General features: G+C 41.0%; 1 protein-coding gene across 1 annotated transcript; it reads left to right on the plus strand.

Annotated features, from left to right (window-relative positions):
* Positions 1-1,791: 1,791 nt before the first annotated feature.
* LOC107815619 (putative carbohydrate esterase At4g34215) lies at positions 1,792-26,693 on the plus strand. The gene is made up of 3 exons (XM_016641233.2): positions 1,792-2,109; positions 25,208-25,524; positions 26,420-26,693. The coding sequence occupies exons 1-3, from the start codon at positions 1,833-1,835 to the stop codon at positions 26,639-26,641; spliced, it is 816 nt and encodes a 271-aa protein (XP_016496719.1). The 5' UTR covers positions 1,792-1,832; the 3' UTR covers positions 26,642-26,693.
* Positions 26,694-72,089: the final 45,396 nt, after the last annotated feature.

Raw genomic sequence — 72,089 nt, forward strand, 5'->3', positions numbered from 1 at the left:
AAAAGGATGAAGATTTGAAAGAGTTGATTGCCGCTAGAGAGTTTAAAGATAAAGGTTAGGATTTGAAAGTGGAAGAAGTATAAAAGGTCGAAGCTTTTATAAGAGAAAATGTAATCAATATGCGACGTTTCACATTCGGAGGCGGCCAACCGACTGATGAGACATTTCGGCTTATTCGTCGTCTCGGTTGTAATGCATGAAGGAAGGAACCGAGGCTTATCTATCGTTTCCCATCGTTTCGGCAAAGTAACTCTATGAGAAACGAGGGGACAGTCTGTATACGAGTAAACTCGGGGTTAGCACACACCTCGAGTTCTCAGTAAGTCAAACGAAGTAAGAAGTATGAATGTGTGAGATAGAAACCGAATTTGAGAACTCTTTGAATCGAGACTGGAACAGGGTGCTCGCCACCGGGCCTGACAAGACAACACCCCCAAACCCGGAACGAGCTCCAAAGCCCCGAAGAGCACTACAAATGGCTGCACGCAAGTAACAAATGGCCGTGATATCCGCACCCAACCAAATATCATGGCTCGGATCTCACGCGATGTTGGTAGCGTATCAGTGGTTGATGTACAAGGAGAATTTTTACCTTTTTTAGAATTGTATTAGGGGGAATATTCCCCTACTATATAAAGGGGAAATCTCTTATTCAATAGACACATTGTAACACGCATATCAAGGCAATACAAACTTATTTTTGAGAAATTTTCTAGCTATTGAAAGGTTTTTATTTTAATCATAGTCATTCATACACATTTGGCTTCGAATTGAGGATTCGGTCAAGGACAAAACTATTGTTAAGCTCAAATCCAAGCCTGGACTCAATATCACAACTGGTTTGGCTATTTATTTATCTTTAATTCGTTTATCTATCATTCTTGATTACTTGTGTTGAATCAATTTACATATTTTTAAAATTGCGTACAAATTTAATTGTTATTCGTTTTAAGGGTAAAAAAAGAACTATTCTCAAAAAGTCAAAATCATTCACTTGTAAGCTATATATATATTTTGCTAAAACTTGTAAGCTATATGAACGTGTGACATGCGGCACTCGTACGTCTTCACGATAGTTTGAGTTTTCTAATTTTAAAGTTTATATTTTTTATTGGAAAACAAAATCATAGCCCTCCATATTCATATTGGGATAGCCGGATGCATGTTATATATCATCCTATTTTATTCGTCCTTCTCGAGTGGATCACAATGGATAATATCAATATTTTGAATTTGACATTTGAAGGGAGAGAACTCTGTTGTTTAACAGAAAAACATTATGGGAATTAAATTTAATGAGCAAGCAAATTCAAACGCCAAGATCCAGCATTCATGGCACGTAAAATATGTAAATGCAACATGACTTAAAATATATATCCATCTAAATAATTGCTAATAAATTATTACTACTAGTTATTAACTAAATTATCACTAGGATTAAATTATGCGTGAGAATATTTTTATTTCTAGTTGAGAGGAGTAGACCAGCAAATGAAATATTCATTTTTATTGTTTCCTTGCGCGTAGAAAAATGTATTTAAAATAGTATCCTAAAGCTTGAAAGCTAATAAATTTCAATTAAGGGCCTGTTAAGGAAGATGCGAGCTGACAAAATGCTTCGATTATAATTTATTTATGTATTATCAGACGAATCACATGGAAAATAAAAAAATGTAGTATTAACTAGTACTCCTACTAAAGTAATAAATAAAAGAGTCCTTGCTGTGAACTTCAAACTCCCTTTTATACACACGAAAGCTAACCAATATATATATATATATATATCTGAAAAGTTGAATGGAATTCATAGAGGGAAAAACATTCTATAACAAATGGCAAAGTCAATACTATTATTACTCATGCTTATGGCTTCATCGTATTTTACAGCTATAGCAAATTCACAGGTTAAGAATATCTTCTTGCTAGCCGGACAGAGCAACATGTCCGGCCAAGGAGGCGTTGTGAAGAACAAATGGGACGGTATCGTTCCGCCGGAGTGTAGCCCTAATCCGGCCATCCTCAAACTTGATGCCAATCTGCAATGGGTAGAAGCAACAGAACCTTTACATGCAGATATCGACGTGAATGTTACTTGTGGAATTGGTCCAGGTATGTAGAGTCAGATTTGGAACGATTTTAATGGGTTAAACTAAACCGATTACTTTTGGCGGAAACAATATGTATTAGGGTTTCAAATGGAATTAAAAGTTGGGTCAAACTTAGGCAGGTTGAAGTATGATCAATGATCCAACATGTCCAAAGTTTGTTTCGGTCTAAATGAGTTAAATGAGTTGGATTAAGATGAGTCAAATAACTAGCCATAGCTTGACCCGTCTAACTTAATCCAACCTCCCCTCATTCTTTCTTTTATTTTTTGAAAAAAAAAAGGTGAAGGTTAATGATTTTTTTTTTTGGGCAAAAATTATTAGCTTAAATTCTTCCAAATTTGCATCTCTCTCAATATCCAAATCTGATTACGCATGTTTGAATTTGCGTGGCACTTGCATCCAATATATAGCTTGATGTCTCATTTTAAATTAACCATTGGGACAACTTAACAAACAGTCATAATCAAATCCATTTAAACTAGGAGAGGTTGGATACAACGGCAGATCTACCTTACGACCTACATGTTCACGTAAATCTAGTAATTTTTATCCAAATAGTGTAAATGCGTTCGAAAAATCTACTAATATCAATAAATCTTTGAATGTGAACCCAACAACTATTGAATATTTACTCGAGGTCGTTGCAGGAACCCATAAACATTAAATTCTAGATCCGTCTCTAGTTGGACAGATACACTAAAAACTATGTTGATTTTGTCACCTCTAATATTAAGTACGTACGCAAATAATGTTTTACGCTTATGTATATGTATAGATAAATTAGACTCATTTTGAACTCACTTACTATTGTTTGACCCAAAAGATACCGAAACATTTTTGAACAAATCAATCAAAGAAAATGAAGGGGTAAATCTCAGCTAAGTATAATAATCTCTAGAATGAAAGATAGATGAGGTGAATACAGATGATAAAAATTCCTTATCTTGTTTAGAACAGAAAGAACTTCAACAATAGTCTTCTCAATCTTTTATGTAAGCAAGTTTACAGTAAATACTATGGATTAGCCAAAAAAAAAATCCCCTTCCAAAGTTGTTTCATGCTCTCTAAAATATTCCCGATGTCCCCTAATGGGCCTACACTACTGCAAGAGCCGTATCGTCTCTTGCTCGAATATTCCCGATGTCCCCTAATGGGCCTGCACTTACTGCAAGGGCCGTACCGTTTCTTGCTCGCCTTAAGGTCGTCCTCTGCAAAATGTCGACCTGTGTGGATCTCGTCGTTCGTCGTGCTTATCAACGGTCATGTTTGTCCAAATTTGGACCCATACAGTTAGTCCCTCCGCTTGTTGGGGTTGCAACTTGGTGCGTCCTCGATGAGCGGACACCGTGCGTTCTTACGGAGAAATTTGACCCTACAAAGCGTTACGGCCTGGCCAATGGTAGGCGTTCAGCGTGCTTAGCAAGACACCAATTAATGCATTTTACCGGGAAATGAAATCATCTTCACGTGCGTCATCATTACGTGTGTTTTTGAGGTGGGGGATTGATGGCTTGTCGCTTCGATTTTGGTGCAACTCTGTGGCCTTCCTCTTCGATTCTGGCGCTACCCAATCCTATAAATAGGTGGAGGGTTTGTTTTTTTTTTAAAATTCTTAGCCGTTTCATTTCTGATTATCCCTCCTTATTTCTCCGAGTTTGCCTTAACACCCTTCTTTATCTTCCTCTCACACCCTTCGTTCTCAGCCTCTTCTTCTTCCTTTTTTTTGTGTCACTGCCTTTTTTAACGAAAGCATGCCAAGATCATATCGATCTCGTGAAGGGGTTTCTGAAGCCGCCCCGTTGTCCATGGCACCCTCTTCAAGTGGTGAGGGTATGGCTGTAGAAGAAGGTGACAGTCTTCCTACGGTGGAGGAGTTACTGCCTAGACACCCCATGTCTCGAAGTGACTTCCTCAAAGATCCCCCTTCCACTCCTACCCCCGTATTTTCTGAGATGGAGCAAGTTCACATTGATGCACTTCGTGCAAAGTACGTCATTCCCGCTCATGTTGACATGGTTCCAGCGGGGAGGGATTTCGTAGAGGTCCGCAGACCCGGGTACTGCACTTTCTACTACAAGTACTCTTTCATGATTGGTTACTCTTTTTCCCTCCTCCCATTAGTGAAAGAGTTCTGTAGGTTCTACCAAGTTTGTCCGGCACAACTTTCACCATATACGCTCAAGATACTTCTGTTGCTGACCAAGTATACGGAGTTGGCGGAATGCGATGTTTCTATCCACCACCTTCTACACCTATTCTCGCCCAACTTCCACAAGGGTACTATGGTGCATCTGAGGCACCGTGGCACAAAAAGGCTGGTAGTTGGGACTGACAACCGAGCAAGTCGTAAGTTTTGGCATAAGTACTTCTTTGTCAAAACTGAACACATCGTTTCTGACTCCGCCAGGTTCCCGGAGCGGTGGAACGAAACTCATAAGTGTCACTATTCATTCTACTCTTTCTTCATCTATATTCATTATAATGTTTTTTCGCTTCTTGTTGGCAGTTATGGGACGTCCGCCCTGCCCTATTGCTGGCATAAGGGATTGGGTAGCCCGTCTGTTGCCCCATGTAGCGAAAACCCGAGATTGGTCTGCCTTTATAAAGCGTTATGGCCCTAGAGTTCCATCCGGTAAATGTTTTCCCCTTTACCACTTTGTTGGATATATATCATCGTCTATTGATACGACTCTTCGTGATGACAAGTCGAGGAGCTTTCAGGCGGAGGGCGCCAGTCCCTGCATTCTGACTGCTCGTTGCTGCCGCAGGAATGCAGTTTACTTTAAATGAATTTGTTCGAGAGGGTCATCCTCAACCAATTCAAGTAGAGGGTCCCTCTCGGGTCATAGTCATGAGGGAGGAGGCTTCTTCAATACCGGCCCCACACCCTTTGGACGAATCCTCTAACGGGGATGAGTCGTTGTCGAGAAAGAGAAGGAGAATGGAGCTTGGGAATGATGTGGCCATGGACGCTAATAGAAGCAGGGCATCACAGACGGCACCTGTACCCACGTTTATGGCCGACGCCATTTTAGCGGGGAGATCTCCTCAAACGGAAGGAGTTTATCCAGGGGTCGGCTCCGTGTGCTTCGCTGAGGGCGGCGCATCGTCCAACGTTGGAGGCCGTCGTGTTGTGGGCAAAGGCTCAGATTCAGATGTCGACCCAAAGGACGTTCGCGAGTTTGTAGGTCGCCATACTCACATGGAGGTCAGAGCGGAAGGATCTGATTGTCACATAGTCATCCCGGGGGACTACAACTTGTTATTGAACTGCGATCAGGTGACGTCTGCTTCGGCCACTCTATGCGCTGCCCCGGAAAATGAAGTGCTTAGGGTGATGAGTGACATGGAGTTGTCCTAGAGCGTTACCGGTATGACCTTTGGGTATGTGCCTTTCTTTTCCTATTTGTCGTTGGTCTTGTGTTGTGATTGTCGACCTGTATTTTTGTTTTTAACTTCTCTCTTTTTTTGTGCCAGACCCTTATCATAGAGACTGAGCGCGAGCGTCAGGAAAGGAAGAGGACAACTGTCTATGGGAAGATGTCTTCCAAGTATCAACAGTACCGCACTAAGCATCGTGCAATGGATGATATTTATAATTAGGACCCTGACTTTCAGTTGTTCCGCGAAGGACTCAAACAGAGGGAGGACTAACTGGCGTGCAAGGTCGAAGAGCTGATGGAGCGAGATGAGGAGCTCATGAAGGCTGTCGCCCGCAATAGTGAACTTGAGGCCTCCCTTAAGGTGAAAGAGGATGAGCTAGAGTTAAGCAGGGGGTGATGGCCAAGAATGCCGACTTACAAGCGAATGTGGCCAGTTTGACCGCTGAATTGAATGCGAAGGATGTGGAGATTGAGGGGCTTAAGGGTGAACTGAACGTCGGTGCTGATAAACTGGCGGCGACTATTTCTGGCACGACAGCCTTGGAGTATACCCTTCGTGTTTGTAGGTCGGAGCTGACCGAGGACAAGGAGGCCTCTAAGATTAAGGTCACGAGGCTTAAAAGGCGTATTAAAGAGTTAGAGGCGGATCTATCTGTGTTGAATGGACAAGTGGCCTCGCTGGGAGCGGATGATGCAAGTCAGCACTCTCAACCTTCTTCGTCTCGTGCCTTGGACGATCCGGTTGTGCCTCGTCGCTTATATGAGTTGTGGGTCCTTGCTGAGGCCCGACTTGACATGTACAAGGCTTTTCATGCCGAGGGGAGAGCAACTGAAGCATAGCTTCGGGTTATGTATACCGAAGCTCGCGCAGCTCGGGAGGCGTGCATGTACGGCCCTCTTACTCCTGATGGGGATGACATCAACTCCGATGATGCAAATCGTCTTGCTTCTAACTCTTGGTACGAAGACGCGTACCCCACCGGGGATGGCGTGTGACCTTTTGTTTGGGACTTTTGTAAGGGGCGTGCTTGAGCCCGTTGTAAATATTGGTGTAACATTTTGATGTAATGTAAAATTTGTTCTATCGGTTTGGTGATGATATTTGCGATATCTATGGCATCCGGGGTACCTATCGAACTGTTAAGCCGATTTAGCCTTTGGGTGAGGTCTATTCCTTTTTCTTTTGTCCATGGCTTTAGCCTCTAGGATGCTATTTTCGATCGATCGTCGAAGTGGGATCCTGTCGTAGTTCGAACGAGGTTGAACTCGTATTTTCATCGATGGCCTTAGCCATTGGGATGTTGCTTTGAACTGTTGTCGAAGTAGGATCCCATCGTAGTTCGAATGAGGTCGAACTGATATATTTGTCGATGGCCTTGGCCATTAGGATGTTGCTTTGAACTGTCGTCGAAGTAGAATCCCGTCATAGTTTAAATGAGGTCGAACTGATATATTCGTAGATGGCCTTGGCCAATGGGATGTTTCTTCGAACTGTCGTCGAAGTAGGATCCCATTGTAGTTCGAACGAGGTCGAACTGATATATTCGTCGATGGCCTTGGCCATTGGGATGTTGCTTCAAACTGTCGTTGAAGTAGGATCCCGTCGTAGTTTGAACGAGGTCGAACTGATATATTCATCGATGGCCTTGGCCATTGGGATGTTGCTTCGAATTATCTTCGAAGTAAAATCCTATCATAGTTTGAACGAGGTCAAACTGATATATTCGTCGATGGCCTTGGCCATAGGGATGTTGCTTCGAACTGTCGTCGAAGTAGAATCCCATCATAGTTCAAATGAGGTCGAACTGATATATTCGTCGATGGCCTTGTCCATTGGGATGTTGCTTCGAACTGTCGTCGAAGTAGAATCCCGTCGTAGTTCGAACGAGGTCGAACTTATATATTCATCGATGGATGTTGCTTCGAACTGTCGTCGAAGTAGAATCCCGTCGTAGTTCGAACGAGGTCGAACTGATATATTCGTAGATGGCCTTGGCCATTGGGATGTTGCTTCGAACTGTCGTCAAAGTAGGATCCCATTGTAGTTCGAACGAGGTCGAACTGATATATTCATCAATGGCCTTGGCCATTGGGATGTTTCTTCGAACTGTCGTTGAAGTAGGATCCCGTTGTAGTTCAAACGAGGTCGAACTGATATATTCATCGATGGCCTTGGCCATTGGGATGTTTCTTCGAATTATCTTCGAAATAAAATCCTATCGTAGTTTAAACGAGGTTGAACTGATATATTTGTCGATGGCCTTGTCCATAGGATGTTGCTTCGAATTATCGTCGAAGTAGAATCCCATCATAGTTCAAACGAGGTCGACCTGATATATTCGTCGATGGCCTTGGGCATTGGGATGTTGCTTCGAACTGTAGTCGAAGTAGAATCCCGTCGTAGTTCGAACGAGGTCAAACTTATATATTCATCGATGGATGTTGCTTCGAACTGTCATCGAAGTAGAATCCCGTCGTAGTTCGAACGAGGTCGAACTGATATATTCGTCGATGGCCTTGTCCATAGGGATGTTGCTTCAAACTATCGTCAAAGTAGAATTTCGTCGTAGTTAGAACAAGGTCAAACGGATATATTCGTCGATGGCCTTGGCCATTGGGATGTTGCTTCAAACTGTCGTCAAAGTAGGATCCCGTTGTAGTTGGAACGAGGTTGAACTGATATATTCATCGATGGCCTTGGCCATTGGGATGTTGCTTCGAACTGTCGTCGAAGTAGGATCCCGTCGTAGTTCGAACGAGGTCGAACTAATATATTCGTCGATGGCCTTGGCCACTGGGATGTTCACATTGGAGGTTTGATCATAATCCAGTAGGAAAATACATGTCGGCTTTATTCATACAATGACGATTTAATTACATTCCTGTAAGAATCACATGTCGACTTTGTACACTGGAGATTTGATTATCTATATCCAGTCCCTTCATTACTCGGCCTGGAGAATATGTCGACGGGTGGCATAATCAACAATACTCTGAACCTCGAGACGTCCCCCTTGCCACCTCATTAAAAACCTCATCGAGAAAACCCAATTGGGACAAAACCCGGATGAGGGAAAAAGAGTACGACTTAGGTGGCGCCTCCTTTCAGAAGTGAAAATATTTGAGAGGGGCGATATTCTAGTTGTTTTGGAGTAGTTCTCCTTCCATTGTCTCTAACTGGAATGCTCATTTGTTTGCTGCCACCGTGATTTTGTATGGTCCGTCCCAGTTTGTTCCCAGTTTTCCCTTATTAGGGTCCTTCGCTGCTTGTGTTTTAGCTTTGAGGACGTAATCTCCAACCTTGAGCGGTCGCACTTTGGCATTTTTGTTGTAATACCTTTCTACTTGTTGCTTTTGGGCTACCATTCTTATATGGGCCATGTCTCTTTGTTCTTCGACTTCATCTAGATCTTGTAGCCTATTTTCGTTGTTGTTTGGTCCACTCTCGTTGGAGTATCTCAAGCTAGGCTCTCCGACCTCGACGGGTATAACTGTGTCAGTCCCGTAAACTAGTGAATATGGCGTCTCTCCTGTACTGGTTTTTGGTGGAGTATGGTATGCCCATAATACTTCTGGTATAGTTCAGGCCATAGCCCTTTGGCGTCCTTGAGCTTCTTTTTCAATATATTCAGTATTACTTTATTGGAGGATTCGGCTTGACCATTTCCTGCGGGATGATATGGCATGGAGAGTATTCGTTTGATGTGCCATTTTTTGAAAAACTCGATCATTTTCTTTCCGTCGAACTGAGGTCCGTTGTCGCAGCTGATTTCTTTGGGATGCCGAAACGGCATATTATATTTTTCCATATGAACGCGATGACCTCTTGCTCACGTATCTGAGTGTATGCACCTGTTTCCACCCATTTAGAAAAGTAATCAGTTAAAACCAAAAGGAAACGTATCTTACCTCGTCCTGCTGGGAAGGGTCCGACAATATACATCCCCTACTTTATGAATGGCCATGGTAAAGTGACAAAATGAAGGAGTTCCCCTATTTGATGTATCATAGGGGCGTACTTTTGACACTGTTCACATTTTCTAACATAGTCCGCAAATTCTTTTTTCATAGTGGGCCAGTAGTATCCATGAGGCATCGGATGAGGGTGCGATTTCTCGTGTGGGCTCCCCTTGTGTACTTCTTCCAGTACTCATCGTGTTTGATTTGGCCCAAGACATTTGGCCAAGGGCCGCCGAACTTTCTCCTGTAGAGATCACAGTTTACGATGCTGTATCTGGCCGCCTGTATTCGAAGCTTTTTGGCTTCTTTTTTATATTGTGAGAGCGTTCCATCCTGCAAATATGCTACGAAACGGTAGCGCCAGTCCCAATTTAGGTTTACAGAATGTACCTCGATTTAGTCTATTACGGAATGGAGAAGGGTGACCACGTTTTCCTTATTGATATATTTGGTGGCTGCCACTAGCTTGGCAAGGCCGTCTGCTTCGATAGTCTGTGCCCTGGGTATTTGGTCGAGGCGGCATTCATCGAATTCTGGCAGCAGTTTGTGAATTATTTACTGGTACTTTGTAATCTCTGTTCTTTGATTTGGAAAGTCCCGGTGACTTGGTTCACTACGAGTTGAGAGTCGCAATGGAGGACGAGTCGTGAAGAGTATTTGAGGGCTAATTTTAATCCTACAATCACAACTTCATACTCGGCCTCGTTGTTAGTCATCTCGGGGCATCGTATGGACTGGAGAATTACTTTGCCCGTAGGAACTTCGAGGACGAGTCCCAGTCCCAATCCCGATGCATTAGATGCACCGTCAGTGTAGAGGACCCAGAGGTCGGAGTGTGCGGAAGCGCATAGTGCCTCCTGCTCTACTTCAGGCAATATTTCTGCGCTGAAATCAGCGACGAAATCGGTGAGCACCTGCGACTTAATGGCAGTTTGTGGTTGGTACGTTATGTCGTGCTCGCTTAATTCTATGGCCCATTTGGCCAGTCTACCCGATAATTCGGGTTTGTGTAGGATACCCCTCAGGGGGAAGGTTGTCACCACTTTTATGGGGTGACATTGAAAATATGGTCTAAGCTTTCGTGAAGCTACGACTAATGCCAAAGCTAGTTTTTCAAGGTGAGGGTACCTTATTTCAGCATCAATTAAGGTTTTGCTAATATAGTAAATCAGAGATTGCGTACCTTTGTTTTCATGGATCAAGACTGCACTTACCGCGACTTTGGAGACTGGTAGGTATACTAGTAGGCATTCACTCGGGTCTACCTTAACGAGTAGTGGTGGCGAGGATAGATACGCTTTCAACTTCCTCAAGGCGTCGACGCATTCTGCATTCCACTGCAGTCCGTGGTCTTTCCTTAGCACAATGAAGAATTTGTAGCATCTGTCCGATGATCGTGAAATGAATCTCGACAGGGCAACTATTTTCCTTGTTAATTTCTGCACCTACTTCTTGCTGGTCAATATCTTCGATGGCCCTGATCTGATCCGGGTTGACCTCGATACCCCTTTGTGACACTAGAAAACCAAGGAATTTTAATAAAGTTATGCCGAAGGCGCATTTTTCGGGATTCAGCTTCATCCTGTATTGCCTCAATATCTCGAAGGCTTCCTTCAGATGGTCAATGTGATCCTCTTTCTTTTTCGACTTTACTAGCATGCCGTCGATGTAAACCTCCATGGTCTTACTAAGTTGTTCATTGAATATCTTGGTGACTAACCTTTGATACGTCACCCCTACGTTCTTGAGTTCGAACAACATTACCTTGTAGTAGTACGTTCCTCGATGAGTGATAAAACTGGTCTTTTCTTGGTCTTCTTCAGCCATTAGAATTTGGTTGTAACCTGAGTAAGCATCTAAGAAGCTCAGCAGTTCGTGTCCTGCCGTCGCATCGATGAGCTGATCGATGTGTGGTAATAGAAAGGAATCTTTCGGGCATGTTTTGTTTAAGTCGGTGAAGTCGACGCACACCCACCACTTCCCGTTCTTCATTTTGACCATGACCACATTAGCGACCCATTGGGGATATTTTGACTCTCTGATGGAACTATTACCGAGTAATTTATCAACCTCTTTACTGACCGCCTCATTGATGGCGGAATTGAACTTTCTCCTTATTTGCCGTACTGGCGAGTAAAGAGGATCGACATTCAGCCTATGTGTGGCGATATACCTTGGGATTCCTGGCATATCTGCATGGGAAGGCAAACAAATCGGCATTGTTAGTTAAAAACACACGATATTTACTTGGTTTTGAGAGGTTGTGTCACATATAATCCTTTTTCGTGCTATCAGTGTTGTCCAATTGGACGGGGTCGAGGTCTTCTACGGTTGCCTTACAAGCATCTACGATCCGATTTGTTCCCGATATGTTTAATTGCTATGCTTCCGTAGTTGTCCCTTTAAGTTGTTTGGTGTGTGTGCAATCTTGGGCGATCCGATAGCATTCTTGGGTAGTTCGTTGCTCTCCTCGGATGCTGAATATCCCCCATGGGGTAGGAAATTTGATTACTTGATAGAAACTTAACGGGATGGCTCGCATGGCGTGTATCCATGGACGCCCTATGATGGCATTGTAGGCTGTTTCTTGGTTTATGATGTGGAACGTCGTCTCCAGGGTGACTCCTCCTTCCAGGAGGGGTAGCACTATGTCACGACCCAAACTGAAGGGCCATGACTAGCACCCGACCACACTTGCCGAGCACCAACGTACATTTCATCTAACCTTCATTATTATCTTTTAAGGCTGACGAGATTAATATAAATGGTAGACCTAGATCATGGACAACCAGCAATAAAATATGATGGCATGCATATACATAGCAGGGGATGACCAGACAATCAAGAAACTACATATAAGGTATGAGCTACCACGCTACTATGAAAGACTATACAACAAAAACTAGCCGACAAGGCATACCAAACTATACATGAGCCGACACCTGTTTATGAGCCTCTAAAAGAACATAAGTGTTGCAACATAGCCGGAACAGGGCCCCGACATACCCATAATGTCTATAACAAAAATTGCATACCAAGACCAAGGCAAGTCCGGAGAAGGGATCTCGCCAATCACCGCTGATCTACTGTGGTGGGGGAGCTGTACCTGCCTGTCTATCAGGACCTGCAGCACGACATGCAGCGTCCACAAATAAAAGGACGTCAGTACAAATAAAGTACTGAGTATGTAAGGCAAGGAACCATAAATACGATCAGTAATGTAAGCAAGGATAGAGAATATACAACCTGTAACATCTTAGTACCTCTGAGGGCTACTTACATGAAATGCATGATACATATGTATAAATACATAAACCTTTAAAGCATTCGCCTCTGTGGGCATCATCATCATCATATCGTACCCGGCCATAATAGGCTCGGTAGAATCGTACCCGGCCACGTGGAGCTCGGTAAAACCCAACTGATCAGTGGTTGCACAATAGGTGCCGTACCCGGCCAACTATAGCGTGGCTCGGTAGAGTAAAATAGATACATATATATAATGCATGCTCGACTCATGGAATCACATTTTAAACCTTTCGGAGTGACGTAAGGTCGGTATCCTCTGTACACGTTATTAGGACTAAGTCTTCACTATGAACCTTATAAGATTCAGGAAGTATGAACAACATTGATAACATAAGAATAAGAGAAGCAACATTAACATCAATCGTTCCATAAGAGGGAAAACAATGTAAGTACTGCTAGCTTCTAAGAGTAGAGTATCTTTGGAAGCTCGTTCATTACATTATGTACAATCGGAGTCGTGCAAAAGAAGGAAAGGGATAGCCTCACATACCTTGTATATACTGCCCCAATCTCAAGCTATGCAATTGTCAAAACTCCTTAGTCTACAATAAGAGAAACGATACTATCGTTATCATTTAAGCGTCATAACTATTATGTATCGACCACAACCTATTTTACGATGAAACGGACAGCACCTCCCCTATATATATGACCTCACACCATTCAAAACAATCACCAAACAGCCCAAACAACATCAATAATAAACATATTGAGCCTCCCAAAATAGTCCACACACAGCCTAATCACTCCATACATACGACGACCACTGTAGTCGTGTCAAACAACCTGGAAATGTTACGAATAACTATCAGCCCATAAACCTACATATATATGGTGTTTCTCCACACCCTTCCTCCTCCAAAACTCCACAAGATAGTAGTAAAATACGCAGCCCAACAACAACGCAAAACAGTCCACAAAACAATAACACTACTACCAAACCTTTCGATATATATATCTCACAAGTTCTAGCTTCAATGGCTTAGCCGCAACTTGGATAATCTTAAATACATATAGAGTAAGAGGTTCCTTACCTTTATACAGAAAGAACAACTCCAATTTGACCTTAAATTTCCAAGAAATATCCCTCCAATGCTGCCACAACAACAAAAAAATAAAACTAGCGATCAATTAGTGTTTTTCGGCACTAGAATCACTTTAGAAGGCTTGAAATCACCTAGGATTAATATTAAGAACATTAGGGAGTATTTACAGAACATATACCCTTTAAAACAACCTCCCGCACGAGTTGGAACGACACAAAAATGAGCAACAACAAGAAGAACAAGAGACTTACTAGCGCCACGGAATTCCCGACACTTGATTTGTGTTGTTTGCCCTTTTTTGGGTCTTGAATCTTGAGAGAACCTTGAGAGGATGTTCCTAGGGTTCTAAGTTCTGAAAATAGTGAAAAGAAATGACTAAAAACGGGTTGTGGTCATCCTATATAAGTCCAAATATCTTAAACCGACTTAGTGGGCCCCATAGAGAGGTGCTTGGCGCAGTCTCGCGAAAACGCGAATATCTCTCTACTCCGAGATCGTATCGATGAACGGTTTAATGAGTTGGAAACTAGACTCATAGATCTTTAATTTGGTTGGTAGATCACCCTGTAATTCCTTGTAAATTATGAGAAAAGATTAGAAACATTTGACCTAATGTTTAAGTAAAATTATGAACCTAAGTTGCGACAACTTTTGTCGACTTTTGTTTCATAACTCGTTTGACTTCAAGACTTATGATACGGATATTATATGATTAAAATACCTTAATAAATGACCTCTTGAGTGTATTAAGCACCGCTAGATTACCTGAAAATACGAGTTACAACATCCTTGATTCGTTTAACTTCTAATATTGGTTAATCACCCTTATACACTCTTGTATCACTTAAGACCAATAGGATTGACTTCTTATCATCTCAAAGATAATTCCTTCTTGGATTTATGTTAACTAATATATGGAATGAACTAACACATGTGGATATGGGTTGTAACACCCTCCCCCCCTTAGGAACATTCGTCCTCGAATGTAAGGGTTTAGGGGGAGTTTAAATCACCGTGGATTCCAATGGAAATTTCCGATCAATTTTCCCCTATAAAATGGTCACTAGCAAAACTTGCAAGTAATTAAGCCCAACATATGGTTTCACAAGTCTACACAAAGCATTATGCGTATTTACATTATCTACATATCACCATTTTGTATTAAGGAGGAGTATTCTCAAATTATTGCTTACCTCATAAAGCCGTTTCTTCTTCCAATGTATCCTGTCTTCCACCAGCATCCTTGTTATCTTCATTCTGGAATAAGTAAGGGTATTTAGACTTCATCTCCTCTTCTACTTCCCATGTCATTTCTTCCATATTTTTGTTCCTCCACAATACTTTGACGGAAGCTACATCTTTTGTTCTCAGCTTGCGGACTTGCCGATCTAATATCGCCACTGGCACTTCTTCATATGATAGGTCCTCTGTAACTTGTACATCTTTGATAGGGACGACTCGAGAAGGGTCTCCAATACATTTTCTCAACATAGATACATGGAATACCGGGTGGACAAATTCCAATTCGGATGGCAATTCTAACTCATAAGCAACCTGTCCAATCCGTCGAAGAATTTTATACGGCCCGATATACCTTGGACTCAGCTTACCTTTCTTCCCAAAACGCATAATACCCTTCATTGGTGAGATCCTCAGGAAAACCCAATCACCAACCTCAAACTCTAGATCACGACGTCGGACATCAGAATAAGATTTTTGCCTGCTTTGTGCCGTCCTCAATCGCTCCTGTATCACTTTCACCTTCTCAATAGCTTGGTGAATCAAATCTGGCCCATATAATTCTGTTTCACCGACTTCGAACCATCCAACTGGTGATCTACATCTCCTCCCGTATAGTGCCTCGTATGGGGCCATTTTAATACTGGAATGGTAGCTATTGTTATAGGCGAATTCTATGAGTGGAAGATGATCATCCCAATTCCCCTTAAAATCTAGAACACATGCTCGTAGCATATCTTCCAGTGTCTGAATGGTACGTTCAGCCTGTCCGTCAGTCTGCGGATGAAATGCAGTGCTGAGATTTACTTGTGTGCCTAAACCCTTCTGGAAAGACCTCCAAAAGTTAGCCGTAAATTGAGCTCCTCGGTCTGATATAATAGATATGGGCACACCATGAAGCCTAACAATCTCCTTGATATACAACTTCGCATAATCTTCAGCCGTGTAAGTTGTCTTCACTGGCAGAAAATGGGCACATTTTGTAAGTCGATCAATTATCACCCAGATGGAGTCAAACTTATGATAAGAGCGAGGTAATCCAATAATGAAGTCCATATTAATCACCTCCCACTTCCAGGTCGGAATCTCTATATTTTGAAGCAATCCACCGGGTTTCTGATGTTCTATCTTTACTTGTTGACAATTGGGACACTGGGCCACAAATTCTGCAATAGACTTCTTCATATTATCCCACCAATACTGCTCCTTGACATCATGATACATCTTTGTCGAGCCGGGATGGATGGAATATCAGGATTGATGAATCTCATTCATAATCTTCTCTCGCAACCCTGCCACATTAGGCACACACAATCGGCTCTGGTATCTCAGTGCCCCATCTTTTCCGATCCTAAAAGCCATACTTTTACACTGTTGAATGCTTTCTCTTAATCGTACTAAGATAGGATCTTCATATTGTCGTGCTTTTACCTCGGCTACCAAAGATGATTTTGATGTATTCTGTACAGTAACACCTCCGTCATCAGAGTCTAACAATCTGATTCTCATATTGGCTAGCTGATGAAGCTCTTTAATCAACCCCCATCTACCCGCCTCAATATGTACTAAGCTTCCCATTGATTTACGGCTGAGAGCATCTGCCACAACATTGGCTTTACCGGGATGATACAATATCTCGACGTCGTAGTCTTTCAATAATTCAAGCCACCTACGCTGCCTCAAATTCAACTCTTTCTGCTTGAAGATGTATTGTAAACTCTTGTGATCTGTGTAGATGTCAACATGGACGCCGTATAAGTAGTGCCGCCATATCTTCAAAGCATATATTACTGCAGCCAATTCCAAATCATGGGTTGGATAATTCTTTTCATGCTTCTTCAATTGTCTTGATGCATAAGCAATCACATTCCCACGCTGCATCAATACGCACCCAAACCTATACCTGAGGCATCACAATATACCACATAATCTTCTGTTCCTTCAGGAAGAGTGAGCACTGGTGCAGATGTCAATCGATTCTTCAGCTCCTGAAAACTACGTTCACAAGTGTCAGACCACTGGAATTTGGTAGCTTTTTGTGTTAACTTAGTCAATGGTGATGATATAGAGGAAAATCCTTCTACAAACCGCCTATAATATCCTGCTAGTCCTAGGAAGCTGCGGACTTCTGATGGTGTTGTAGGTCTCGGCCAATTCTTTACTGCATCGATCTTCTGAGTGTCGACACTAATACCCTCATCAGATATCACATGGCCAAGGAATGCTACTGAGTTCAGCCAGAATTCACATTTGGAGAGCTTAGCATATAACTTACGATCCTGAAGCGTCTGTAATACTATCCGCAAGTGGCCCGCGTGTTCCGCCTCCGAACGAGAATACACTAGAATGTCATCAATGAATACAATCACGAACACATCAAGATAGGGCCTGAATATAGTATTCATGAGATCCATAAAAGCTGCTGGGGCATTTGTTAGCCCGAACGACATCACCAAGAACTCAAAGTGCCCATATCTTGTCCGGAAGGCCGTCTTTGGAATATCTTTCTCCCTAACCCTTACCTGATGATACCCTGAACGTAAATCAATCTTGGAGAAATACTTGGCACCCTGGAGTTGGTCAAACAGGTCATCAATTCTTGGAAGTGGATACTTGTTCTTTATAGTAGACTTATTCAACTGTCAATAGTCGATACACATCCGTAACGACCCGTCTTTCTTCCGCACGAATAGGACTGGTGCACCCCAAGGTGAAGTGCTAGGCCTAATAAAGCCCTTATCCAGCAAGTCCTTCAACTGCACCTTCAACTCTCGCAACTCTGCCGGGGCCATTCTGTATGGAGGAATAGAGATCGGTTGAGTGTCAGGTAACACATCAATGCTAAACTCAATCTCCCTTTCAGGAGGAAGGCCTGGGAGTTCATCTGGGAAAACATCTGGGAATTCGTTGACCACAGGGATTGATTGTAAAGTAGGTGGTTTCGCCTCCACATCCCTAACGCGAACGAGATGATAAATGTAACCTTTTGAGATCATTTTCCTTGCCTTAAGATAGGAAATAAACCTACCTTTCGGTGTAGCAATGTTCCCTTTCCATTCAATGACGGGTTCACCCGGAAATTGGAACCTAACCATCTTCGTACGACAGTCAACATTTGCATAGCATGAGGCCAACCAGTCCATTCCCATTATCACATCAAAATCAACCATTTCTAACTCAAATAAATTTTGCCGAGGTTTGACGACTACAAATCATCACAGTGCAACCTCTATATACCCTTCTAGCAATCACAGAATCTCCTATCGGAGTAGATACCGCGAGGGGTTTACTTATCAATTCAGGTTCAATGCCAAACTTATTAGCCACAAAGGGTGTAACATATGATAATGTAGATCCCGGATCAATCAACGCATATACATCATAAGAAAACACAGATATAATACCTGTAACAACATCTGGAGACGACTCGAGATCCTGTCGACCTACTAGAGCATAGGTTCGATTTTGAGCACCACTCGAACTCGGCACTGCACCTCTACCCCTACCACGACCTGTCGACTGCTGAAAACCCCGTGCTGGAGGTCGAACTGATGAGGAAGAACCAGACACAGATCCAGTCAGCTGAGCCATACCATCACCTCCTCTATTAGGACAATCCCGCATCATATGGCCAGGCTGCCCGCACGAATAGCATGCATCAGAACCTCGACGACACAGTCCAAAGTGGGCCTTGCCGCACTGATCACAATGTGGTGTTGGGGGTCTCATCTGACTAGTATCCCTGTGATGTTGCGAGCCAGATGCCCGCGAACTCTGACCTGGACCAGAATAGGATCGATCATATCGAGGCCTCTGAAACTGTGGAGGAGCACTAGCTACAGGTGGCGCCGAACTCCTCGAAAACTGTGGCCTGATGCGGCCTCTGAAGTCATTAGAATACCCTGCAAATCTCGCCCTCTTATGCTGGCCTCTATCCTGCTCCCTAACTGCCCTCTGCTGGCGCTTACGATCCTCTAGGGTCTGGGCATAAGCTTGAATACGGGAAATATCCATGCCCTCCACCAAGGAGGCTGTCGTACACTCATTTATCAGATGTGGTCCCAACCCATTCACGAACATATGCACCCTATCACTCATCTCGGCCACCATATGGGGAGCATACCTTGCCAAAGAATCAAACTGCATACTGTACTCTCGTACACTCATATTACCTTGTCTAAGGTTCAAGAACTTATCAGCTCTAGCTCATCGTATCTCAACTGGCAAGTAGTGACGAAGAAAGGCCTCAGAAAATTCCTTCCACACAGCTGGAGGAGGGTTCGGACCCCTGGATCTCTCCCAACTATCATACCAGAGAACCGCTAAATCCCGTAGCCGATAAGAAGCCAACTCTACTGTCTCTGTATCACTAACATGCATAACACGAAGTGTACGATGAACCTGGTCAATAAACGTCTGTGGGTCCTCCTTGGGGTCTGATCCGGTAAACACTGGAGGGTCTAAATTAATAAAATCACGAACTCTTGTACTAACTGGTTTCTCAGCAGCACCTATATTCTGCCTCTGAGCCTGAGCAGCTACCAAGCTAGTCAATAACTGCAAAGCACTCCGCATATCCTGGTCTGGAGTGTCAGACGAAGGAACTGGAGGCGCTGGGTGCCTTCTAATATCCTCTGGAGGAGATGGAGTAGATGAGGTATGAGAGGGCATGTCACTTTGAGCCTCACTTTGTCCTGCTCTGACTTGGGGCACCTGACTGGTACCCTCTCCCGCTGCTGTATCAAGCCGCCTACTAATCGTTTGCTTCCTAGTCGAAGGCATCACTGAAAAAAACAAGGTGAATATTAGAGACAAACACTTACGACTCAACTCTACGCACGATCTAGATTCAGGAAGAAGGTAACAACCCTAGATGTCATGTAGCCTCCTGATTATAAATGTGGCGCGCTACACATCCATAATCAAGACTCTACTAGACACGGCTCATAGACAACCCCTAGGACAGACTTGCTCTGATACCAAGTTTGTCACGACCCAAACTGAAGGGCCATGACTAGCACCCGACCACACTTGCCGAGCACCAACGTACATTTCATCTAACCTTCATTATTATCTTTTAAGGCTGACGAGATTAATATAAATGGTAGACCTAGATCATGGACAACCAGCAATAAAATATGATGGCATGCATATACATAGCAGGGGATGACCAGACAATCAAGAAACTACATATAAGGTATGAGCTACCACGCTACTATGAAAGACTATACAACAAAAACTAGCCGACAAGGCATACCAAACTATACATGAGCCTACACCTGTCTATGAGCCTCTAAAAGAACATAAGTGTTGCAACATAGCCGGAACAGGGCCCCGACATACCCATAATGTCTATAACAAAAATTGCATACCAAGACCAAGGCAAGTCCGGAGAAGGGATCTCGCCAATCACCGCTGATCTACTGTGGTGGGGGAGCTGTACCTGCCTGTCTATCAGGACCTGCAGCACGACATGCAGCGTCCACAAATAAAAGGACGTCAGTACGAATAAAGTACTGAGTATGTAAGGCAAGGAACCATAAATACGATCAGTAATGTAAGCAAGGATAGAGAATATACAACCTGTAACATCTTAGTACCTCTGAGGGCTACTTACATGAAATGCATGATACATATGTATAAATACATAAACCTTTAAAGCATTCGCCTCTGTGGGCATCATCATCATCATATCGTACCCGGCCATAATAGGCTCGGTAGAATCGTACCCGGCCACGTGGAGCTCGGTAAAACCCAACTGATCAGTGGTTGCACAATAGGTGCCGTACCCGGCCAACTATAGCGTGGCTCGGTAGAGTAAAATAGATACATATATATAATGCATGCTCGACTCATGGAATCACATTTTAAACCTTTCGGAGTGACGTAAGGTCGGTATCCTCTGTACACGTTATTAGGACTAAGTCTTCACTATGAACCTTATAAGATTCAGGAAGTATGAACAACATTGATAACATAAGAATAAGAGAAGCAACATTAACATCAATCGTTCCATAAGAGGGAAAACAATGTAAGTACTGCTAGCTTCTAAGAGTAGAGTATCTTTGGAAGCTCGTTCATTACATTATGTACAATCGGAGTCGTGCAAAAGAAGGAAAGGGATAGCCTCACATACCTTGTATATACTGCCCCAATCTCAAGCTATGCAATTGTCAAAACTCCTTAGTCTACAATAAGAGAAACGATACTATCGTTATCATTTAAGCGTCATAACTATTATGTATCGACCACAACCTATTTTACGATGAAACGGACAGCACCTCCCCTATATATATGACCTCACACCATTCAAAACAATCACCAAACAGCCCAAACAACATCAATAATAAACATATTGAGCCTCCCAAAATAGTCCACACACAGCCTAATCACTCCATACATACGACGACCACTGTAGTCGTGTCAAACAACCTGGAAATGTTACGAATAACTATCAGCCCATAAACCTACATATATATGGTGTTTCTCCACACCCTTCCTCCTCCAAAACTCCACAAGATAGTAGTAAAATACGCAGCCCAACAACAACGCAAAACAGTCCACAAAACAATAACACTACTACCAAACCTTTCGATATATATATCTCACAAGTTCTAGCTTCAATGGCTTAGCCGAAACTTGGATAATCTTAAATACATATAGAGTAAGAGGTTCCTTACCTTTATACAGAAAGAACAACTCCAATTTGACCTTAAATTTCCAAGAAATATCCCTCCAATGCTGCCACAACAGCAAAAAAATAAAACTAGCGATCAATTAGTGTTTTTCGGCACTAGAATCACTTTAGAAGGCTTGAAATCACCTAGGATTAATATTAAGAACATTAGGGAGTATTTACAGAACATATACCCTTTAAAACAACCTCCCGCGCGAGTTGGAACGACACAAAAATGAGCAACAACAAGAAGAACAAGAGACTTACTAGCGCCACGGAATTCCCGACACTTGATTTGTGTTGTTTGCCCTTTTTTTGGGTCTTGAATCTTGAGAGAACCTTGAGAGGATGTTCCTAGGGTTCTATGTTCTGAAAATAGTGAAAAGAAATGACTAAAAAAGGGTTGTGGTCATTCTATATAAGTCCAAATATCTTAAACCGACTTAGTGGGCCCCATAGAGAGGTGCTTGGCGCAGTCTCGCGAAAACGCGAATATCTCTCTACTCCGAGATCGTATCGATGAACGGTTTAATGCGTTGGAAACTAGACTCATAGATCTTTAATTTGGTGGGTAGATCACCCCGTAATTCCTTGTAAATTATGAGAAAAGATTAGAAACATTTGACCTAATGTTTAAGTAAAATTATGAACCTAAGTTGCGACAACTTTTGTCGACTTTTGTTTCATAACTCGTTTGACTTCAAGACTTATGATACGGATATTATATGATTAAAATACCTTAATAAATGACCTCTTGAGTGTATTAAGCACCGCTAGATTACCTGAAAATACGAGTTACAACATCCTTGATTCGTTTAACTTCTAATATTGGTTAATCACCCTTATACACTCTTGTATCACTTAAGACCAATAGGATTGACTTCTTATCATCTCAAAGATAATTCCTTCTTGGATTTATGTTAACTAATATATGGAATGAACTAACACATGTGGATATGGGTTGTAACACCCTATCTCTCCAGAGGTTCGTTCCACTATATTGTTAAAACCCGTCAGTGTTATGCAACGCGGTATTATTTTATCCTCGAGCCTCATCTGCATGAGAACTAGTAGGTGAATAATACATGCGCCGCTTCCGTCATCCATCATTATTCTCTTTACGTCGGTATCCACGATGCGTAAAGTTATAACCAAAGCATCATAGTGAGGAAAAGACAAACCATTGGTATCCGATTTATTGAAGATGATACTGTCTTCGAGGTCGTCATACCGTTCGTGGATGACTGTCCGCTTGAGTTTGTGTGTGGTGGTGAATTTCACATGGTTGATTATCGTATCGTCGCTGCCACCGATGATCATTTGTATGGTACGAGCTGGTGACAGTGGTTTTGGAGGTCCTTAAGGTTGATCGCGTCCACGAGTGAAGTTGGCCCATCCTCGATCACTCAGCAGTTCTTTCAGGTATCCCTGGTTTAACATTCTTACCACTTCCTATCGCAGACCTATGCAGTCTTCGGTCTTGTGTCCCCTTTCCTGGTGGAATTCACACAGAATGTTCGATCTCCTGGTGCTCGGATCCGACTTCATCTTTTGCGGACACTGTACCTTTGTGCCGAGATTTTCTACTGCGTACACTATTTTTGAAGGAGAAACACAAAAGTTATGAGTAGATAACAGTGGAGGCATACCTCTTTCGCTTCAAGGTGGTGCGATGTTTCGAGGAAGTGGGTTGGATAAACGAACATAAGGCTGGTGCCTTTCTCGGTTGAAACGTGGTAGTTGATCTCTTCGGCCGTCGTTTTGGCGATCTCTCCTTGTCTCGGTTTGGACTGAAGTTAGTCGCTGGATCGAGTCGTTCAGGTCATCCTCGTCTGCCCTCACTTTGGCGCAATAAGGATTATGGCCCACGTGGTGGTGGTGGGGGGGATGAGTCTACTTAGCAGCTTCTTGGTTGCTTTTGACCCGTTTCTGTTCAACCCATTTTAAAAGGCTGCTACCGCTATCCTTTCTGACACGTTCGGTAGGCTCATCCTTAACCTGTTGAATCGGGCTAGGAAATCCTGAAGTCCCTCGCCCGTCGTTTGCCTGACGACGAAGATATCATTTACCCTAGCCTCCGCCTTTTTCGCTCTCGCATGAGCGGTGACGAACTTATATACCATTTCTTCGAACGTTGATATCGATCGTGCTGGTAGTTGGGAATACCATGTCAACGCTCCTCCTGTCAGAGTTTCGCCGAACCTTTTCAGTAGTACTGACGGCACCTGTTCTTTTGATAGATCGTTACCTTTTACTGTAGTAACGTAATGGATTAAGTGATCCTCTGGGTCCGTGATGCCATCATATATTTTTAGATATGGTGGCATTTTAAGGTTTTTGGAATAGAGTGGGGGGCTTCCCCTTCGCTGTATGGTTGTTCGACGAATCAGCCCACATCACGTTTTGGTAGCAACTTCGGAGCCCCCGGTAATTTATCAACCCTTTCCTGATGCTCTTTCATCTGGTCGCGGAGTGTTTTGTTCTCATTTTCCATCTATTCCATTTTCTTTAAGATGGCTGCAAGTGCATCGTTACCTATGTCAGCAATAGTACTGGTGTTATCTGTTCGTGTAGTTTCTGGCTCATCCGCGACAACTGCGGTTTCTGCGGGTAAGGTGTCTTCGATATTCCTCTGAATGGGTTTTTCGAGTATGTTGCTCAAGGTGTTTGTCAATCATTCTTCTAATAGCCTTTTCACGGCCGGTGGTGCTTCTCCTGCTGCGGATGTTGAGGTTTCCATCTCGCGCGAGACAGTTAAACCCCTCATGCGGGGGGGGGGGGGGGAGGAGGGGGAGGGGTGAAATCTCTCCATCAAGTGTAGCACTTAGTGTTACGTTTTCGTTGTCTTCTCCACTGGCTTCATTGAGGGAAGTCAGGAGGTTGTTCGTGACACCTAATAGCCTTTAGCCTTGCTTCTCCTTTTCCTGCCATTGTTGGACTTTGAGAGATTAAATGAGAGGTGATTATTTCTTTCAAAAAGCTAGACGAAACTAAGGTCTCAGCTATAGAAATCCCCACAGACGACACTAAATTGTTTGACTCAAAAGATACCGAAACCTTTTTGAACAAATCAATCAAAGAAAATGAAGGGGTAAATCTTGGCTAAGTATAATAATCTCTAGAATGAAAGATAGATGAGGTGAATATAGATGATAAGAATTCCTTATCTTGTTTAGAACAGAAAGAATTTCAACAATAGTCTTCTCAATCTTTTATGTAAGCAAGTTTACAGTAAATACTATGGATTAGCCAAAAAAAAAATCCCCTTCCAAAGTTGTTTCATGCTCTCTAAAATATTCCCGATGTCCCCTAATGGGCCTACACTACTGCAAGAGCCGTATCGTCTCTTGCTCGCCTTAAGATCGCCCTCTGCAAGATGTCGAGCTGTGTGGATCTCATCGTTCGTCGTGCTCATCAACGATCGTGTTTGTCCAAATTTGGACCCATACAACTATAAATCCTATATATATATATTCGTCTCTGCAGGTATGCCCTTTGCAAATTCTTTATTGAATAAGACGGCGTGTCTTGGACCAGTAGGGTTGGTCCCATGTGCATTGGCAGGGAAGAAAATAAGTGAATGGCAAAAGGGGACTTTCTTTTACAATCAGCTGGTGACGAGAGCCACGGCTGCAAAAGTACTGCAAGAAGAATATTGTGGGGAGATTAGAGCAATGCTGTGGTATCAAGGGGAGAGTGATACCGTGAGAATGAGTGATGCTACTGCTTATAAAGGAAGAATGCAGAAATTCTTCACTGATTTGAGAAGTGATCTTGGATTACCTGACCTTTTGATTATCCAGGTAATACTTTAATTTGGTTAATCTCATCAATTCTTAATGAAAAATTGTAGTTACAAGCATGATGTTGGACCACGTTTGCATAAGGATTAAATTATGCAACTTGTGTTGGATCATGGATGTTTTAAGGCAGAATACATAGTTTGCCACCTAAGCTTGAGGCCAAATTCCTTTAATTATAAAATAAACGTTTTTAAAAAAGACAAATTAAAATTGATTGTTTAAACTGAGGACCTACACTAATAAAAAAGAAGAAATAAAAACTACGAAAACAGGTGTACCATGTGAAATACATGATGAACTAATGATCTTATGAGGCACCAACTTTCGAATTTTTATTTAGTTAACTTTATCAGTTGAAATTTAAAGCCATTTAAATCAAGAAAGAATAATGTACACACACACGCATGGAGCATTTATTTTGTACTATCATATTCTAAAGCTCAAATAATGGTGACTATAGTTTCGTTGACTTCTACAACTTTAATTTTAATTTTTTTTTATAAATAATCAAATCATGATACATTATTTAACTTCTCCTCAAACCTAAGTTGGATTTTTTTTTGAAAATTAAAGCGTATGCCATAAATAGAGTATGAAAGATTATTGCAATCTTTTTTCCTATTATTTTATCCTCACTTATTTTTCGATTTAACTAGAAAATTTGTAGCCCTGGGCACATTATGCTTGTATTTTTATACTCACTTAGTCTCCCCAAGAGCTAGGTGGGAAGTTCTTGGAGGGAAGGATACCAGGGGTCTATTTGGAAATAGCCTCTTTACTCCAAGGTAGGGGTAAGGTCTGCGTACACACTACACTCCCCAAACCCCACTAAGTGAGATTATACTGTATTGTTGTTGTTGTTAGTAACACATTTAATTTTCAAACTTGTGTGTAGGTGGCTCTAGCTTCAGGAGGAAAGCATTACACAGAGATAGTGAGAGAAGCACAGCTAAATCCTGACCTTCCAAATATAGTAACAGTTGATGCCAAGGGTTTGCAATTGCAAAAAGACAATTTACACCTTACTGCTTCTTCCCAAGTCCTCCTAGGCCAGATGATGGCTGATGCTTTCCTTCAGACAATTTCAACCACATCCTCATCTATTAATAGTCAATAGTGTAAAGAGTATTTCAATTATTTGAGAAATAAAAGAAAAAAAGAGTTAATTACCTGTGTAACATTCAGAAAAGAAAAAAAATCCAGAGGTCTCGGGTTCGAGCCCTGAGTATGGAAAAATCCTTGGTAGGGAGCACTTCCCTCCGAATGGGGCCCTAGGCAACGTGAATCCGGATATTGTCGGGCTCTCCAATGCGGGTACCGGACAACGGGGAAACCAAAAAAAAACATTCAGAAAAGAGTAATGTTTAATATGCTTTGCAATTAATCATACAAGCTAGCTACTTCAATGATGCATAGTCACATTTTAAATGTTCAATTAAAGAAAAGGAAAAAAATTAGTTTTCTCTATATTTTTGCAAAAACATAAAGGGTATGTGAGTAACATTTATTTTAGTTCAAGAGGGAGTCAAATTTTGGCATATAAAAGTGCAAACTCCTTAACTCGCTGCAGCAATTTGAGTTGATAGTTGAATTATGACACATTATTTGCTGCTCAAATTATCTTTGATTAGACTTTAATACTTATTGATTCAACTAATTTTTTTAACCAGCTTAAAGATGCCATCACCTATTTGAGACCTTAGGAGAGCCAATTTTAATTCATAAAGTTTTAATTAACCCAACCTGTCCAAGCTGTAGTTTGTTGGATTATGGTCTGTTTCTCAAGTGACCACTTTACCGATTTAACTCGTTCTAGCTTATCCAAACTTGATCCAACACACACATTTAACATTGCTAGTTTAACCCTTTAAACTTGTTATTACCTGCAGTCAATTAAATGAACATCTTAATTGTTTAAGTGATCAGAGAAGCACCTCTTCTTAGTTTTTTTATTTCCCATCCGGTGTCCGGTACCTGTATTGGAACCTAATTATATCCGGATTCGCGTCGCGTAAGGCCCCATTCGGGAGGAAACGCTCCCTACCAAGGATTTTTCTATACCCATTCAAGTCATCTGGTTAAAGGAAGAACAGTCTTATCCATTGCACCACATCCTTTGGTGGTACCTCTTCGTATCATAAGTTTGTCCCGTGCACCCAGAATTCGGCAGATTATACTGAGTTGGAATCGACCTGATGTGTCAAACGGACAAATTGATGAGTGTCACGACTCACGTGTAATTTTTTTTAAAAAAAAATGTATAACTAAAACTAAAATTACAGGAAAAACCCTCCTGTCCATCTTCTTCTCAACTATTTCTCCCCTGGGCTGCTGCTTCTTGTTGTTGTAATTGTTGAAATGTCAAAAATTTCAACGTCCCACATCGGTGGGTTAGCAAAAGTAGATAAGATTTTTCTCTATAAAAGGAGGCCTAATGTTTAGGATTTCGACACACCTCTCATTTGCCTTCTTATCTTCTTAAGGCATTTGTATCTTCTCTCTTTAGTATTATTTCACTTGTATTTTTGGAGTGGAATAAAATATTGTTTGTGTCCGAGGAGTAGGCAAAATTAGTCGAACCTCGTAAATTATGGTGTTCCTTTTATTGTTGCTTTATTGTCTTATTTATTATTTGGTGGCTGTCATAATTTTTGGTATAGTAGTTGTGACTTATTCACACTATATACATTTGGCTTCCGCAACAATTGGTATCAGAGCCAAGGTACTGTCTAAGTATGCTCTGTGGTTGCAGCATAGTCTGATCTTCCACATCAGAAAAGATTTATCTTGGTAACTGTGTCAAGGTTCTGTCTTAGTATGCTTTGTGGTTGCAGCTTAGTCTGATCTTCCACACCAGAAAGGAAATAATCTTGATTTGTGTCGTCAACTATTAAATAATATTTGTGTCAAAATGGGAGACAATAAACAAGAAGAATCTACATCAAGTGTCAATAATACGTCATCGTTGGCATCTTCGCTTATGATAAGAATTGTGTCAAATACGAAATTTGCGGGAGAAATTTTTGACGGATCAGGACATTTTGGGATGTGGCAAAGCGAGGTTCTAGATGTCCTTTTTCAACAAGGGCTAGATCTTGCCATTGAAGAAAAAAGACCAGATGTTATTGGAGAAGAAGATTGGAGAATTATCAACCGTGTTGCTTGCGGTACCATTCGATCCTACCTTGCTAGAGAGCAGAAATATCCATACACAAAGGAACTTCTGCAAGTAAATTATGGAAAGCACTGGAGGATAAATTTTTGAAGAAAAACAGTCAAAATAAATTGTACATGAAGAAGAGACTATTTCACTTCACCTATGTTCCTGGTACCACGATGAATGAACATATCACCAGTTTCAATAAGTTGGTCACAGATTTGCAAAATATGGATACAACTTATGATGATGATGACTTGGACTTGATGTTGTTGTCGTCACTTCCTGATGAGTACGAGCACCTTGAAACTACTCTACTCCATGGAAATGACGAAGTTTGTTCGGCTTTGTACAACTATGAACAAAGAAAGCGAGAAAAACAAAAGGGCGGAGAAGGAGAAGCACTGTTTGTGAGGGGTCGTCCTCAAAATCAAACGAGGACAAAGAAGGGAAGATCCAAGTCAAGATCCAGACCCAGCAAAGATGAATGTGCCTTTTGTCGAGAAAAGGGGCACTGGAAGAAAGACTGTCCGAAGTTGAAGAATAAGGCCAAACATAACAATGGAAAGGCCATTATGGATTCAAATGTAGCTGATTGTGATGATTTAGACTTCTCATTAGTTACAACAGAGTCATCAACATCATCAGACATATGGTTGATGGACTCGGCTTGTAGCTATCATATGTGTCCCAACAGGGACTGGTTTGTGGAATTTAAAGAAGGAGAATATGGAGTCATCCACACAGTGGATAACAACCCTCTTACCTCATATGGCATTGGTTCAATACGATTAAGGAACCATGATGGAATGATCAGAACATTAACAGATGTTCGATTTGTACCGGATTTGAAGAAGAATCTCATCTCTGTAGGAGCCCTAGAATCAAAAGGGTTCAAAATCATTGCAGAAAATGGAGTGATGAGAATATGATCAGGTGCACTAGTGGTAATGAAGGCTGATCGGAAGAACAATAATATGTACCGCTATCGTGGTAGTACAGTTATTGGGACAACGACAGTGACATCCAGTGGCGACAAAGAGGCAGAAACAACCAAGCTATGGCACATGCGTTTGAGACATGCTGGAGGAAAATCCTTGAAAACTCTATCAGATCAAGGATTGTTAAAAGGAGTCAAGGCTTGCAACTTGGAGTTTTGTGAGCATTGTGTTAAAGGGAAACAGACAAGAGTTAAATTTGGTACAGCGATCCATAATACTAAAGGCATTTTGGATTATGTACACTCTGATGTTTGGGGTCCTTCCAAAACACCTTCATTGGGTGGGAAACACTATTTTGTAACCTTTGTTGATGATTTTTCCCGAAGAGTATGGGTGTATACAATGAAGAGCAAAGATGAAGTGTTGGGAATTTTTCTCAAATGGAAGACGATGGTGGAGAATCAAACAGGCAAGAGGATCAAGTGTATTCGTACAGACAATGGAGGTGAATACAAAAATGATCATTTTAATAAGGTCTGTCAAAATGATGGCATCGTCCGACACTTCACTGTCAGAAATACACCACAACAGAATGGAGTGGCAGAACGTATGAACCGGACCTTGCTGGAGAAGGTACGGTGTATGTTGTCCAATGCTGGCTTGGGCAAAGAATTTTGGGCTGAGGCAGTTGCATATGCATGCCACCTCATTAATCGCTTACCATCTACTGCTATTGATGGCAAGACACCATTTGAAAAATGGTATGGAAAGCCTGCTATAGATTATGACTCTTTGCACGTGTTTGGCTCAACTGCATATTATCATGTGACAGAGTCAAAATTGGATCCAAGGGCAAAGAAGGCTATTTTTATGGGAATTACTTCTGGAGTCAAAGGATATCGCTTATGGTGTCCTATGACAAAGAAAGTAATATTCAGCAGGGATGTTACCTTTGATGAATCTGCTATGGTAAATAAGGTAACAGAAGATATCAAACAAAATAAAGGTGCTTCTAAGCAGGTGGAGTTTGAGGGAAAATTTATTTTTCCTACACAAGAAGCAGAGGAGGAAACAAATGAAGATTACCCTCTGGAAGGAGAGCTAGTAGAGGAGATTCCAACTCAGGAACCTCAACAACAACTTGAATCAATAGCAACCAGCAGGCCAAAAAGAACAATAACGAAACATGTTCGTCTCATAGAGACGGTTGCTTGTGCAACCTCAATTGTAGCTGATGATGTTCCTACCACTTATAAAGACGCTGTCCAAAGTTCAGAAGAAGATAAGTGGAGGATTGCCATGAATGATGAAATACAGTCCCTTCATCAGAATCATACATGGAGATTGGCCAATCTCCCGAAGGGGAAGAAAGCAATTGGGTGCAAATGGGTATTTGCAAAGAAAGAAGGATTTCCTAACCAATTAGATGTTCGCTACAAAGCAAGATTGGTGGCCAAAGGATATGCTCAAAAGGAGGGAATTGATTACAATGAAGTGTTTTCTCCACTTGTAAAACATTCCTCCATTAAAATTATGTTGGTTTTGGTAGCACAATTGGATTTGGAACTAGTTCAGATGGATGTAAAAACTGCATTTTTACATGGAAACTTGGAGGAGGAAATCTACATGACTCAGCCAGAAGGATTCAAAGTTGCTGGAAAAGAAAATATGGTGTGCAAACTTGAAAAATCGTTGTACGGATTGAAACAATCTTCTAGACAATGGTACAAGCAATTTGACGAGTTTATGTTGCGGCAAGGGTACAAGAGAAGCAAATACGATCATTGTGTGTATTTGCACAAGCTTAAAGATGGTTCCTTTGTATATCTTCTCCTATATGTTGATGATATGTTGATAGCTTCCAAGAATTCGGAAGAAATTGATAAGTTGAAGATTCAACTGAAGAAGGAGTTCGAGATGAAGGATTTGAGTGAGGCAAAGAAAATTCTTGGCATGGAGATAATTAGAGATAGACGTTCAAAGAAACTCTGTTTATCTCAAAAGGAATATTTGAAGAGAGTACTTCAACATTTTGGCATAGATGACAAGACTAAGCCAGTTAGTACTCCACTTGCTTCCCATTTTAAGCTAAGTACTATTATGTCGCCAATGGATGAAGCTAAACGAGAGTATATGTCAAAGGTACCATACGCAAATGCTGTTGGTAGCTTGATGTATGCAATGGTTTGCACAAGGCCTGACATTTCAAAAGCTGTTGGAGTTATTAGCAGATATATGCACAATCTAGGGAAGGAGCATTGGCAAGCTGTGAAGTGGATTCTACGGTATATTCATAATACTGTAGATGTCGGGTTAGTTTTTGAGTAGGAAGACAATCAGTCTGTAGTTGGATATTGTGACTCAGATTTTGCGGGTGATCTGGACAAACGAAGATCAACTACTGGTTATGTGTTTACTTTTGCAAAGGCACCAGTTAGTTGGAAGTCTACTTTGCAGTCAACAGTTGCTTTGTCTACAATAGAGGCAGAGTACATGGCTATTACAGAGGCCGTGGAAGAGGCAATTTGGCTTCAAGGATTGCTAAAGGAGCTTGGTGTTGAACAAAAAGGTATCACAATTTTTTGTGATAGTCAAAGTGCTATTCAATTAGCGAAGAACCAAGTTTATCATGCAAGGATGAAGCACGTTAATGTTCAGTATCATTTTGAACGAGAAATCATAGAAGAAGGTGGAGTCACGGTGAAGAAAATTCATACTACGGAGAATCCTGCTGATATGCTGACAAAGGTGGTGACTGCGGTCAAGTTTCAACATTGTTTGGATTTGATCAACATTATTGAACACTGAAGATTGAAGATGAAGACACAACCACAATTTGTTATAGAGAGAAAATTAAAGACGTGGAATTTTTGCCAAGGTGGAGATTTGTTGAAATGTCAAAAATTTCAACGTCCCACATCGGTGGGTTAGCAAAAGTGGATAGGATTTTTCCCTATAAAAGGAGGCCTAATGTTTAGGATTTAGACACACCTCTCATTTGCCTTCTTATCTTCTTAAGGCATTTGTATCTTCTCTCTTTAGTATTATTTCACTTGTATTTTTGGAGTGGAATAAAATATTGTTTGTGTCCGAGGAGTAGGCAAAATTAGCCGAACCTCGTAAATTCTGGTGTTCCTTTTATTGTTGCTTTATTGTCTTATTTATTATTTGGTGGTTGTCATAATTTTTGGTATAGTAGTTGTGACTTATTCACACTATATACATTTGGCTTCCGCAACAGTAATTTCCCCTCAGTAACTCGGCACAAAAGTACATCTCGACCACAACAACTCCGATCTTTGGAATAGCTCTCTGTGTGCTCCGGCATTTACTGAATTCATCTGCAAATTAAGGTCTCATTCTCACTTGAGTTTTTCTTAATTAACTTTTTAGATTTGTCTATTTCACACTTACATAATTTGTTGTTTGCTTTTGTACTTCTATGCACGAAAACACCAAACCCAAATAAGAAGAGGAAAAAAAAAGAAGAAGAGCTAGAACTCATTTCTTATGAATTACCACAAGTTGATTGACCATTCAGGAAATCAACTCGTAAAAATATCATCTTAGTAGAAGAATAAGAGGAAAAGAAACAATTAGGGTCATGATCAATTTTAAAATAGAGTCGAACTGATTAATGTTTGGAAATGACTTGTCAAATACTTTCTCCGTTTCAGTTTCGATGACACACTTTCCTATGACCCATTAAAATTTTGCCCCTAGTATCAAGATTGTCACTATCATCAATATCAATCTCATCCAGAAGAAAACTATTAGACTTGTTATCCAGGAACTTGTTCAGAAATACCGTAATGAAAGGAACATAGGAGTTTGTCGCTAGGTATTTGACCAAATAGGATCGTCCATATCCTATAGAACCTATCACTAAAATACCCCTAGAGGGGGGATAAGGTTAAGCGGAGCGAAAAGGGTTTTCCATGAGATGAGAAATGAAAACTATTTTCCCCCACACCAAGTTCGTTAGCACCATATGTTTCAAAATCTTCTTTTTTGCTTAAATTTTGTGTCAAATCATATTACATCATATGAATTGAAACGAAAGGAGTAGTGTTTTGGATATAGGTGTAGGTTTGGCGTATAAGGCATGGTTAGGCCCCTACTGAGTTTCTCTTCAATTTACCTGGTCTTTGTAATTTTATATTCGTCTTACATTGGAAGGAATCTGTGAGGGTCCTTTCATCCTTTACAAGTTACAGTCTATGCGAATTTGGTCCTCTTCTAATGGGCTCATGTGCTGATTTTTGGAGCATGTGGCTACTGTCTTTTTTGGTTCTGTTAACGGTCATGAAAATGGTGATCAAAGCTAACGTGAAGGAAGAATCTAGAAGGAGACAATGAAAGAAGAATGAGAGAAGAAGAGAACCAACTCACTTCATTTTCCAAAAACTAAGTTCTGTACAATCTTCTACAGTATTTAACAAACTAACTAACTTAACACTTACAAGCTTTCACTAACTCCTTACTAACTAACTCTAGTTAATATTACACTTAAGCTTAACTAAAGTTAGCTATCAGCTTGTCACTTAGCCGCTAGCCAATACTACCTCTCAAGCTGATGATTCAAATAAGTTCTTCAATCCCATTTTGTCCAGCAAGTATTCATGTCGAACTTTTCCTAGACCCTTTGAGCGTAGGTCTGCTAGTTGATCTTCTGTACTCACAAACTCAGTTTTCAGTAGTCCTTGACTTATTTTTTCCCTCACAAAATGACAATCTATGTCAATATGTTTTGTTCTCTCATGAACTATTGGATTGGCAACTATTTGGATTGCTACTTTGCTATCACATATTGGAGTTACAGGCAGCTCAATCTTGACATCTAGTTCACTGAACAGACCAGTTAACCATGTAACCTCTGCTACACAAGATGCCATACTTCTAAACTCTGCTTCTGCTGAACTTCTAGAGACAATAATCTGCTTCGTAGACTTCCAGGATATTAATGCATTGCCAAACTTTACTAAGAACCCTGTAACTGATCTCGTTGTTTGTATGCATGCCCCAATCTGAATCACAGTAAGCAATCAGCTTATTTGATGATTCCAAACATGGGGCCTCCTTTATGTACCTTACCACTCTCAGTGTTGCCTCCATGTGAGAGTTCTTAGGACAATGCATGAACTGGCTAAGAACCTGAACCACAAAAACAATGTCTGGCCTGGTCATAGTAAGATACAACAGTCTTCCTACCAATCTTTGGTAAACACCAGGATTCTTGAGAGCTTCATCCAAGTGAGCTCTATTGGTATTGAAGCAACTATCATACTCTATGGATGCTAATTTCTGATTCAGCTCTAATGGTGTTCCAGTTGGCTTTGCACCACTTAGACCTGACTCAGATATTAACTCTAGAGCATACTTCCTCTAACACATGAGAATTCCTTGTTTAGACCTTGCAAACTCAATGCCTAGGAAAATTTCAACTCTCCTAGATCCTTCATCTTGAACCTTTTCTTGTGATCTGTTCTGGTTTCACACAACAATTGTTGATTGTTCCCAGTGATCAAAAGATTATCTACATATACCAGTATGACCACTATGTCACTCCCACCCTTCTTTGTGAACAAGGAATAATCATAATGACTTTGCGGAAAGCCCATATGAAGTAAAGCTTCAGTCAACTTCATATTCCATTTTCTTGGGGCATGTTTAAGTCCATAAAGGGACTTGTAGAGTTTGCGGACCTTCTTGTGAGTCTCCCCTGTCTAGAAAACCCCTCAAGTATATGCATATAAACCTCTTCAATGAGATCTCCATTAAGTAAAACATTATGAATATCCATCTAAAAGATCAACTACTGTTTAGAGGCAACCAATGCAATGATGGATCCGACAGTAACTATCTTAGCCATAGGAGAAAAGGTCTCACTATAATCCAAACCTTCCTTTTGACTGTATCCCTTAGCAACAAATAGAGCTTTGAACCTTTCGACCTCTCCAGATGCTTTATACTTAATTTTGTAAACCCACATACAGCCAATAGGTGTCTTTCCAGGTGGAAGATCTACAATGCTCCAGGTATGATTGTCCTCCAGTGCTGCAATCTCCAACTGCTCACCCATCTAGGATCAGTAGCAGCCTCTTTGAAAGAAGTTGGTTCTGAGAGAGCTCACTAGGCTGTGAGAGCTTGTCTGAAAGTTGGAGAGATGTGAGAGTAGTCTACATAGGAGGATATGGGATAAGTACATTTTGAGCCTTTGGAGATGGTGACATAATCTTGCAGCCACACATGTGGCTTGCTTGGTCTGGAGGATCTTCTGCATTCTTCAAGAGGCTAAGTGATAAGTAGGAATTTTGACTACTTATTTGCACTCTTTTACTTTCGTTTTAGCTCAAAATTACTTAAAGGTATTCCCTAAAACTAATGAAATGTGCTTTTTGGCAGGAGTGTTGAAAGATGAGCTAAAGAGATGAAAATAAACTCAATAAGGAGTAATTTTGGACAAGGACCAAAACAAGGCTAAAAGGGCAAAAATGCAAACCACATAATATTGAGTGCAGCTGTAGAACATGAGTCATCTTTTGTCAACTTTCCCATGCAAAATGCGGACCACACAATTCTTGTGCGGCCGAAGAAGATGATATTCGGAGAGATGGATTTTTGGGCTATGAAAAAGTGCAGACCGCACCATTATTGTGTGGCCGCAGAATAAAGAGCGCGGTCGCACTCAGAAATATGCTGTCCGCAAAAGTCGCCCATTGTCAAAGCCCAAGGTCAAGAAGTGCGGACCACACCATTATTATGCGGTTGCAGAATTAATAGTGAAGCCGCACTCAGAAATGTGCGGTCTGGAAAAGCTAAAGAAGTGCGGCCGCAAACCAGAATTGTGCGGCCGCACAAGTCCAAACTGTCAAGCCAAGTTTCAAAGTGCAGACTGCACATAGAATTGTGCGGTTGCATAACCTCCGCAGGGGAAATTTTGTGCGACAATTTTAGCTGGGTATAAATATATCTTTTTGTTATTTTTAGATTAAGTTTTGTGCACCTGAGAATAATATCGTTTTTCTTTACTGTATTGGGTAACCTTGTATTAGTTCAACATTTTAACATTAGATTTTCTTCCCTTAATCATCTATTATGAATTTTATCTTACTTTCTTCTTTAATTTTTGCATTTTCCATAAGTAGCTAAACCTATAGCTAGGGTTGTGACCCAACTCTAGTATGGGTACTCAATGGGTGATTGATTTAGTGCTTATTTATGATTGGGTATATGATATTTCGCCTAGTTCTTGCTTGAATTTGAGAATTGATGGTTGCAAATATTGATTCATGCCTAATTGACTTAGTCTCTACTTGAGAAAGAGAGACTAAGTCTAGAAAAACTTGGCTAACAAGAAATTGGGGTGAACTCAAGAAATTGATAGCCCAATTAAATGGTTGAATCTAGAGATAATAAGACTCGACTTGAGCATATATCACTTGTTTCGTGACATACCCATTTGGACTTGAGAAAGTCAAATTGGGCAAAATCACTCAAACTACCAAAATATAGAGTGAGTAATCACGTGTGATTGCTATTTTGTATCCCGATCAATCAAACATGCCCTAAAGCTCTCAATCTGTTAGCTAACCATCAATCTGTTAGCTTTTTAATTACAAACATTAGCATAATTATTGGAAGTAGAAAGAAACAACCAATCATGTGGAAATGCAATCTTGGGCACATCATACATTAGAAATGGTATATACCTAATCCCACATAAAGCTCTCTGTGGAATCGACCCCGACTCACGTTGGGTATTTAAAATTGCATCGACCTCTTCACAATCCCAATTAGTGGTGTGCATTTGGGCAATATCAAGTTTTGGCGCCATTGCTGGAGAGATAAAAAGGGATTTAGCTATATATTTAGTTTTGTGTGTGATTTATCTTCTTTTCCTTTCGAGTTATTAATCTTTTTATAAAACAATTGTAGGTGATACAATGCCTCTCAACAACAATGATCCTCTTGGAAACGCGCCATTGGGGGATGACGGGGATGGTGACCAAGTTGATGAGGTTCTCTTGAACCTCAAGGAAATAGACGAGGCCACCCACCTCAAGACAACGTTCCTGCTCCTCCCCCACCTCCTCTAAGAGCAGCGGCACACCGGGTGTTGCCGAATGAAGGATACGCAAGTGCCATAAACTAGCCCCGCATTAGGGCAGAAAACTTTCAATTTACAAATGTTATGCTTACACTGTTGGAACAACAGGGATTCTTCATCGGGAATCCGAATCAAAATGAATACAAGAACTTGAAAGGGTTTGTTGACACTTGCTAGGGGAGCAAACAAACCAACGTCTTTGAGGATGCTTTGCGATTGAGGCTATTCCCTTACTCTCTACGGGGGAAGGCCTTGGATTGGTTGGAGAGGTTGCCAAATCATTCTATCCATATAGGGGATGAATTTGTCGAGAAATGTATTGCCAAGTTCTTTTCTCCCAAGCATATGGCAACTCTGAGGGATGAGATTCTAGCTTTCAAACAAGAACTCAACGAGCCTTTGCACGAGATATGGGAAATGTACCGAATAATGGTGAAAGAGTGCCCGAACAATGACATGACTGAGGCTATGATTCAATAAACTTTTTATAAGGGGATCAATACTACCAATCAATGTGTGGTCAACCAGCTTACCGGTAGAGATTTTATGACAACACCGTATGCGGAAGCTTGTGAGATTCTTGATGAGATAGCGGATACTTCATCGGCTTGGCAAAGTAGAGCAAATATTCCTCAAGGCGATCCAAATGTGATTCACTTGCACAAAGAATTACATGATCATGGGCAATCAATTGCCGAGTTGACCACCACAATGAATCAACTAGCCAAAGCTCAACTTCAACAGGTGCAAGGTCCCAAGAAAGTAAATGCAACAGAAGGAGTGAGTATGATGGTAAACAAGCAAAGACAAAAAGGTCCTCAAGTGCAAAATCGGTTTGAAAATTATGAGCAAGATGGTAGTAGATTTGATCAAGATGGACAATACAATGAGTAAGAGGAGGAAGTACAATATGTGAACAACTTCCATGGGCCAAGAAACAACAATCAAGGCCCAAGTCAACAACAATGGCGACCACAAGGAAATCAAGGAAATTGATATTCAAATAATTAAGGTGGTTGGAACGATCAAAATAACCAAGGGAATTGGAACAATCAAGGCAATCAAGAAAATTGGAATGGACAAAATAACCAAGGGAATTGGAGTGGTAATAATTAAGGCTATTGGGGAGGTAATAACCAAGAAGGTGGAATAAAAACAACAATCGGGGGTCGAATTTTCAAAGGCCCCCGATGTTTCAACAACCGAGCAACCTGCCCCCTTATCCTTCTCAAGGTTCGAGCTCTTCCAATAATGAGATGTGAAGAATTGAAAACATGTTTAAACAAATGATGGAGAAGAATTCCGACTCTGATGCTCAACTAGTCTCTCACAACACTTCTATTCACAATTTGGAGGTTCAATTGGGCCAAATCTCGCAAGCATTGAACACTCGTCCTAAAGGGGCACTACCAAGTGATACGGTAGTGAACCCAAATGGTAGGAATAATATGGGGCATGCTATGGCTGTGACTACAAGAAGTATAAAATGTGGAGATGCAACCACCTCAAATCAAAGAAGAGCTGTGGATGAAGATGTAGTGGTTCAAGAAGATGAAAGTCCAAGAAATATGGTTCAAACTGAAGAAGCAAAAATTGGTATTGATGATAATTTGGAGGAGACACAAGAAGATGAATCCGTCAAGGGAACACGTAATTGACATGCCGGAACTGGTAGTGCCAAAGGTAAGACACTAATGCCAAGGCCTCCTCCTCCATACCCTCAAAGGCTTGCAAAACAAAATAGTGAAAACCAATTCAAAAAGTTTATTGACATGATGAAAAGTTTTTCTATCAGTGTACCATTGGTTGAGGCTTTAGAGAAAATGTTGGGTTATGCAAAGTTCATAAAGGACTTGGTGACCAAAAAGAGGTCATTGAATTGTGAGACTATCAAGATGACACATTAAGTGAGTGTTATTGTGCACTCAATGGCTCCGAAATTGAAATATCCTGGCACTTTCACAATCCCTTGTACCATTGGAAGCGCCGACTTTGCCAAAACTTAATGTGATCTTAGGGCAAGTATCAACTTGATGCCTTACTCGGTGTTCAAAACTTTGGGAATTGGGAAACCAAGACCCACATCTATGAGGATGCAAATGGCGAAACATACAATGAAGAGACCTTTAAGTATTATTGATAATGTGTTGGTTCGGGTTGACAAGTTCGTCCTCCCAGCATACTTTGTGATTCTTGATTGTGAAGTGTACTATAAGGTGCCTATTATTTTGGGTAGACCTTTCCTTTCTACAGGGAAGGCTCTTACTGATGTGAAAGCTGGTGAGCTCACTTTTCGGGTGGGTGATAAAAAGGTGGTCTTCCATGTGTGCAGATCTATGAGGCAACCGAATATCAATGAAGTTTGTCCATTCGTGGATTTGGTGACCGATGTGATATTGATGATGTTAGTGCCATAATGAATATTGAGGATAGTTTGAAAGCTGTTTTGCTCAACCTTGATGATGAGGAGGAGAAAGAAGGCTATGTGGAATGTGTGAATGCATTTCAAGGAATGGGTCGTACACTTATGAACCCCACAATTTATCCTTGGATCTTGAAAATCGGAAGACTCCTCCAATAAAGCCCTCAATCGAGGAGCCTCCCACTTTGGAGTTAAAGCCATTGCCTTCTCATCTCAGGTATGAATTCCTTGGCCCTTCTTTTACTTTACCGGTTATTCTTTCTTCTTATTTGACTAATATACAGGTAGATTCTACATTGGATGTACTACAAAGGAGGAAAAGAGCAATTAGATGGACATTGGCTGATATCCGGGGCATAATCCCCGCCGTTTGCATGCACAAGATTACTTTGGAAGAGGGTGCCAAACCCTCCGTTGAACATCAAAGGACGCTAAATGAAGCAATGCAAGAGGTGGTCAAGAAGGAGATCATAAAGTGGTTGCCTGGTTGGATGTCGGGGTTGTTTACCCCATTTCCGATAGTTCATGGACTTTTCCAGTGGAATGTGTCCCAAAGAAAAGGGGTATGACTGTGGTTACCAATGACAAGAACAAGTTAATTCCTACAAGGACAGTGACCGGATGGAGGGTGTATGTGGACTATCACAAACTCAACAAAGTTACAAGAAAAGATCATTTTTCACTTCCCTTCCTTGATCAAATGCTCGATAGGTTGGACGATCATGTTTTTCTATTGTTTCCTCGATGGTTATTCCAGCTACAATCAAATTCTCATTACTTCGGAGAATAAAAAAAGACCGCTTTCACTTTTCCCTATGGTACTTTTGCATTCTCACAGATGACATTTTGGTTGTGTAATGCACTAACGACTTTTCAAAGGTATATGATAGCTATTTTCACCAACATGGTGGAGGATATTCTTGAGGTCTTCATGGATGATTTTTCTGTGGTTGGGTATTCTTTTGCTGATTGCTTGAACAATTTGGATAAGGTTTTGGCTAGATGTGAGGAGACAAATTTGGTGTTGAATCGGGAGAAATGTCACTTCATGGTCTAGGATGGCATAGTCCTCGACCACAAAATTTCAAAGCATGGTATTGAGGTCGACAAGGCCAAAATTGAGGTGATCTCAAAACCCCCTCTCCCTACATTCGTGAAGGGAGTGAGGAGCTTCTTGGGTCATGCGGGGTTCTATCGCCGATTCATCAAGGATTTTTCCAAGGTAGTAAACCCTTTGTGTAAACTTTTGGAGAAGGATGCCAAGTTCCATTTCAACGAAGATTATATGAAGGCATTTGAATTGATCAAGTTCAAATTGACTACTACTCATATTATCACCGCACCAGATTGGAGCTTGCCTTTTGAGATCATGTGTGATGCAAGTGATGTAGCGGTTGGAGCAGTGTTGGGGAAATATATCAACAAAATCTTCCATCCGGTCTACTATGCTAGTAAGACCATGAATTATGCCCAAGTCAATTACACAGTGATAAAAAAAGAGCTACTTGATATTGTCTTTGCTATGGAGAAGTTTCGCCCGTATTTGATGGGTACAAAGGTGATTGTTGACCATGCAGCGCTTTGATATTTGATAAGCAAGAAAGATTCTAAGGCAAGGTTAATGTGATGGGTGCTTCTATTGCAAGAGTTTGATCTAGAGATTCAAGACTGCAAGGGTAGTGAAAATCAAGTGGCGGACCACTTGTCTCGATTGGAGGAGGAGGGGAAGCCACATGATGGCCTATAGATCAATGATTCCTTCCCTAATGAGCAGTTTCTAGCTATTTCAATGACTGGGATGTCATGGTTCGCCGACTTAGCAAATTATCTTGTGAGTGGTATTGTACCGAATGAGTTATCTTCAAATCAAAGGAAGAAGCTCAAACGGGATTGCCTTGACTATTATTAGGATGAGCCGTATCTTTTCCGGATTTGTACCGATGGTATGATTCAAAGATGTGTACCAGAGGAGGAACAAGTGGGAATTCTTGAGGCTTACCAATCTTCACCGTATGGTGTCACCATGGTGGAGCTAGAACGACAACAAAAGTTTTGAGTTGTGTATTCTATTAGCCTACTCTCTAAAAGGACGCTAGTGATCTAGTCAAGTGTTGTGATGAATGTCAAAGGGCCGATGGGATTTCCAAGAAGAATGAGATGCCCCTCACCACTATCTTGGAAATCGACATTTTATGGGATTGTTCGTGAGCTCTTGTGGGAACACTTACATTTTGGTAGTTGTGGACTATGTGTAAAATGGGTTGAAGTAGTGGATTTACCCAACAATGAAGCTCGAAGTGTGGTGGCATTTTTGAAGAAGAACATCTTTACAAGATTTGGTATTCCAAGGGCCATTATTAGTGATGGGGGTTCACATTTTTGCAACAAGGCTTTTGATACCTTACTCACAAAGTATGGTGTAACTCACAAAGTATCAACCCCCTACCATCCTCAAGCAAGCGGACAAGTTGAAGTCTCTAACCAGGAGATCAAGAGTATTTTGTCAAAGAATGTGAATGCCAACCGGACTGATTGGTCAAGAAAACTTGATGATGCTCTTTGGACTTATAGAACGGCCTACAAAACACCGATTGGGATGTCTCCATATCGATTGGTATTTGGGAAGGCATGTCATCTTCCGGTGGAACTTGAGCATAAGGTCATGTGGGCTTTGAAAAAGTTGAACCTTGAGTGGGATGTCGCCGCAAACTTAAGGGTGGCCCGATTGAATGAGTTAGTTGAATTCCGGTACCATGCCTACGCAAGCTCGTCCCTATACAAGGAGAAGATGAAGTACCTCCATGACAAGTACATCCACAACAAGGAGTTTAAATAAGGTGATCTCGTGTTATTGTTCAATTCCCGATTATGGATGTTTCCGGGCAAGTTGAAGTCTAAATGGAGTGGTCTATTTGAAGTGGTGAATGTAACCCCCTTTGGTGCTTTATATTCGAAAAACAAGAATGATGAGGTGTTTAGAGTCAATGGGCATCGGGTAAAACACTATCTTGGCGAGGTTGATGATCGCCACATCGTGGCGGTTCTTCATTTCAAATGATTGGTAATCTGCGTCATGCCGCAACGTTAAATCAGGCGCTTCTTGGGAGGCAATCCATGTATCTTTCTTTTTTTTTCTTGTTCTTATTCATTAGATAAGCTTTGTTTTGTACTAATTAGTTTTGAAGTGTATGCAGGAATGGGTGTGCATTGTAGGTACTGTGCATGAAAAATTTGGCTAAGTATTGCAAAAATGCGGACCGCGCAATCACTTTGCGACCCTACAATCTGCGTGCGGTCGCACAACTGGAAGATCAATAGTGCAAGCTCTCTGAAGATTGGCCTGTAGAATTTCATTAGCAATTTGCGGCCGCACACAAAATTGTGCAGTCCATAGAAATTCTGCGGTTGAACTCATTTTTGTGCGAAACACAGAGCTCCTTCAGAGATCCAGGTAAAGAATGCGGACCACACTCAAAATTGTGCGGCCGAACTCAGCTTAACTCTTGCACGACTGAGTCAGCCTATAAATAGAACTTCAATGCACTATTAACAACTTTACACACTCTGAGCTCTTGAGGCCTAAGCAAGCACAATGCATATCCAATTGTTTCACAATTCACACTCATTTTATCAATCTAGATCCTTTCTTGCATCCTTGATCTCTAGTATGTTCATTACATTCTTGGATTTTCAATTTCTCTTAGTTTATGTTCTTTTTTGTTAGGGTTATTTTTAGGCCTAAAATGTTAATTGATTAGTCATATGTGCTTAGAATCATGTGGGCACTCTCATGTATGCTAATTAGGGTCTGGGTAGATCAGTAATTGTGTTTAATTGCAAATACCATATCTCAATTGTGTGAAAATTGCATACCACAGAATCAGTGCTGCATAATTTCAAATTGTGCAGCCGCACACACTTTTGTGCGGTCCGCACTCTTAAAGTTAAGTCAAAAATTGTGCATGAAAAAAGCGGACCGCACTCAAACTTTTGCGGTCCACAGAAAAGTTTGTGGTCCGCAGAAAAATGTGTGCGACCGCACTGTGGGAAGTTCAGAGATCCAATAGTCTGAACCTGGGATTTTGCGGCCGCATTCAAAATTGTGCAGCCATACTTTTGGATGTGCGGCCGCACTTTAAAATTGTGCGGTCTGCACTTGGCAGTCTACGGCCGCACTCACTTTTGTGCGGTCCGCACTGCCTCTTCTGAGTCTGTTTTCCTACAACTTCCATGCATGCATCTGTGTACACAATCGACCTTCAACTCTAATTGGTCCCAATTGCTATGTATTGCAGAAAATAGTTAGATCACGTGGGAGAGGTGACACATCAAAAAGGAGGGTTGAACCCTCCCGAGGCCAAGTTCGAGGCAAGAGTAACCTACCACTTGCCATAGAGAGAGCAATAAGCAAGAAGGCTACTGCCAATAGAGTCCCAGAATCTTCAGACATCGGTGAATATGCCCCGTATAGGGAAGCTTCAGAGGGAAAATCTGTGCAAGCATAGCCGAAAACCCAATCACAACAACTTCAAGGGAGATACCAACTCCGTGACGAATCCTCCACCTCAGCTAGTTTTTCTGAGGGTTCAGATGCTGGTAGCCAGTATTCAGAGCCCTCCTCTACACACACTCCTCTTGCACCCATTTATTTAGATGATGATGATGTCCCGGACGATGGTAGAGGAGGTGACACTCGAGTGGGCAGCCTTGAGAGGTCGAAGAAGAAAGAGATATGGGAAGACATATTCGTCAGCTTAACCGCCTTCAACAAATTTAGAGAGTGGTGGCCCCAGAGATTGCTCACACTTGAGCGACAGTTTTTAATGAAGGATTTGGATATTCACAATCCAACTGTTCTTAGACAGTTCCAGGAGCGAAAGGGGTGGAAGTGGTTCACCCACAGTGTCATTGATGCAAATGAGCACTTGGTTACAGAATTTTATGCCAATGTGGCTCACATTAAGAAGGGTACCAAGATAATAAAAGTGAGAAATCTGAAAGTTCGATTTGATTCCTGCTCTTTGAACACTTATGTGGGTTTTGAAGAAGTAGAGGCAGTTCAGTATTTGGAAAAGCTGGCTGTGGGTGATGCAGCTCGCCCGTGGCTAGCTGAGATTTTGGCTGCTTGAGGACCACCACCCCTGTGGATCACATCAGGGGTTCCTATACTCCGGGCCACCCTAAATTTTGAAGCTAAAAGGTGGCAGACCTTCGCGTGCAGCCGTATCGACCCGTGTCTGAATGAGAGCAACCTCCCACTTCCCCGAGTACTTTTGATGGCTTCTATTATGGCCAGGTACCCGATCAATGTGGGTTGCATAATGTCAACCAACATCACATTAGTTGTCCAAAAAGATTAAAGATCCTACCCTTACCCAAACACCCTCACAGAGTATTTCAACGATGCAAAGGTGGAACCGAGGACATTTGATACAAAAGTAAAGGCCAAGAAGTCCTTCTCATGGTACCACTTGTGAGCACGTGATTTTTGCCCTATATATGAATTATTCCCAAAATTCAAATAAAATAGTTTCTTTATTACTTTACAATTTTTGTGAATTTTTGTGTCGTTTTCTGGTAATTGTTGCATTTTTATCTGTACATTCTAATTCATATGAAACATACAGAAATACATTTGCATCTAGGTTTTAATTTCATGTTTTAGTATTAATTAGGGGTTAATTTGTTTTAAAACAAATTATGAAGAAAATAACAAAAATAGTTCATTTTTGCATTTTTAATTGTTTAATTGTGAATTTGTCACGAAATAGATTTTAAACAATTTTAGGAGTTAATTGGTTTAACTTTGAAATATATTAGGACTCTATTTTATTTTTTGCATTTTTATAAAATCAGAAAAAAATACAAAAATACATAATGAAATACAAAAATAGATAAAAGAAATAAAGAGAATACAAATAAAAAAGGAGAAGTGGACTGTTACAACAAAGTGGGCCGTTCAATTCGTTTCTTCAGCCCAATTACACATCCGAAATGACCCAGCCCAGTAGCCTCTACCCGGTCCGCCCCTTTACATAACTAAAACGACGTCGTTTGGCGTCGATCGATCCGGGCCGTCGAGGTTAATCAATCCAACGGACGAGAAGCTTGGGTCGTTTAGTATATTAATGTCCAAACGTTACCCCCCCTACCTCGCCTCTCAGAACTCACCCCTACCCAAACCCTAGAGACGCCGCCTCTATACGCTCCGTCAAGTTCGCCGGCGGCGATGACGGTAACCACTCCGTTCCCACCCAAAATAACACCACTTGTTCCCCTTCTCCTCCTCTTCACAAATCCACCCTCTGTTTCCTTCGAATCCCACCCCATCTCGTCAAATATTGGATCGAAGTTTTTCTGGCCATTACTCAAAGTAGCCCAAACACCACCAAACTTACACCATAGGACCATCACAACCTCCTCTATCAAAACCCCAAGGTCCTGACCCTCGAACGTGGCCGGAACTGTTTGAATATTAGTTTGAACTTTTCCGGCCAAAACCCTAGTTGCACCAAATTACCCCAAATTGATACCACATGGTCCCTGGGCTTCCCTCTTGAAGAATCTGCAGTCAATAGCATCCAATTCCCACTGGAGATGATCGAATCTGGACTCTGAGAGTTGGCCGGATTTTGGAAGTTGAATCAGTGAGCTTTTGAGTTTTTCCCTATCTTTGTTTAAATTCTTGCTTTTGATTCTGTTCTCATATTTGTTGACGTTTAGTTTAATTTGCGTTTTAATTTTTGTCAATATTGTTCTAATCTTGTGTCCTGATTTGTTTTGATTAATCCTAGTTGTTTGTTTGATTTTAATCTGTTCCAATTCCGGATTTTAGTTTGATTTTTAGTTAAGCTTTTGATAATTTATTAATTAGTTTTATTAAGTTTTGTTTGAATTAATTTCTGGTATTCCTTTAGTTTAGGTTAATTACTAGTTGGTCCATTTTTAGTTTAATTAATCGTCATAATTAGTTGAATTTGGTTATAATTGATAGTTTAATTTGGTTATTGGCTCTGTGGTTATCAATTCTGATTAGATTAGCTTGGGTTAGCTTTTCCTTTGATAGTTAGTTTGGTCATTAATTCTAAGTTCAATTGCTAGATTCAATACGAGTCTAAATTGGGATAGATTCAGAGTTTAGGAAAATGTTTGGTTATAGATGTAATTTCAGTTTAAGTTTAGGGGTAATTTAGACATTTAGGATTGGGTAACACATGGTAGTTGAAACTAGAATCTTCTAGGGCCTTCCAAAGTAGGACTTTAGTGTAATTTCAGTAATTGTAGAGTATTAACTTGTGACACAAGTCAGAAAACAAGGGTCTAATAGGCAACTGAAAATCTGAAGCTTCCCCTTAGTTTTGCCTATAAAAGGCAGTCCTTATTGCCTTGTTTGACAAGGTTGGGAGCTTAAAAATTCCCCCCAAATACTCCTCAAGCCTCACAGATCTGAAATTCAAATTTCAGATCCAAATTCCTTCAGATCTTAGCTTTCTTCAGAAGAAAAATAAAAAAAAAATACAAAATCTACAAAAAATCCAAAAAATGCACTGCTTCACTGAAGAATTGTAGGTTAATTTCGATCTCTATCCAATTGATTCACATCTTTGCTCAATGTTTGGTTGCTGAAGTATTCAGAGGTGTTTTGAGTTGATTTCAAGTGATTTTGGGTATGATTAAACTAGTTTGAGTTGAGGTTTTGTCTGCTGGAAGTTTCAGAGGAGTTTTGGGTTCATTCTCTAGTCTGTGTGGTTAATTTGGAGTTGCTTTGAGTTGATCTATGAGCCTTGTTTGACTTAAACGCTTCTGGATTATTGATTCTGCTTTCTGGGCTATTTGGATTGTGAATCTGCTGCTGCTGATCCTCTTCTCTTCTCGTTTATTCTAATCCCAGGTACACGCTCGAGGCTGATCTGATGTAAATGTTGAATTGAAATGCTGAAATGAACTATTTCTCCTGGAACATGTGTAACTGCTATAAGAGGATAGATAGTAGACAACTTGTACTTGCTTAGTTTTAGTTTTGATTTGTGTTTACTTTGTCTAATTGGACGAAAAATGGACTGTATAAACTGCTACTTGATAGATTCACATGAATTTTTTCGGTTTCCTGTTAGGTTAACAAAATAGGTCATGTTAGTAGTAGTTAGGTTCCTGTTAGTTGTTTTTCACAAATATGTTTAAAAGCAATTCAGAACTGAGATAAAACATTTAGTAGTGTTTTCGTTTTCAATTAATAGGACTGTGCTGAATTGTTGCGATTATGTTAGTTTGCTAATTCAAACGTGTTAGTTTTTGGGCTTGTTTCACCATAACCATTAGTACTAGTATGAAGTGGTGTTAGCTTGTGGTTTGTTCTGCTATAGTGGTTAATTTCAGAGTAGGCAATTAGTTAGTGACGATAATTCAATCAAAAAACAGAAGCATCAGAATGTTTGGATTTGTTTAAATTTGGAAATAGTATACTTGCAACTACATGAAATCACATACGTCTGGCAATTTTAAAAAAAGTGATTGGCTCAGTTTGTTGTTGCACTCCTAGGTTCAAATAAATTTCATAATGTGTGATTAATTGGCTGTTGACAGTTTCAGAATAAGTCCGTTAGCTTGTCAAATGCACGAACTGAGCGTGTATGCAAAAACACGCCTGGATTAGAATGTTAAGCCTGGATCGGAAGTTCAATTTGAATTTAATTGTGTATTACTCTACTGGGCTATGCTTGAGGCCCAAAAGCACTGCTGAATTTTGAATGAGAGTCAAGGGTCCAAATATAGTAATATTTAAACTATAATTAACTAGGACCTGTGTTTTGTGATGGGAGACAAAATAAAAATAGAAAATCATAGTTGCTTTTAGGTTTACCTTTTAAATAATGAATGAGATGAGCCTCGCCAAACCAAAACACACAAATTGTGGGGCTCTCGATAAATGGTGATATTAAAATACTTAGAATTCGGGATGGGCCGTTTAGCGAATTTCACGGCCCTCCCCAAAGATAATAACGCGTTAGTCACTTTAGGCGCGCTTTTAATAATTCACCTTCTTAAATTCGGGTGTGCATTTCATGTGACCTAAATCAAATCCCAAAATGTTGAATAAAATGTGTTCAGGATGGTGGGTGCATTTCATGTGACGCGATCCAAAGACACGTTTTAAACGACGTTCAACTTTCTTTAAAAAATTAAATAAAAGCGGTTAAAAGTAAAAATCGGCACATAGGTTCATCATGTGATAAAATTAGATAAAAGCGGTTAAAAGTAAAAATCGGCACATAGGTTCATCATGTGATAAAATCAGATAAATAAGCTAAATACGATAGTTGAGCGACCGTGCTAGAACCACGGAACCCGGGAATGCCTAACACCTTTTCCTGGGTTAACAAAATTCCTTACTCGGATTTCTGGTTCGCGGACTGTTAAACAGAGTCATATTTTTCTCGATTCGGGATTCAATCGGTGACTTGGGACACCATAAATCTCCCAAGTGGCGACTCTGAATTTCTTAAAATAAATCCCGTTTCGATTGTCCTTTAATTGGAAAAACTCCCTTTACCTATACCCTTTTCGGGGTGTAGGCAAAAAGGAGGTGTGACAGCTCTGGCGACTCTGCTGGGGACCGAACCCAGAATCTCTGGTTCAGTGTTCAAGAATTCGAGCTTGAAATAATTGTTATAGTTGGCTTTATCCATTATCTGATTTTGTTATATGATTTGGGGCCTAATGTGCTAATTGATTGCTTTTACCGCTTTGATATTCCGTGAACTGTATATAAACTGTTGCGAAATCCCTCTTCTCTATGAGTCTTCTAAATCATGAAGAAGTGTGCACTTCGTGTGACTTCTTTTCTGTTAGAGTCATATCCCAAATTTAGAACGAGGTTCGGACAAGTGGCAAAGCCGGCGAAGCTTCTGTATTCCCGGTACGCTGCCCCCCTCGGTTCGAGCTGTCCGCTCGGGTAAGCCAGGTCTAGAGCAAACACCCAGGTTCTGAACCTAGAATAGCTCAACTTTATGTCGGATCCCTAGTAGGAACGCTTATTTGCATCATGTGCATTTGACTTAGGGGACTCAACACAGGGGTTGGGTCCGTCTAGGACAAGCAACCTGAAATGAAAAAGACCATCCTGATGCATCCTACTTGTTTTCTGTGCACTTATTTGTTCGGGTTTGCATGCTGATCGGCTTCTGAATCTCGGGAATATTAGAAATTTGAGAAAAGAAAAAGAGAGAGGAAATAGCAGTGTAGAGAGTTAATTACCTATTTTTAGAATAAAACCAATGCCAAGTACTGTCGAAACTCTGCTGAAATTTTGAGAAAAATAAAAAGAAAATATTTTATGTTTTAATTGTTTGTTTTACTCAAAAAGCAAATATGCGTGAAAAAGAATATTTTATTTTAGTTTGTCTTGTTTTAAAAAACGGAGGAGAAAAATAGTTTGTTTGTTTGTTATAAAAAGAAAAAAAGGAAAAAGAATCGTGTTTTAAAAAAAATAGCTAGTTTCTCCGCCCGAACTACGCAGGTTTGATTCTCACCGGGTGTGAGATACGTAGGCAACCCTCATCGGGTCCAACCTCCCCTTTTGCAAAAATAGACAAAAATGTCAAATTTTAATTTTCGTCATAAATAAGTCGGGTGATGCCGTTTTTGTCAAAAATAGCCGAATGTCCCCAAAAGGGACGCCGGAAGGCCGATTTTGCATAAATAGCCACCTTTGGTCATTTTTAAGATGTCGATCGGTTAATCCACACAGCCTTAAAATCCTCGTCTCCGAAGTGCTGAAAGGCCATGTTTGAAAAACCGGGTCCTTCATTTTAGTTTGAAAAAAACAAAAATAGTAGTTTTGTTTTGAATCAAATAAATGTACCTTTTTCTTAATCACCTTAATAAATGTGCAGGATGAGCACAAAGGCAAATGAATCTTTCACCATACTTAATGAGGTCCCCCTCCAGCTCCACATGTGGTGGAATGATCTGGGAGAAGGCAACAAATAAATAGTGGCTAGAATCTTGGGAGGTCTTGTCGGTCTACTAAATGTCAAGCCAAAGTCGGATGTCATCGAGGCCTTAATACCATTTTGGGACTCGACCCGCAATGTGGTTCGCTTTGGGGGTTTTGAGCTTACGCCCACGTTGGAGGAAGTCGCGGGTTATGCGGGTCTGAATGGAAATCTGAGGGGTCCATATTTGTTGTCACCAAGATCGGTATCTCCGCACAAATTTTTGGATTTGCTAAACATCAGCCGGAGTGTTCAGAATGATAATTTGTCGAGAGGATGTTGCACTCTTCAGTTCCTGTATCAGCGTTATGGTAATCCTCGGTGTTTCGAAGAACCAAATCTGGGACTGACCCATGCTGGAAACATAAGTAAGTGGGAAGCAAGACGAACCTTGGCGTTCATAACGGCATTCTTGGGAATCGTGATTTGCCCACGAGAAGATAAGAAAATAGAGGCAGGTCTTGTGGGGATGGTTGATGTTGCGATTAAAAGGGCAGATAGCACTATAGTCCCCCTGATTTTGTTAGAAATTTACCGAGCATTGATTGTGTGCAGGGAGGGAGGAAATTTTTTCCAAGGTTGCAATTTATTACTTCAGTTGTGGATGCAAGAACATCTGTGCCACCGGGCGGGGTACATGAACTATGGGCTGGCTGGGTTAAGCTGTATCGAAGAATTTGAAAAGCGGGTAAGGGGTATTGCATTTCCTGAAGGTACCGAAGCTTGGCTCATACGACTGAGGTCATTAACTACCGATCAAATTGAATGGGCATTTGGGTGGTTGCCCGTTACCGAGGTGCTATATATGTCAGCGGGAGAGTGTCATATTCTTTTAATGGGTGTTCGGAGTATCCAACCGTATGCTCCCCATCGGGTACTACGCCAACTGGGAAGGTTTCAAGTTGTCCCCAAAAATGAAAACTTGAGCAAGCACGTCATTGAGTTGAGTCCGAGAGCCGCATTCCCGGAAGATAAAATTCGCAAATTATGGAACGAATGCTGGTTCCTCGAGCCTAAGACTATGGTCCGAGATCTGGATAAAGGTGAGGTGGACCCGAAGTATAATGCGTGGTTTGGGAAAAGGTTCCGGATTCTCCAAGGGCCCGCCAAAAGAGCCCATGTCCAACAGTTTACTAATGATTCACAAGAGCAATGGGTTTGGTTAGCAAAAGAAGAGGGTTACAGGGCAGAAATAGGCAAGTTGAAGCGACAGATTAGAGACCTGGAATTTGAAAATAGTTTGCAAGTTGATGCCGAGCGGGGAGAAAAGAACAAATTGGCCCAAGAAAATGAGGCGTTGAAAGCCCAAATCCGACAAATGAGGATAGATGCTGACAACCAACAAAGGAGTCGGTCGGATGAGCGGTTAATAAAAGGATTGAAAAGGGAAATCAGTGAGTGCAGGGATGATTTGAAGAAATCTGAGGATACCATAGCACAACTCCAGGCACAATGGGCAAAAAGAACAAAAGAGCGCACACAGTACTTACAACAGGCGAGGAAAGATTATGAAAAGACCATTGCCAGTCTAAAAAGGAAGGTGACCACCCTAGAAAGCTAGGCGGCTAAACAAGCCAAGGCTTTTGAAACCGAAAGTGAACACTGCTATGATCTAATGGCCTTGATGGAAGATGAAATACAGCAGTTACAGAAACAACATCTGCATGATTCTCGGGTTTTGAAGGCTAGAGGGGATCAGATAGAACGCCTACTCCTGGAGAAAGACCGAATCAGGGACAAGATTTTGACTATTGCTCATGCTATTACCAGGAAATGTCGGGTGTGTGAAAACATGACCCGCACTACTTTCTTCTCGATAGTGATGACATTTGTAAAGCAAATCATGTATGAATTGGAACAGCTAGAAAGGGGCCTTACACCTAAACCCGCGACAAGGCCGGATGACGCCCCGCGAGCACCCAAATTTAAAGCTTTAATGTATTCGTAGGTCGAGTCTGCATTTTCTTTCTCCTTAGAGTCTGTTGTCTGTTAGAGTCTGTTTTTCCTTTCGCGTTAGAGTCTGTCAGAAGTTCTTGAGTTTGTATTTGGTTTGGTTTCGAGTCTGTTATTTTCCTTTCTGAAAGCATCTAGTTTGTAATAGAATGTTTATTAATGAAAATTTCCAAAATTGTCTCTTTACTTTTCGCACTTATCTTCACGAACTACGCTCGGTCTGATTCGTGCAGGGTCACGATACGTAGGTAATCCTCATCGGATTCAGCCATAACTTTAAGAGAAAAGCAAAAGAGAGAGGGAAGAAAATGAAAGAAAAACAGAAAAAGAAGTAAAAGAGCGGGAAAACAAGAAAGAGTGAAAGTAAGAAGTCGAGGGAGTGAGAGAACCAAAATAAGCAGAAAATAAAGGCAAAAATTGAAAAGGAAACAAAGAAAAGAAAGGAAAAGCAAAGAAAAAAGAAAGAAGGGAAAAAGGAAGCAAAATGAGAAAGGAAGTTGCCGTTGGAAATAAAAGTCGGGATGACGCAAGCAGCCGAGCAAATGCATAATATAATCCGTTAAACTGCTTAGGTGCATTTATTCCCCAACATGCGGTTATCAAATCTGCTCATGCCCTAACCATTGACCAAGCTGTTGTTGATGTTGAGTCCAGGTAGGTGGTTAGTTGTTTGGCATTCTGGCAACCCATCCATACAACACCCGGTCTAAAAATAAAGTGAACATGACTGACCCAGAATCTGATACGAGTATTGCTGACCCATCGAAAGAAGTAGAAGAAATGAACGTTCATGCAATGAGGGAGGAAATGTATAAGCTGAAGCAACAGATGGCTGAAATGTACCAAGCCTGGGCGAAGGGGTATCCACTGCCAGTTTATCCTGCTAACCCCGCTTATATCCCACCATTGGCTCAGCCTCAGGAGCTACCCACTGTGAACTCATCTCCAGCATTTCCCCTCTACCAACAATGCCAAGGCACTACTTCTCATACATCACAGGCTCCTCCATCCAAACAAGTCTCATACCCTCCTCCACCAATCACTCCCGTTTTTGTGGCACCTCCGCCTGCTACCCTATATCGATCCCCTAGTGAAACTCTATTCCATACGCATGACAACCAGTATTATCCCCCTGAGCCTACCTTCAAAGTCCCAGAACCCTACTCTTATACTCCTCATCTTGATCTCATTGCAGGCACCGAGAAGCCGCCCAAAAATCCTGAGCAGGAGGAGATGATCAGAAAGGTCAAAAGCCTGGAGCAATCATTCCGAGACATGAGGGGGTTAGGGGGCCAAGTAAGTGTGGCCTATAAAGATTTATGTCTATTCCCAGATGTTCAGTTACCGGCCGGGTTCAAGATGCCTAAGTTTGATTTGTACGACGGGCATGGCGACCTAGTAGCACATTTAAGGGGATTCTGTAGCAAGATGAAAGGAGCAGGAGGGAGAGATGAATTGCTGTTGGCATATTTCAGCCAAAGTTTGAGCGGATCGGCGTTGGAATGGTATATTAAACAAGACCATAGCAGGTGGTACACCTGGGACGACTTGGCCCAAGCCTTTGCCTGTCATTTTCAATATAACCTTGAAATCATCCCAGATCGACTGTCATTGACAAAGATCGAGAAGAAGCCCGGTGAGAGCTTTCGAGAATATGGGTTCCGTTGGAGAGAGCAAGCGGCGAGGGTTGACCCCCCAATAAAAGAGAGTGAAATGGCTGATTATTTCTTGCAGGCTTTGGAGCCCACCTATTTTGGTCATTTGGTGTCAGCAGTGGGCAAGTCCTTTAATGAAGTCGTGAAAATGGGAGGCATGGTTGAGTAAAGACTCAAATCCAATAAGATCATGAGTTATTCAGCAATCAAAGCAACCACCCAAGCCATTCAAAACGGCACTGGGGGTGTGCTTGGGAAGAAGAAGAAAGGAGAGGTTGCAACTGTCGAATCCGGAGCATGGTCCAGGTCTAGAAGCCCTTCACCCTATTACAACCAACCCAGATCCCACCACCCAAATTATCCATATACTCCATATGGCCCTCCTCAACACTATTATCCACCACCAGAGCCACACTTTTCCGTCCACCATGCCCAAACTTATACCCAGCCTCTGACTCACGGGCAATGGCGTGCGCCGGCTCCCCAAAATACATACTCAACTCCGCAAAACACATATCCACCCCTGAAGTCTCATAGGCCAGGATCCGGCTTCCGCCCAAACCAAGCTTTCAGAAACAAGAGAATACAGAAACAAAAAACATTCACTCCACTGGGAGAATCCTATACCACTCTTTTCCACAAACTGAGGCAGTTAGGCCTGTTGAACCCGGTTGAGCCCAAAATGCCAAATCCACTTCCTAGGAATCTGGACCATTCAGTGAGCTGTGAATATTGTTCAGGGGCTCCCGGACATGATACTGAGAAATGTTGGAGATTGAAAACTATTGTGCAAGAGCTTATTGACACAAACAGGATCGAGGTTCAGGCCCCGGGGGCACCAACTATCAACCAGAACCCGTTGCCAGTGCATCATGAGGCCAACATGATTGAACTGATACATAAGGGAGCAGAGATTAAGAAGCCCTCACAAACGGTCATGATGATCCGTTCTAGCGAAGCCAAAGTGAATGAAAAGTCAGCTAGTGTGAAACCAGCGGTTCAGTTGAAAAGTATAGACAACAAGCTAGTTGTGGTGATGGGGAAAAGATCGTCCATTGTTGTGAAGAAACCAGAGCCGATCAAGGTAGTGGTTCAGGGAGTATCAAGCATACCTGCGGTAGTCGTGAAGGGGGATCACATACCAGTTGTCATAAAGCCAGTAACCCAGTTACCAGTAGTTGACAGTAAAGCCGTTCCGTGGAAGTATGAACAGGTAGTTGTGACCTACAAGGGGAAGGAAATCAAAGAGGAAGTCTGTGAAACACAAGGTTTAACTCGCTCGGGACGTTGTTTTGCCCCCGAAGAGTTGAGAAAGGCCAGGGCTCCCAAGGAAAATCCGGTGCCAGTTAAGAAAGCTATTACGGAGGAAGAGGCAGAAGAGTTTTTGAAAAAGATGAAAGTGCAAGATTATTCTATTGTTGAACAGCTAAGGAAAACACTAGCCCAAATCTCGTTGCTTTCATTGCTTATCCACTCGGATGAACATCTCCGGGCTCTTATGAAGATATTGAACGAAGCTCATGTCTCCGATAAAATTTCAGTGAATCATTTGGAGAAAATCGCGAACAAAATCTTTGAGGTAAACAGAATGACATTTTCTGATGATGAATTGCCCGTGGAGGGTACAGAACATAATAGAGCTCTTTATTTGACCGTGAAATGTAAAGATTCGGTAGTCACTCGAGTACTGATTGATAATGGGTCCAGTGCCAATATCTGTCCTTTGTCTACATTGAACAAGTTGAAGGTTGACGATGATAGAATTCATAAGAATAGCATCTGCGTTCGAGGGTTTGATGGTGGTGGTACAGACACAGTGGGTGACATCATACTTGAATTGATAATTGGGCCGGTCGAGTTCACCATGGATTTTCAGGTGTTAGACGTGGCGGTGTCTTATAATCTTCTGTTGGGGCGACCATGGATCCACGCTGCCAAAGCGGTGCCTTCTACACTACATCAGATGGTCAAATTCGAGTGGGATAGAAAAGAGATCGTAGTACATGGGGAAGACAACATGAGCACTGTAAGTGATGCCATCGTACCCTTCATAGAGACTGATGATGATAAGGGGCCGTGTGTTTACCAGGTTTTTGACACAGTCTCGGTAGAAAAGGTTCCTGAAGGGAAAAGCGTCCCAGTCCCCAGAATAACGGCTGCAACTGTCATGGTAGCCTCTGAAATGCTGAAAAACGGGTTTGTACCAGGCAAAGGGTTGGGTGCTGATTTGCAAGGTATTGTTCAGCCAGTTTATTTGCCCAAGAATCTAGATACCTTTGGGTTAGGGTTCAAGCCTACGGCGGCGGATGTGAGACGAGCCCGCAAGATGAAGAAAAGAGTTTGGGTTCTTCCCAAACCAATTCCACGTCTGTCTAGGTCCTTCGTCAGGCCAAGTATCGGGAAGCAATTATTAGCAAAGGTGTCTGGTCCACTGATTGGTGCGGATGGGAACTTGGAGAAAGGGCTTGAGAGGATATTTGCTAAGGTAAACATGGTTGAGGCCGGGGAAGGGTCGAGCAAAGCAGATATACAGTACATCGGGCCACGTGCTAATGTCAACAACTGGGAAGCCACTCCTCTTCCATCTCGGAGGGAGTCGCGGTAGTGGGTTTTGTTTTCCTTTTGTTCACCTGGATTATTCCAGGGTTTGTAATTCAGTTGCTATGTTCCGTCCGTTTGGATGAGTTAAAACCCTGTTATCTTTACATTCAATGAAATGCAATTCCTTTTCTTTCTTAATTCCTAATTTTGTTTCCATTTTTTTCTTTTCTTTTCTGTACAGTTCTTTTTATGCTGATATCAATGACATGACATGCATGAGGAATCTTCGGCCCAGTTTTAAAAGCCAATCTAACTCAGAAATAATAGTACAAGAAATCGAATGTGATGATGAGGTGGAATATGATGATGACGAGGCCTATGAGGAAGTTAGTAAAGAATTAAGTCACTTTGAAGAAAAAACCAAACCTAACCTAAATGACACAGAAGCAGTTAATCTAGGGGACCAAGACAATGTCCGTGAAACTAAAATAAGTGTTCATCTGGAGCCACAACTCAAGGAGGAGATAATCAAAGCATTGTTTGAGTACAAGGATATTTTTGCATGGTCGTATGATGATATGCCGGGGCTAAGTACTGATTTAGTGGTTCACAAATTGCCCACTGACCCGGCATTCCCTCATGTCAAGCAGAAGCTGAGAAAGTTCAAAACGGACATAAGTGTAAAGATCAAAGAAGAGATTACCAAGCAGTTCGATGCGAAGGTCATTCAGGTTACACGGTATCCCACCTGGTTAGCTAATGTTGTGCCTGTGCCGAAGAAAGATGGCAAGACCAGGGTGTGTGTCGATTATCGGGATCTTAACAAGGCAAGTCCAAAAGACAATTTTCCGCTGCCGAACATCCATATATTGATTGATAATTGTGCCAAACATGAAATTGCGTTTTTTGTGGATTGTTACGCGGGTTATCATCAGATTTTAATGGACGAGGAAGATGCAGAAAAGACGACATTCATCACGCCATGGGGAACATACTGTTATCGGGTCATGCCGTTTGGTTTGAAAAATGCTGGGGCAACTTATATGAGGGCAATGACAACAATATTCCATGATATGATACACAAGGAAATTGATGTATATGTAGACGATGTGATTGTAAAGTCTAGACAGCAATCTGACCATGTCAGGTATCTGAGAAAGTTCTTCCAAAGGCTTCGCAGGTACAATCTCAAGCTTAATCCTGCAAAATGCGCGTTCGGGGTGCCGTTTGGAAAGTTATTAGGGTTCGTAGTCAGCCGCCGGGGTATTGAACTGGATCCATCAAAAGTCAAGGCCATCCATGAATTGCCACCTCCGAGGAACAAGACCGAGGTGATGAGTTTGCTGGGAAGATTGAATTATATCAGCAGGTTCATCCACCCAGCTCACGACAACTTGTGAGCCTATCTTTAAGCTGTTAAAGAAAGACGCTGCGGTCAAGTGGACAAATGAATGTCAGGAGGCGTTTGATAAGATAAAGGGGTGTTTGTCAAATCCACCCGTGTTGGTTCTGCCAGAACCAGGGCGACCTTTGATTCTATATTTAACGGTATTGGGCAATTCGTTCGGCTGTGTATTGGGTCAACATGATATCACTGGAAGGAAGGAGCAGGCCATCTATTACCTCAGCAAGAAGTTCACACCCTACGAGGTTAAGTATACTCATCTTGAAAGGACATGTTGCGCCCTAACTTGGGTGGCACAGAAGCTGAAACACTATTTGTCATCTTATACTACTTACCTCATAATTCATTTGGATCCGTTAAAGTATATCTTTCAGAAGCCTATGCCCACACGGAGGCTTGCAAAGTGGCAGATCCTGCTCACAGAGTTTGACATTGTCTACATGACTCGGACTGCGATGAAAGCACAGGCCTTGACGGACCATCTGGCCGAGAATTCGGTTGATGAAGATTATGAACCTTTGAAGACTTATTTCCCTGATGAAGAGGTGATGCATGTTGAAGAGTTGGAACAAGTTGAGAAGCCAGGATGGAAACTTTTCTTTGATGGGGCTGCAAACATGAAAGGTGTGGGAATAGGAGCGGTGCTTATTTCTGAAACAGGGCAACATTACCCTGTTACAGCTCAGCTTCGTTTCTATTGTACGAACAACATGGCAAAATATGAGGCATGTATCTTGGGGTTGAGATTAGCTGTAGATATGGGTTTCTAGGAAGTCTTGGTCATGGGTGACTCGGACCTACTGGTACACCAAATTCAAGGAAAATGGGAAACACGGGACTTAAAGCTTATACCGTACCGACAATGTTTGCATGAGCTTTGTCAGTAGTTTCAGTCAATAGAGTTCAAGCACATTCCAAGGATTCATAATGAAGTGGCCAATGCATTGGCTACTCTGGCGGCGATGTTACACCATCCGGATAAGGCTTACGTAGACCCTTTGCAGATTCAGGTCCGCGATCAGCACGCTTATTGTAATGTGGTGGAAGAGGAACTTGACGGTGAGCCGTGGTTTCATGACATCAAGGAATATATCAGGATGGGTGTGTATCCGATACAGGCCACAGGTGATCAGAAACGAACAATTCGACGGGTGGCAAGCGGGTTTTTCCTTAGTGGAGGAGTGTTGTACAAAAGAACTCCAGACCTCGGGTTGTTGAGATGCATTAATGCGAGACAGGCCACATCTATCATGACTGAGGTACATGCCGGAGTTTGTGGGCCTCATATGAGCGGGTATGTTTTAGCAAAGAAGATTCTCCGAGCAGGTTATTATTGGCTCATGATGGAGCGGGATTGCATCAGCTATGTACGCAAATGTCATCAGTGTCAGGTGCATGGAGATTTGATTCATTCTCCACCCTTGGAGTTACACACGATGTCCGCACCATGGCCTTTTGTTGCATGGGGCATGGATGTTATTGGGCCAATTGAGCCAGCAGCGTCAAATGCGCAGAGGTTCATTTTGGTGGCTATATATTATTTTACCAAGTGGGTAGAGGCTAAAACATTCAAGTCCGTGACCAAGAAAGCTGTAGTGAACTTTGTGCATTCGAACATTATCAGTCGGTTTGGGATACCCAAAGTGATCATTACAGACAATAGAGCTAATCTCAACAGTCATTTGATGAAGGAGACATGTGAGTAGTTCAAGATTACTCATCGTCATTATACTCCATACCGCCCTAAGGAAAATGGTGCGGTTGAGGCGGCCAATAAGAATATAAAGAAAATACTCCGGAAAATGGTGGAAGGATCTAGACAGTGGCATGAAAAGCTACCTTTTGCATTGTTGGGATCCGCACCACTGTTCAGACTTCGGTGGGGGTGACTCCTTACTCTTTGGTGTATGGTACGGAAGCAGTGATACCCGCAGAAGTGGAATCCCGTCTCTTCGAATCATTGCGGAGGCTGAGATCGATGATGATGAATGGGTGAAAAACCGCCTTGAGCAGTTGAGTTTGATTGATGAGAAGAGATTGGCATCCGTGTGTCATGGTCAACTATACCAGCAAAGAATGGCAAGAGCGTACAACAAGAAAGTGCGTCCGAGGAAGTTTGAGGTGGGACAGTTAGTGTTGAGACGTATTTTGCCTCATTGGGCCGAAGCAAAAGGAAAGTTCGCTCCAAATTGGCATGGACCATTTGTCATAACCAGAGTGTTGTGTAATGGTGCATTATATCCGACAGATATGGAAGGAAAATGTGTAGAAATGGTCATCAATTCCGATGTGGTCAAGAGATACTATGTATGATTTCTTTATTTTGATTGTACTTGTTTGTATTTGGCATATTTTAAAGTTTGAAATGACGAAGGCGTTTTGTTCTGCTATCTAAACACTTTTACCCCTTGTCATCCCCTTTGAGCCTTACTTATTCTCTTTCATGTCCCTCTTTCGGAATCAATGGCACCATTAAGAAACGCGAGTGCGGAAGAAAAGAAAATGAAAAGAAAAGAAAAAGAAAGAAAAGTGAAAAGAAAGGAAGAAAAGAAAGAAAAGAAAGGAAGAAGAAAGAAAAGTGAAAAGAAAGGAAGAAAAGAAAGAAAAGAAAAGAAGAAAAAACAAAAAACACACAATAACGTAGTCTCTATAACATGAACTATGTTTGACTTGATCCCGAAAGGGTACGTAGCCAGCCTCGCTGGGGTTCAGTCATACCAAAATAAAAAATCTAAAGTCCCCAAGCAAGAAAGTGGGGCAGAAGTTGTGGTTGTTGTGAAAGAAATTGGATTCCGAAAGTTGTAATTTTAACCTATTTTGAAATTGTTTTGAGCCTTTCATACCCTTTCTTTCTAACCCCGTCCAAAGCCCACATTACGGTCCAAAGAAAGACCTTCTGATCAGTCTTTGAGAAATGCCAAGTCAAGCAGGTAAAAGTAATTCCCGTCAGGGGCAACACTATGGTACAAGTAAGGAGAGAAATTAAAATGAGAGAGTCTTATTGGTGAAAACCCTCACGGGCACCGTAAGGCGATGGGAGTTTAGAGAAATTAAAATGAGAGAGTCTTATTGGTGAAAACCCTCACGGGCACCGTAAGGCGATGTGAGTTGAGAGATGAACGAATGAAAGAGGCATGCTGGTGAAAATCTTTTAAGGCGCCGCAGGATGAACAAGGTTTAAGGTTTGGGTAAAGTAGTCAAGTGATGGAAATTCTAGGGCAACAAAGTGTGGCGACCAAGAGCTGGGTAGTTGGACAGATTGGGCCAATTAGTCCGAAATGCATGTCATGACCATTGGTACCAGCTGTTCCGGTCAGATAAGTTTCTTTCCCTTTTTCTTTTCAGCAGTCATCCGGTTTTGGATTATCTGTATCCTTAACTCGTAAAATCATTGCATTTAATTTCTTTTGGGGGGTTTAGTTCTATGAAAAGCAAGTGGGAAGGGATTCCAAAGCTCACTACCAGCTTCCGAAAATGGTAAAGCATAATGTGGTCAGAGCATGTTAGCAACAACTTGATGTAAATTGGAGTATGGGGAATCACCGGAAGTGTCATCAGTGGGATAATTGGGAAATGTCGTGGGAAGTGCAAAGGTTCAGATAAAAGGTTCAGAGGTGTGAAACAACATGGGTACAGAGCAATCGTTTTGTCAGAGTCAGGGGTTTGAAAGTCAGGAAGAAAGGCAAGCGATCCAAGGCCAGTTCGAGGAAAAAACAAAGCAATACAGTGGAACAATTTTTAGCAAGAATGCCATCAATTAACCACCATTTTAAACTGACGAAATTTTCTTTGATTGAAACAGGGGCAGAAAAATCGATTATGCCGGAGGAACTCTCAGTAAGGAAAAAACAAGCAGTAATCAGGTTTGACCGCAAAGTATGGTGCGATTAAACCACAAGATAATTATGATTAGCATAGGGGAATATAAGTTGGTCGCAAAATTTGCATGTTTAGGATAAAATTCAAGAAGAAGTTGTCAGCACCTTCCTGGATAATAAGACGTAGTTCAAATACCCTTGTAGGATAACATGATGTAGTGAAAAATAATACCTTAGGTTCGTAATGGGTGGAAGTTGTCAGGACCTTCCTGGATAACAGGACGTAGTTTAAGACCCTTGTTGGTGACATGCTGTAGTGAGAGTAAAACCTTAGGTTCGTAATTTTAGGAGTTGTCAGGACCTCCCTGAATAATAGGATTTAGCTTTCAAACTCTTAGTAATAACTGGTTTGTGATTCAGCAACACTCACCCATGGGCCCAGCCACCAAACTGGGGCAGAAAATTTTAATTGTTTTTGTATGTTTTGTTAAAGACAGGAGTCCGCCTGGAGAGCAGGGAATACTTTCAAATGCAGCAGTCAGGAGCCCGCCTGGAAAGCAGGAAATACATTCAATCGCAGCAGTCAGGAGCCCGCCTGGAGAACAAGCGAGTACAATGTAAAGTTTTAGCTTTCAAAAATTCTTTGTTTTGTCTATTTTGTGAAGTCAGGAGCCCGCCTGGAGAGCAGGGAATACATTTCAAGTTCAGAAGTCAAGAGCCCGCCTGGATAGCATGGGAATGCATTTCAAGTTCAGAAGTCAGGAGCCCGCCTGGAGAACAGAGTCAGGAGTCCGCCTGGAGAATAGGAGAATCCATTTCGAGCTTTAAAGTCGGGTGACCACCCGTACAACAGGGGAATACATTCAAGTTCAACAATTTGAAGAAAGGAACAACACCTCAGTTTGTAGTTTGCAATGGTAACAAGGGATTTTACCAAGAGAACACAAGACAACAAGGCAACAAGGAAGTACAAGAACAAGTTTGAAGAACTTAGATAGGATTTCTTGTAATTCATAGATCATAGCTTAAGTTTAGCTTCTTTTATTTTGACATGGTGTAATAAGGGAGGTCAGCAAGCAATGGCAGCAACAATCGCAGTAAACTCACAGCTCTTGGTAGTCCCAGCTACCAGACATTCCCGAACTACACTGACCTGATTCCTATTTAGCCCAGGATATGTAGGCAACCTCTGAAGTAGGGTGCGGTCAAACTTTTTCAAAATGCTTCACACGGAATATTCAAACGGGCAAAAATCGCTCGTTTCCGCTCACTTATCTTTGCACGAAAACTCTTCATGTTTCCGGGCAAAGAGGGGCAGCTGTGAGCACGTGATTTTTGCCCTATATATGAATTATTCCCAAAATTCAAATAAAACAATTTCTTTATTACTTTACAATTTTTGTGAATTTTTGTGTCGTTTTCTGGTAATTGTTGCATTTTTATCTGTGCATTCTAATTCATATGAAACATATAGAGATACATTTGCATCTAGGTTTTAATTTCATGTTTTAGTATTAATTAGGGGTTAATTTGTTTTAAAAAAAATGAAGAAAATAACAAAAATAGTTCATTTTTGCATTTTTAATTATTTAATTGTGAATTTGTCACGAAATAGATTTTAAACAATTTTAGGAGTTAATTGGTTTAACTTTGAAATATATTAGGACTCTATTTTACTTTTTGCATTTTTATAAAATCAGAAAAAAATACAAAAATACATAATGAAATACAAAAATAGATAAAAGAAATAAAGAGAATACAAATAAAAAAGGAGAAGTGGACTGTTACAACAAAGTGGGCCGTTCAATTCGTTTCTTCAGCCCAATTACACATCCGAAATGACCCAGCCCAGTAGCCTCTACCCGGTCCGCCCCTTTACATAACTAAAATGACGCCGTTTGGCGTCGATCGATCCGGGCCGTCGAGGTTAATCAATCCAACGGACGAGAAGCTTGAGTTGTTTAGTATATTAATGTCCAAACGTTACCCCCCCTACCTCACCTCTCAGAACTCACCCCTACCCAAACCCTAGAGACGCCGCCTCTATACGCTCCGTCAAGTTCGCCGGCGGCGATGACGGTAACCACTCCATTCCCACCCAAAATAACACCACTTGTTCCCCTTCTCCTCCTCTTCACAAATCCACCCTCTGTTTCCTTCGAATCCCACCCCATCTCGTCAAATATTGGATCGAAGTTTTTCTGGCCATGACTCAAAGTAGCCCAAACACCACCAAACTTACACCATAGGACCATCACAACCTCCTCTATCAAAACCCCAAGGTCATGACCCTCGAACGTGGCCGGAACTGTTTGAATATTAGTTTGAACTTTTCCGGCCAAAACCCTAGTTGCACCAAATTACCCCAAATTGATACCACATGGTCCCTGGGCTTCCCTCTTGAAGAATCTGCAGTCAATAACACCCAATTCCCACTGGAGATGATCGAATATGGACTCTGAGAGCTGGCCGGATTTTGGAAGTTGAATCAGTGAGCTTTTGAGTTTTTCCCTTTCTTTGTTTAAATTCTTGCTTTTGATTGTGTTCTCATATTTGTTGATGTTTAGTTTAATTTGCGTTTTAATTTTTGTCAATATTGTTCTAATCTTGTGTCCTGATTTGTTTTGATTAATCCTAGTTGTTTGTTTGATTTTAATCTGTTCCAATTCCGGATTTTAGTTTGATTTTTAGTTAAGCTTTTGATAATTTATTAATTAGTTTTATTAAGTTTTGTTTGAATTAATTTCTGGTATTCCTTTAGTTTAGGTTAATTACTAGTTGGCCCAGTTTCAGTTTAATTAATCGTCATAATTAGTTGAATTTGGTTATAATTGATAGTTTAATTTGGTTATTGGCTCTGTGGTTATCAATTATGATTAGATTAGCTTGCGTTAGCTTTTCCTTTGATAGTTAGTTTGGTCATTAATTCTGAGTTCAATTGCTAGATTCAATAAGAGTTTAAAGTGGAATAGATTCAGAGTTTAGGAAAATGTTTGGTTATAGATGTAATTTCAGTTTAATTTCAGGGGTAGTTTAGACATTTAGGATTGGGTAACACATGGTAGTTGAAACTAGAATTTTCTAGGGCCTTCCAAAGTAGGACTTTAGTGTAATTTCAGTAATTGTAGAGTATTAACTTGTGACACAAGTCAGAAAACAAGGGACTAATAGGCAACTGAAAATCTGAAGCTTCCCCTTAGTTTTGTCTATAAAAGGCAGTCCTTATTGCCTTGTTTGACAAGGTTGGAAGCTCCACCCCCCCCCCCCCCCCAAATACTCCTCAAGCCTCACAGATCTGAAATTCAAATTTCAGATCCAAATTCCTTCAGATCTTAGCTTTCTTCAGAAGAAAAATAATAAAAAAAATACAAAATCTGCAAAAAATCCAAAAAATGCACTGCTTCACTGAAGAATTGTAGGTTAATTTCGATCTCTGTCCAATTGATTCATATCTTTGCTTAATGTTTGGTTGCTGAAGTATTCAGAGGTGTTTTGAGTTGATTTCAAGTGATTTTGGGTATGATTAAACTAGTTTGAGTTGAGGTTTTGTCTGCTGTAAGTTTCAGAGGAGTTCTGGGTTTATTCTCGAGTCTGTGTGGTTAATTTGGAGTTGCTTTGAGTTGATCTATGAGCCTTGTTTGACTTAAACGCTTCTGGATTATTGATTCTGCTTTTCGGGCTGTTTGGATTGTGAATTTGCTACTGCTGATCCTCTTCTCTTCTCGTTTATTCTAATCCCAGGTACACGCTCGAGGTTGATCTGATGTAAATGTTGAATTGAAATGCTGAAATGAACTATTTCTCCTGGAACATGTGTATTCAAACTGCTATAAGAGGATAGTTAGAAGACAACTTGTACTTGCTTAGTTTTAGTTTTGATTTGTGTTTACTTTGTCTAATTGGACCAAAAAATGGACTGTATAAACTGCTACTTGATAGATTCACATGAATTTTTCGGTTTCCTGTTAGGTTAACAGAATAGGTCACGTTAGTAGTAGTTAGGTTCCTGTTAGTTGTTTTTCGCAAATCTGTTTAAAAGCAATTCAGAACCGAGATAAAACATTTAGTAGTGTTTTCGTTTTCAATTAATAGGATTGTGCTGAATTGTTGCGATTCTGTTAGTTTGCTAATTCAAACGTGTTAGTTTTTGGGCTTGTTTCACCATAACCATTAGTACTAGTATGAAGTGGTGTTAGCTTGTGGTTTGTTCTGCTATAGTGGTTAATTTCAGAGTAGGCAATTAGTTAGTGACGATAATTCAATCATAAAACAGAAGCATCAGAATGTTTGGATTTGTTTAAATTTGGAAATAGTATACTTGCAACTATATGAAATCACATACGTCTGGCAATTTTAAAAAAAAAAGTGATTGGCTCAGTTTGTTGTTGCACTCCTAGGTTCAAATAAGTTTCATAATGTATGATTAATTGGCTGTTGACAGTTTCAGACTAAGTCCGTTAGCTTGTCAAATGCACGAACTGAGCGTGTATGCAAAAACACGCCTGGATTAGAATGTTAAGCCTGGATCGGAAGTTCAATTTGAATTTAATTGTGTATTACTCTACTGGGCTAAGCTTGAGGGCCCAAAAGCACTGCTGAATTTTGAATGAGAGTCAAGGGTCCAAATATAGTAATATTTAAACTATAATTAACTAGGACCTGTGTTTTGTGATGGGAGACAAAATAAAAATAGAAAATCATAGTTGCTTTTAGGTTTACCTTTTAAATAATGAATGAGATGAGCCTCGCCAAACCAAAACACACAAATTGTGGGGCTCTCGATAAATGGTGATATTAAAATACTTAGAATTCGGGATGGGCCGTTTAGCGAATTTCACGGCCCTCCCCAAAGATAATAACGCGTTAGTCACTTTAGGCGCGCTTTTAATAATTCACCTTCTTAAATTCGGGTGTGCATTTCATGTGACCTAAATCAAATCCCAAAATGTTGAATAAAATGTGTTCAGGATGGTGGGTGCATTTCATGTGACGCGATCCAAAGACACGTTTTAAACGACGTTCAACTTTCTTTAAAAAATTAAATAAAAGCGGTTAAAAGTAAAAATCGGCACATAGGTTCATCATGTGATAAAATTAGATAAATAAGCTAAATACGACAGTTGAGCGACCGTGCTAGAACCACGGAACCCGGGAATGCCTAGCACCTTCTCCCGGGTTAACAGAATTACTTACTCGGTTTTCTGGTTCGCGGACTGTTAAACAGAGTCATATTTTCCTCGATTCGGGATTCAATCAGTGACTTGGAAAAACTCTGAATTTCTTAAAATAAATCCCGTTTCGATTGTCCTTTAATTGGAAAAACTCCCTTTACCTATAACCTTTTCCGGGGTGTAGGCAAAAAGGAGGTCTGACACCACTTGCAGGGTGCTGACAACCCAAAGTTGAAGGGTAAGGCAACTACCTCCGCTGGCAAATCTGAGGAGCCAACGGTAGTAGTTATTGATTCAACTGCTGAGCCTTCCATAGTTCCCATGCCTTCCACAGTAGCTGAGCCTTGCACAAGGACAGCTGACATGCAACCACCTTCTTCTTCTAGACCATCAGCTTCATTGCCAGTGCAAGCCTCATCCACTTATCCACAGACTGTGTTGCGAGTTCCCAGACATTGGCAAGTCTTAATAACTGGATGCAGGCAGCTACTTCAAAGTTGTCTGACATATCCAATGTTGTTGCACCACAGTATTCTGCCCCAGTAGCACCACAGGTACCTCCGTCAGTAGAGGAAACATTTTCAAAGATCCTAGAAAATTAGAAGACCATTATGGAGACTCTGTTGGCACATGGGGAGGTCATTGAGGAGTTGGCCAAATAGGTAAAGAAAATGCTAAAGTCCCAGGCTTCGAAGAAGTCGGCGGGTAGGTTAAAAAAAGAAGTTGCCAAGATTGCATATGCTGGAGATCTACCACTGGATTTACTTATGGAGTCAGCACCAGCAGCACCATCAGTACCTGAGGCATCACAGGCAGTAGCTGGCCAGTCTGAAGAGCCAGACCTTACTGCCCACACCGCTGAGGAGATGCTCTAGATTCTTAACAACCCAGTTATCCCTCAGCCAGGTGATGATGAGATACAGTTGGAAGAGACCAAGGGTGTTGAGGATTCCATATAGACTGAGACCACATAGGGAGTTCTCTTAACTCTCTTCCCTTCCTTGTTCTTATTTTTGTTAAGCATTGAGGACAATGCATATTTTTATTGAGGGGTGGTCTATTTTGGATGATTCATTGATACATTGACATTTGTCTTGTAATAACTCTAATACTCTTTTTCTTTTATCTTTATTTTCTCTTTTGTTATGTATATATTCCTCACTTTTCCCTTGACATATATATTTATGTTCTCCTCGTTGTGTATATTCATTTGTCTTACTTTTCATAGTTTATTTCATATTTCTTTAGTTTATTTTTCTTAGTAGTATAACTTCTTATTTACTTTAGTAGCTTATTTTTAATTTGGTAGCTTCTTGTTATGTTTAAGTGAGCAATAAGCCTTTGATTTTCTTAATGTCATAGTTCTTTCCAAAGGTGGGTTTTGTGTGAACCGACTGGCTCTTCCCAACGATGGATGGCGTGATAACCTTCTTAAGGGATTGTGTCCGTTTTCTTTCTTTTGTGTTTAGGCAAAAACAACAGTAATGAATAAAAGGATCTCAAACATTCTTCACTTGGTACTAGCATATTTACCTATAGTCTTATGGTTAAAAACATTTTGTTGGTAGAAAATAGCTCTAGTTGTTACCTTTTGACTCTTGTGTTGACTTGAGTAGTCATTGAGTGGTTCAGTTGAGCCATTTGTGATTCTCAATCTAAACTAGGGTTATTGTGGGACCTCAACACCGTTATCTTTAGCAATCTAGCAGCGTGAGAGGTGAGATAATTAGTTGCAAGTCCAAGTACCCATGCTAATAGTCTAGAACTTACCCCGAATGTTTTTCTAGGCAAAATTCTAAGTGTAGCTTGGCTTAAGAAATGATTGTAGGTTCTCCTTGATCCACTTTGAAATCATTCATAGTCTACCAATGTGATATCCCTAGTCAACACATTTGAGCCTAAGTCCTTTTTCATTCAATAACCACGTTACAATCCTTTATCCGTTTTGTAATGACCCTCTTGGCACCCGATCTTTCCTTAGCATTCTTGAGAAATAATTGCCTAAAGCATAAGTTTGGGGGACAAACGAGGAGTTTGAAAGTGATATAAAGGTACAAAAGAAGAGGAAATAAATGAAGAAAGGGGAAGGCAAAGGAAAGAAAGAAAGAACAAAAAGAAAAATGCCAAAAAGAAAGTGAATAAAGTGAAAAGTTGAAGGGATACAAAGAAAAACAAGGATGAAAGATACAAAGTAAATAGAGAAGGAGAAAATGAATATCATGACCAAGAAAGACTGACGTTACGTCTCTCTAGTTCCCCCGAGGAAAAAGAAAATGACTCAAAGAGTCGATAAAGTATGAGCCAAAAAGAGAAAATGAAGTGCTTAAGGAAAGATGAACCCATTCTATTCCAAAATACCTTGGTCCAAAAGCCTTCATTACATCCCGAAAAAAGCCCTACATGATTTCAAGTTGAGTGAGCTTATGTTAGTGGTGATTTACATGAGGGGTAAGCATATGGTACTTAGAGCCGTACTTGTGACATTCTTTTAAGAGAGATGAGCGAACTTTTCACAATCCTTGAATTGAGTGTTACATTCTAAAGTGAGTTTTGCTAACAGATAGTAGAGGATGAGGAGTTTGGGATCCACAATGACCTACATGATAAAGCGAGCTTCCTTGATGAATAAAGTCAACTCTTGATGCTCTAGTGTCACATTAGAACTATTGTACTCAAAAATTCAAATAATTTAATTGTTGATAATTCATACGTATTGTGGGTAGTTGTTGGTCCCAATTGATGTGTGATTGATTCACCTTAGGCCATCTGAAATAGTTCTTGCCTTGTGAAGGTGGGAATTACCTTATTTGCTTGAGGACAAGCAAAAGCTTAAGCTTGGAGGAGTTGATAAGTAGGAATTTTGACTACTTAATTGCACTTTTTTACTTTTGTTTTAGCTCAAAATTGCTTAAAGGTATTTCCGAAAACTAATGAAATGTGCTTTCTTGCAGGAGTGTTGAAAGATGAACTAAAGAGATGAAAATCAACTCAAGAAGGAGTAATTTTGGACAATGACCAAAACAAGGCTAAAAGGGCAAAAATGCAGACAACGCAATATTCAGTGCGGCCGCAGAACATGAAGCACCCTCTGCCATCTTTCCCATGCAAAATGCGGACCGCACAATTATTGTATGGCCGCGGAAGATGAGATTAAGAGAGATGGATTTTTGGGCCATGAAGAACTACGAACCACACCATTATTGTGCGACCGCAGAATCAAGAGCATGGTTGCAGTCAGAAATATGCGGTCCGCAAAAGTCGCCCATTGTCAAAGCCCAAGGTCAAGAAGTGCGGACCACACCATTATTATGCGGTTGCAGAATTAATAGTGAAGCCGCACTCAGAAATGTGCGGTCCGCAAAAGCTAAAGAAGTGCGGCCGCAAACCAGAATTGTGCGTCCGCAGAAGTCTAACCTGTCAAGCCAAGTTTCAAAGTGCTGACCGCACACAGAATTGTGCGGCCGCATAACCTCCGCAGGGGAAATTTTGTCCGAAAATTTTAGTAGGGTATAAATAAATTTTTTGTCATTTTTAGATTAAGTTTTGTGCATCTGAGAATAGGTAGCCATTTTCTTTACTGTATTGGGTAACCTTGTATTAGTTTAATATTTTAACATTAGATTTTCTTCCCTTAATCATCTATTATGAATTCTATCTTACTTTCTTCTTTAATTTTTGCATTTTCCATGAGTGTTGATACCCAATTTTTCCCTGTATATTTTCATATGCAAAATACCTTTCAAAATGGTTTGTATATACATATATAAGTATGTCCCAAGGTCCTATTATTTTTCTCAATTTTCTAAAGATTTTAAAATCAATTCTATTGCCCTATTTTATCAAGAAAAACCCAATGATGGTCCCTAAAATTATTATTTTTGGTGATTCATTTATTAGATTCTCATGTTTGCACCAAAATATGGCTAAGATATTTTTCACACTTTTTATAAATTTATTTGATATTTTTTAAGGATAAAATTGCGTAATTGCAATATTAACCATTTTAAGTTTAAATCTGTCTCATATTTATAAAATGGGATTTTATATTTTTAAATTGATAATTATATATTATAAGTCATTTTCGTACTTTGAATTTGTTTTCAGAAATTTGTTTATTATTTTTTTATAAATTAAAAGGGGAAAAAGGCTATTTAACTTATAGCCACATTTGGCTTTCTAATCTGGCCTAGTTAAACCCAATCCCCAATCCAAATTAAATCGACCCAAAGCTCCAAGCCCAATCTTAAAACTACCCGGCCCAACCTGGATCAAATCTTGGTCGTTGATCAATTTTTATCAACGGTCTAGATCCGTCCTTACCTTTTTTAATTAAACGACCCCCCAATACCCCTCATTTACCCTCACTCGTCTCTATCTCTCTAACCTCTAGTTATCTCT

The sequence above is a fragment of the Nicotiana tabacum genome, chromosome 22 (assembly GCF_000715075.1).
Source record: "Nicotiana tabacum cultivar K326 chromosome 22, ASM71507v2, whole genome shotgun sequence".
In the NCBI taxonomy this organism is placed as follows: domain Eukaryota; kingdom Viridiplantae; phylum Streptophyta; class Magnoliopsida; order Solanales; family Solanaceae; genus Nicotiana; species Nicotiana tabacum.

What these genes read in the sequence shown, in the direction of transcription:
- LOC107815619 (XM_016641233.2), top strand. Translation starts at nt 1,833, where the DNA reads ATGGCAAAGTCAATACTATTATTACTCATGCTTATGGCTTCATCGTAT. An exon ending in TACTTGTGGAATTGGTCCAG is followed by an intron (nt 2,110 to 25,207) that starts GTATGTAGAGTC and finishes TCGTCTCTGCAG; the next exon opens with GTATGCCCTTTGCAAATTCT. An exon ending in CTGACCTTTTGATTATCCAG is followed by an intron (nt 25,525 to 26,419) that starts GTAATACTTTAA and finishes ACTTGTGTGTAG; the next exon opens with GTGGCTCTAGCTTCAGGAGG.